The 72,089-nt window shown below is 37.7% G+C and overlaps 2 protein-coding genes across 29 annotated transcripts; both read right to left on the bottom strand.

The window, feature by feature from the left end:
- Positions 1–25,157: 25,157 nt before the first annotated feature.
- LOC18422504 (26S proteasome regulatory subunit 6A homolog) lies at positions 25,158–61,865 on the bottom strand. 21 transcript variants are annotated; one of them, XM_088862501.1, is made up of 11 exons: positions 61,829–61,865; positions 61,592–61,692; positions 55,390–55,497; positions 54,967–55,045; positions 54,455–54,615; positions 53,870–54,061; positions 50,738–50,856; positions 38,766–38,853; positions 27,669–27,788; positions 26,626–26,766; positions 25,158–25,549 (listed from the first exon to the last, which is right to left on the bottom strand). In XM_088862501.1, the coding sequence occupies exons 3-11, from the start codon at positions 55,486–55,488 to the stop codon at positions 25,526–25,528; spliced, it is 1,023 nt and encodes a 340-aa protein (XP_088718627.1). In that variant the 5' UTR covers positions 55,489–55,497; positions 61,592–61,692; positions 61,829–61,865; the 3' UTR covers positions 25,158–25,525. The 21 variants fall into 21 exon arrangements, 15 of the variants coding, with proteins under 15 accessions (XP_088718627.1, XP_088718624.1, XP_088718628.1 ...); XR_016052456.1 differs by lacking the exon at positions 25,158–25,549 and adding an exon at positions 25,736–26,415 and having other exon boundaries at positions 50,738–51,012; XM_088862498.1 differs by lacking the exon at positions 25,158–25,549 and adding an exon at positions 25,736–26,415 and having other exon boundaries at positions 61,829–61,855.
- On the bottom strand, positions 42,575–45,377 carry LOC110007278 (uncharacterized). Of its 8 annotated transcripts, none has more exons than XR_002280960.2 (5): positions 44,600–45,377; positions 43,833–44,481; positions 43,599–43,716; positions 43,411–43,507; positions 42,575–43,318 (listed from the first exon to the last, which is right to left on the bottom strand). XR_002280960.2 is itself a non-coding variant. In XM_020667268.2 (4 exons), exons 1-4 carry the CDS (start codon positions 44,687–44,689, stop codon positions 43,280–43,282), a joined length of 885 nt encoding a protein of 294 aa, XP_020522927.1. In that variant the 5' UTR covers positions 44,690–45,377; the 3' UTR covers positions 42,575–43,279. The 8 variants fall into 8 exon arrangements, 4 of the variants coding, with proteins under 4 accessions (XP_020522927.1, XP_020522935.1, XP_088718640.1 ...); XR_002280962.2 differs by having other exon boundaries at positions 43,599–43,705; XR_016052462.1 differs by having other exon boundaries at positions 43,875–44,481.
- Positions 61,866–72,089: the final 10,224 nt, after the last annotated feature.

The raw sequence follows: 72,089 nt of genomic DNA, 5'->3' as shown, positions 1-72,089 counted from the left end.
CTTCTCACGAACTACCTACCATGACGCGTCACTCAACCATTAACCGCATATAATATGCTATCATAATACAATTTACATCACATTCAATATTGTCTTGGTACACAACATATCACTTTAAAAATCAATAGTAAACTATAGAAACAAAACATAAATAGCAACATCACACTACACACTACATGAAACATACTATCAACATAACATAAAGAAACTGAAAAGAGAGAGAAAGAGTAATGTGAGGAGAAAGAGAGACACGTGGGGGAAAAAGAGAGGGAAAAGTGCGTAAGGGAGAGAGACATGTGGGGAAGAAAGAAATAAAGATGAGATAGAGAAAAGATAGAGATGAGTACAAGAGAGATAAATGAGGGAGAAATTTGTTAAAGAGAGAGAAGTGCGTGAGGGAGAGAGATTGAGGAAATAGAGAGAGAAAGAAACAACTGGGGAGACATAGATAAAGGAAAGAGATTTGAGAGAGAAAAGGGGAGATGAATGTTGCGTGAGGCAGAGAGAGAAAGAGTAAATAGATTTGGATAGAAAAGGGAAAAAAAATGGCATGAGAGGAAGAGAGAGAATATTACAATAGAGAGAGAATGAAATTGAGATTTGGGGGGAAAGAGAGAGAGGAAGGGGGCATCATCTTTCTGACCCATGAATGAGAGAAGAAGAGAGGAGAGAGAGACGTGTGAGGGTGAGAGAGTGAGTGATAGAATAGAGATGAGAAAGATAGAGAATATGAGAGATGCTCGAGAGAGATGAGAATCTCAGGATAAAGAGAGAGACAGAGAGAAAACGGGGGTAGCAGTAGAGCTACTGCCCATGAGAGAGAAAAATAGAGAGAGAAGAGATTTGAGGGAGAAAGAGAAAAGATAAGAGAGAGAGAGAGAATAACATGAGGGAAAGAAAGAATTGTGAAAGAGAGTAAGATGGGAAAGAAGATATATGGCAACAACACTACTGATGTTGTGACAGTGAGGAAAGAGAGAGATAGAGGGTGAGAGAAATTGCGAGATGTGAGAGAATGAGAGATAGAGAGGGAAAGAGAGGGGAGAGAGAGATATTGAAAGATTGGGGAGAGAGAAGATTGGATGAGACAGAAAGAAATAGGATTGAGAGAGAAGAGAGAGGACATCGGTCCTGCTGCTGCCCGTGACAGTAAAGAGGGAGTTAGAGAATGAAAGAGATTGAGAGATGTGAGAGAGAATGAGGGAGAGAGACATTAAAAGATTGGGGGAGAGAGAGGCTTTGGGGGTAGTGTGACTATGAGGGAAGAGAGAGAAAGAGGTTTTGGGGGCATCAAAGAAGGAGAGAGAGAGGATGAAAGAGATTGAGAGATGTGAGAGAGAATGAGGGAGAGAGAGAGATTGAAAGATTGGGGAGAGAGAGGTTTGGATGAGAGAGTGGTTTTCGGGGGAGTGTGACTGTGGGGGAGAGAGAGAGAGAGGTTTTGAAGGCTGCAGCTCTGCTGCCCGTGTCAGTGAAGAGGGAGAGAGAGGATGAAAGCGATTGAGAGATGTGAGAGAGAATGAGGGAGAGAATGAAAAGATTGGGGGAGAAAGAGAGAAGTTTGGATGAGAGAGAAAGGTTTTAGGGCAACGTGATTATGACGGGATAAAAAGACAGAGAGGTTTTGGGGCCAACGTGATTGTGAGGAGAGAGAGAGGAGGGTTTAAGCGAGAGGGTGTAGATTAGAGAGAGGGAGAGAGCAAAGGGTTTCAGAGAGAGAGGGCGTAGATTAGAAAGAGGGAAAGAGCAGGAATTGAGGGAGAGGGAGAAGGAGAGAAGATTAGGGGGAAGATTGGGTGAGCTCAAAGAGAGAGAAAATCGAGGGGAAAAAAGAAATACAGACAGATAGATTTAGGGTATATATATAGAGTGAGAGAAAAGAGATGAGAGAGAGATTACTTAGAGAGAGGGAAGAGAGGGAGTGTACTTAGAGAGAAGGAAGAGAAAGATACAGAGAAATTTAGGAGAGACAAAGATAAAAAATCAAGGGGAAGGGAGAGAGAGAGAGAAAAGCAAGAGAGAGAGAAGAATAGGGGAAGTGAGTGAGAAAGAGAGGAATGGGCTCGAGTTTGAGCCGAAGGCCCGACTCGGCCTGTTCGTGAGAGAGAGAGAGAGAACAGAAAGAAAAAGAAGGGAGAAGTAAAGAGTAAGAGAGATAAAGTAGAGAAAAAAGGAGGAGGGGAAAGAGGAAAAGAAAAGAAAAAATGAGAGAGAGAAAGAGAGAAAAAAGAAGAAAGGGAATAGAGAGAAAGAGAACTGTGCACCTAGGTAGGCTCGAATCCTTGCAGTGTGGACCCTTTGGTGAGCTAAGTGAGATGATGAGCTTAGAACTCCAACAGGCATTTCTCTCTCTAAAAAAACTTCTTTCTTAAAGAACAAAGTAAAAAATTTGAAGTTTCATTCAAATATTTCTTAATTTGTTCAAAAATAATTACAAAATGAGGTTACATCTATTTATAGGCATCCACCAAAACATGTTGGATGCTAAAAAATAGACCAAATTTACTAAAAATAGCATTTTTAAAAAATTAAAATGTAATTTTGTATTATTGAAAAATAACCAAAAAACCCCGTCTCACAATGCATAAAATGACCTATTGGTCCCTTTTGCAGAAGGCCTAAGCCATGGACACCATCCAGGGGCAATTCTAGGGCTTTCCAATGGCAATTCGGGCGATCAAACACCATAGGATCGTTGCTAACATTATTACGCAATTTTTTATACCCATTGATCGTCTTGAAACAGAGTATTAAGGAAGAACTCAAAATCCGATTCATAAACTTTTGATTTCTCGACCACCAATGTAGCACGATCCATGACATTTCAAGAGTTCTTTTTTATCACAAATTGAAGAGGATACTATCACAAACATTTTGTGATAAAATTCGTCTGTTTTGTTTTCTATTTGAGCACATTCCAAATTTGGGAGGTCGCTGGAAAAGGGGATTCTGGTGATAGAAAAATGTGCATTCTTTAACCCCAAAATTCAGTATCGTCCGACTTCCAATCATACACAAAGCTTATATCAAACTGAAGCCCTTCGAAGCACGATTGCAACAGACCTATACTTTCGACGCTCCGACATTGGGATCTCAAGATATCACCTCTTGAATATGGAGATGTTTCACTTTTCAAATCTGAAAATTCAAGTTTTGAGCCCATATTCTCTCTAAAAAATCTCTCGTTTCGGGTCATGCAATGTTGCGTGCCATATGTCAAAATGAGCGCATTGATGAGATCTAGATTGTGTCCAAATTTAAGAGTAACAAAACTCAAAATGAGAAAGTTACGAGCATTTAAAATTTATTCTAAATTGAGAAAGAGCAGTTTCCATAATCGAAAACTGGTTCACGGGGTTGCATTGCAATAGTGTAAAACCCACCCTTTATGGTAAGTTAGGCCCAAAATGGTTCCAGAGGGTCCGATTGAGCCGAAATTTGGTATTTAGGGGTTTCTCAATATTCTAGATCTAATGACGGTGGTTTGATATTCATCTGAAATCCAAAAAATAAGGTTGTAGTTCTATGGTTCATTTTTAGCATGATTGGAATTGGATTTGAAAATCGAGTTTCATCTTAACTGGCTCAAAAATATCGAAACACGACAAAAATTTATGGGTGTCCTTAAGGCATCCAAAACTACCCTTGGTTAGGTGCCTCAATCTTGCCCTCCGGATCCCTGGGGGATTGGGCGGCACGCGTCTCAGGTTTCGAGGAAGACTCGAGAAGTTTGTGAGATCGCGCTCTCAGGGACCTCGTTCAAAAACGGGGGCAGGTATTACCAACCAGTGAGAGAGGAATTTAAAAGGTGGGTTCAGAACTTACTCAGGCTGACTCGTGTGGGCGTCCTCTTAGATCATGATGAAAGCCCCTCAATAATAAAATTGGTTTAGAATCGCCTCCCTTGGCTCGTATTCTTCTTATTTTCTGCTTTTCTGCAATCGCAAATATACACTCCATGCATGGGGAGGAGGTCTATAAGAGAAGGAGAAGGCATGCACACTCCATGCATGGGGGGTAGATCTATAAGAGAAGGAGAAGGATTGCAAACTCCATGCATGGGGAGGAGATCTATAAGAGAAGGAGAAGGCATGCACACTCCATGCATGGGGAGAGGGTCCTTGAAGAAGGGATAATGACTGGGCTACGTTGTCACGCAACCCCGAAAAAGGATGTCGACTGGGCTACCTGTTCACCTAGGATCGAAGAAGGAAGTCGGCTGGGCTACCTATTCACCTGGGACTGAAGAAGGATGTCAGTTGAGCTACCTTTTCACCCAAGACTAAAGAGGGACATCGACTGGGCTACCTATTCACCCAGAACTGAAAAAGGAAGTCGACTGAGCTACTTATTCACCCAGGACTGAAGAAGGATGTCTATTGGGCTACATTTTCAGCCAAGACTAAAGAAGGATGTCGACTGGGCTCCCTATTCACCTAGAACTGAAGAAGGAAGTCGACTGGGCTACGTATTCATCCAGAATTGAAGAAGGATGTCGGCTGGGCTACCTGTTCACCCAAGACTGAAGAGGGACATCAACTAGGCTACCTATTCACTCAGGACTGAAGAAAGACGTCGGTTAAGCTACTTGTTCATCCAGAACCGAAGAAAGATGTCGACTGGGCTACCCATTTACCCAGGACTAAAGAAGGATGTCAACTGGGCTACCTGCTCTCTCAAGACTGAAGAAGGATATCGACTGAGCTACCTATTCACGCAGGACTAAAGAAGGACGTTGGCTTGGCTACCTGTTCACCAAGGACCGAATAAGGATGTCGAATGGGCTACCTGTTTACCCAGGACTAAAGAAGGACGTCGACTGGGCTACCTACTCTCTCAGGATTAAAGAAGGACGTCGACTGGGCTACCTACTCACCCAGGACTGAAGAAGGAATGTCCAGGGATGATTTTAACGTCTACACCCTATTGGATGTCTTGACGATGAAGGGAGTGCTGACTGAAGTCACCTGTGGAAGCGAATGTTACATCAACCTGTTTATTGGTCCAAGCGTCCTTCACGAATTTTTGCTTGAACTTGGGAAGCGGTGTCGTAGAGACGGTTTTCACCAAATTCTTTTTTTTATTTTGGGGCTATTTTACCCATGACCTTTTGGCCATGTCCACCCTTTTATTCCATTTTTACTCACAATGCCCTTTCGGGTTTTCACCGTGCCCAGTTTTTATTCATGGAACTCTTTTACTCATGGTTTCGTAACCACGTCCGTCCATCATTTTTATTCATAGCGTTCACTTTTTCAGTTATACTCCATACCTGTTATTTCTTTTCTTTTCTTTTTTGTGAGGGCATGTTTAAGGTCATGCCTCCGGGACCCGTGCGAAACAGTTTAACATCATGCGACCTGGACATGTGCTATGGTTTAAGGTCATACAGCTGGACTGTAATGGTGATGGATGGCAGTCTATGAAGGCCATGGAGTGAGTATGGTAGTGGTTTGGCTCACTTGGGGAGATGGCTCGAGGCTACCCATGAGAGATGAGTGACGTATGAAAGGTGAGTGGAGGATGGTGCCCACTAACTTACAACGTGTATGGATGACGGGATGGTTCGTTGTTTTGTGAGCATGGGTGAGACTCATTAGGGAATGATGTAGGATGATGAACTCATGGAAAGGAAATGAAGGTGATGCGCACACACTAATAGGTAGGTTAGGAAAGGCGTGCATGAAAGTGCACGTAAAGGCGTGTACACGTATGTGGGGATGAGTTTATGGTCATGCCTCCTAGACCTGGGCAAAGCAGTTTATCATCATGCGGCCAGGACATGCACTATGGTTTAAGGTCATATAGTTGGACCGTGGTTATGCAGTTTTAAAGTCATACAACTAGGACCAGGCAATTTAAGGTCGTGCAACTTGACCTCCGCTATAGTTTAAAGTCATATAGTTCGGACCATGGTGTTGTGCAGTTTAACGTCGTGCGATCGGGATATAGACTATAGTTTAAGGTCATATAGTTTAGACCATGCAGTTTAGGGTCTTGCAACTAGACCTCCACTATAGTTTAAGATCATATAGTTCGGACCATAGTTAGGCAATTTAAGGTCGCACAGCTAGGACCATAGTTATGCAGTTTAAAGTCATACAACTTAGGACCATGCAGTTTAAGGTCGTGCAACTAGACCTTCACTATAATTTAAGGTCATATAGTTTGGACCACGGAGGTTAGGGTCGTGCGTTTAAACCAGGGCTGTGCAGTTTAGGGTCATGCAGCACGGACCGTTGTGCAGATTGCCATGATTGCCATGTAGGTGGAGCTCCATTGGGAATAGGCATGTAGAAGGTAATCGGACTCCCTGGGGATAATATGGCTAGGACCATTCACAAACTGAGGGCTAGGTGGAAATGGTGACCTGATGAAGGATGACCAGTAGAAGTGGACCTTACTGCGGTGAAAGATGAGACTTTATGACCAGTAACCCGACTCCCTTGGGATAAGGTAGCTTAGTGTGAAGCTGACCCATAAGGTATTGGAGAGGTTAGAATGACCCTAACTTCATTGAGGATGATGGGTCGTAGTATGAGTGTGTCTCCTAGTTGGGGATGAGGGACAACTCATTACTCCATTGGGGAGGTCACAACTTAGGTGCAACGGCCTGGGTGCAAGTCCACTAGGGATAGTGGTAGGCCATACACTGCTTGAATTACAACCAACGCCATGTGTAGCGCTGATGGTTTGCTGCGAATTTTCAACTAGCTCTGAGTTCTCACAACACAACAGACGTTGAGTTTTAACAAAATCGACGTTGTTCAGCTGATGTTGTGAATGACCCATGATATTATCTGAAGTCAACTGGCGCTGAGTTAACCGGTGCTAGGGTCTTTTTGGAGACACAACACATCCGGCGTTAAGTCAACTGGGCTAGGGTTGTTTGGAAATTTACCCGGTGTTGTGTCAACTGGCGCTGGGGATGGATTTGGAAACACGCCTGACGCTAAGTCAACTGACACTAAGGTTGTTTTGGAAATCTACCCAGCGCTGCATCAACCGGCATTGAGGATGGATTGATGAGAGTTACCTTGAGCCTCGCGTAAAGCCCGACCCGACTTGTTGTCGCTTGACTTTCCTTGGATGTAACTAGACTTCCCAATTTATGAGCGGCACTCGAGAGCAGTGTAGTCTATATAAGGGGGTAAAATCTCGTTTTCCCTTATTTTCACCAAAGGTAAAACAAAACTTAAGCACAAGTTTTCTTTAACTGTAAGGAGAGCACTCGTTTGTAGTTTCCGACGAGCAGTGGGACTTTAGCAACAGTCTCTACGAGGAAGGTTCTTAGGCAGGCAGGAGGCTTTCGGTCAAGGGTCCTACAGAGAAGACCTTCATTGAATAAACTTTGCCAAGAATTCGGTGAGTTTGCAGAGAAAGTAGCAGGGAAAGGAGCACTTTTTGGGAATCTTTCGAGGAAGCAGAGGAGGCTTCGACTATCATTTTTGCTTTAAGGAAGAGTCGGAAAACACATCAGCAATTATTTTCGCACGTCTTGAAGGCTTTTCAGGGGGTTTTTAAGGGATTTCCCGACTGTTGTGGAAGTTTTTCGGCACCTTCGTGGTGTCGCATAGGTTTCCAGGGACTCAGGGGAAGTCTATAGAATCCTTTCAATGTGATTTTGTTGAAGTCCAGGCTAACAAGATAGGCGGGAAGGTTTCCAATGGGTTTCTAGCAGTGTGGGAGCAATTCCGGTGAAAGACGAATGGCCACGGGAGGTGGGCCGTACGGCTGCAGGAGGTGAACAGTCGTGGGGAAGACATACGGTCACTAAAGACGTGGTGACGGTTGGCCTTCATCCTTGGAAAGTTCATGGTTATCAGTCGCACATGTGTGAGGTGGCACCGAAGGACATGGCGATGGTTGTCAGTCGGCAAGACTGATTTTGAGGTGTCACGTCTAGGATTCGTGGCACGTGTGAGAGATTCACTTTCAGCCGGCACTAGCCTTAAACAAGCTCAACTGGCGCCGGGGTGTTGACATTCAACTGGCGCTAAGTGTTGAAAGACTCAACCGGCGCTAGTTGTTGGCATTCAACCTATGCTGAGTGCTGAAAGACTCCACCGGCTCTAGTTGTTGGTATTCAACCGATGCTAGGTATTGAGAGGCTCGACTGGCATTGAGTGTTTGACAAACTCACCCGGCGCTAATCATTCATACGCAACTGGCGGCACTAAGTGTTTTGAGAGGATCAGTCGGCGCTGAGTGTTGGACAGACTCAACCGGCGCTGTTACAGTGCCTTGGTAACTTTTGGGAGTGAACCACTCAGCCCTTTGTAATGGCTGGTTCCTCTTACACAACCCTCGATGTGAAGAGGCTCCCAAGGGAAGGGGAAATCGACGCAGGTGACTTTACCGGTGAAGTTTTATCAAGAGGTGAACCCATTTGGCTGACCCAGCCGATGTGTGAACCAGAGTGGTATCTTAGCGTCACTTTCATTACTGATCCCGTATGCTTTGAAGTACAAGAGGGCAATGGTGGCAACGTTTGTATTGAAGAAGGGATGGCACTTCTTCATTGTATGCATCGGAAGATAGCTTCTGGGGAGAACTTGCCCACCTTGGTGAAGCGCGTGGTCCAGGCTAAGGGATTATTAAGGTGGTCGGCAAAACCTCCGGATTCAGGGAGAGCACCAATACTTGAAGGGATATGCTTCCTGAATTGTTAAGGTATTGTCTTTGTATGGAAGCATTCTTGAGCGTGCTTCGCTATTAGCGACGGTCTAGTGTTTAGGCAGCCACTACGATCGTTGCTCTAATCCAGTAAAGGTATTGCTAGAGACGTGGAGCCATGTGAGCAATACTTGGCTTCTTGATCATGGTGAAGCGAGGATCTCTTTACTAGATCTTCACTTTATTGGAGGTCTCCCGATGCTCAGGGCTATGTATGACGAGTTTGTACCCTCAAACTCAGTCATCTTTGGTGGTGTTCACTTCGGGAGTGAAGAGTTGCCGGCCAGCCTTCCCAAGATATTTGAGGCCTACCAGTAAATTGTCGCCGATCTAACAATGTTAGGATCACCTTTATAGGCTGGGTGAAATTCTCTTGCGGAGATTATCCTGAGGATGGTCAGGGTACTCCAAAGGGGAAAGGGAAGGCAGTTGCAAAGGAGAAGCCTCCTATATATCAGCTCGAGGCTGATGATGACCATGTCTTCTTGGCCGCCTACCTAACCTTATTCTTATGCAAATCCGTGCTTCTTGGCTGGGGGGGACGACATTCGCCCAAGGGTACTATATGTAGCATGCAACATGGCCAGAGGGCGTAGTATGCCCTTGCTCAGCCAGTCCTATGCAACATATACCATGACTTGGGGGCCATCTCCCTTGGAAAGGCCTATAAGGGCAAGGAGGAAGAGAACGACATCATAAGAGGAAGAAGTTTTTCCTGGGGACTTTAAAACCCCATTCCTTGTGCATTACGTGTACGGGTGGCTAGGGGCTTATTTCCCGGCAAAAACCTATTTTCATTGAAAGATATTTCGAGAAAATTATTTCCTATAAAATAGATTTGAGCTGTTTGAAAGCTACATAGAAGTATAATATTTTCATGTTTTTTTTAACAAAACATTGTTAAATATTTTATTCATCATAATATTTTTTTTATTAAATTTGAGAAAGTATCTTTCTCTAAATATTTTGAGATATTTTCTCCCTAAAAAATTTCAAGTAGTTTCTCTATCTAAAATGTGATATAGTTTTTGTCTCTAAAATGTTCAAGTACTTTCTTTCTCTAAAACTTAAAATTTGAAATAGTTTCTCTCTCTAAAAAATTTAAGTACTTTCTCTCTCTAAAATTTGATATAGTTTGACTCCCAAGCATTTTAAGATACTTTTTATTCTAAAGCTTAAAATATGAGTTAGTTTCTCGCTATAAAAATTTTGCGATAGTTTCTCTCTCTAAAACATTAGTTTCTCTCTCTAAAAATTTTAAGATACTTGTTTACCATGAAAAATCAAAGAGATCTTGAAATGAAGGTGTAAAATATTAACTAAAATAAATAAATTAATTAATTAATAATTATATATTAGTAATAATAATAATAATAATGCTAATAATAATATAACGTTAGGACATTGTTGCTTTTATATTAACAATAAATAAAAGATATTATTGTTAATTAATTGAGGGTTCACTTTTACTTGGGTGGACCTTAGGTCCACCACCTTAAAGTTTTACAATAACACTCCTTTAATCGACACCTTGCTCGGAGGTGTTTCTTTTTTATATGCCTTTTTCTCTCTCTCTCTCTATAAACACTAAACTCTCCCTTTCATTACATATCCTGTTTTCTCATTTCATATTTGTCAACCTTCTTTGCAAAATCCTCTTTGCAAATTCCCTTCACATTGATCCCGTCCAAGTTTCTCTTCCGAATTTGTATCTCCGTCCTACACAGCAAAGCTTGCATGATGTGTAGCAAAAATCCTCTTTGCAAGTTTGTCCTCCAAATTTGCACAAATCATTACCCATCTCATTGATTCTACCACAGCAAAATTTACATCTCGTCCAAATTTCTCTTCCAAATTTCGTCCCTTTGCGAAATTTGTTTTGCATCCCTTAAAATCTACCTTTTGCTTTTGAGCCTATAAGGCTGTTGGGCTACAAGAGCCTATTACAAACAGACAATTTGTATAAGGTCACAATCCTGGTTAAGTTGATTTTATATGCTTTCTTTCTCTGAAAAAGATTGTTCATTCACATCGAGTCTCTGAAGAAAGTACCGATGTTTTTGTGTGAGATGGAACGGATGCTCCCCCAATTTCGGAGTTAATGTAAGTGACATCGTCTTCCTGAAAAATAGTCTGTTTTTAATAAATAGTGATATTTCCGTCCAGGATTTTTATTTTATAAGTTTTGTGTGTAAGTGACCTTATTGTCTCAAAAAATAATCCATTCTTTTTAAAAATAAAATGAAATACTTATTTCTACTTATTATCATGAATTTTAAGCGTGATAAATTTTATGCGCACGCGACCTCATTATCTTGAAAAATAATCTTTTTAATAAAATTTGTGATATTTTATCTATGTTAGAAATTTTAAATGCTGTAAATTCTTAGAAAAATAAATTTATTTATTTTTCTTGTCTATTGTTAGAAAATTTTAGATACTGTAAAATTATTAAAAATAAATGTAATATTTCTGCTGTTAGTAAAATGGTGAGAATTCTTTCTACTGTTTTTGAATATTTAGACATTGTAAATTTCATGTGCAAATGACTGTCTTATTATTTGAAAACTGATATTTTTGCATTTGATTATAGCATTGTCTGTGAAATGTTCATTTGTCAATTGATATCCCATAAATTGTGATAATTCTGTATTCTTGAATTTCTATAAGAGTTTTTCTATACATATTAAATTGGCAATTATGCTAGAATGTCTTTACGAACTGCTACCTTTCTAAATTTGAGCCCAAAATATTTGATTGATTATTTTTGAAATGTTATTGAAAGTGAATGTTATTAATGGTTTCAGTGAGATTCATATTAATGATTTCAGTAATATGTTGAGTACATGATATTGCTACTTTCGAATGTTTAAAGGGATTTAGAAATATTTTAATTATGCAAGTGGACTCATCCCGTTCGTCGGTGAGGTATAAGTGGACCTATCCGAAACGTCGGTAGGGATTAAGTGGACTTATCTGGTACGCCGGTGAGGTATAAGTGGACCTGCAGGGATTAAGTGGACCTATCTGGGACGTCGATAGGGATTAAGTAGACCCATCAAGACGCTGATGGGGTATATAGGTGACCTACTTGGGACGCCAGTAGGGTATTTTGTGAAATCTTTTTAATTATGCATTGATGTTAAAATGTGATATGTATTTCAATTATTCGAATTATACTTAATTGTGCATTTTTTAAAGTGAAACTGTTAATGCATTCCGGTTAATAGATCTCCTTTTTAAAAATATTGATATCTTTCAATCATGATTATTTTTAGGATTATGATGATCACTTACTGAGTAGCCAAACTCATCAAATTATGGTAAACATTTTTTTCAGGATAAATGCGGATTCATTTTGAGTGCTAGTCAAGATCAACCTTGGAAGATATTGTTGTTGTGCTAACTTTCTTTTATCACCATGTAAGAATTCGCCACTGTAAATTTGTCCTATCAAGAAATATATATATGTTTTGACTGTCATATCCTAGGAATATCAGTATTGTAAATTCTTGGGGTGTGACAGAAGGTCTCTCGGATATGACACCTTAAAATGATGAAAATGAAATACTGGAGAAGGTGGAACAAATCAAATTCAGATCTTCTCTCATATCTGTGGCGAAGCCAGCATGATCTAAGATATCAAAATACGATTTTTAAAGAAAATTAATCAAAATAAAACAAAGCAGTAAGAAAATGAAGAAAAAGAGAGGGTCGAGAATGCTACCAAGGTGGGCCGGATGGCCGACTCGCCTGTATCAGAATCGGTCCTCTTTTGTCTCTCTGATCTGAAGGGTGGTTGTGTATTACTGGTAGATCTAGGGTGGTTGTGCCCTAGGTCTAGGTTTTCTTTTGCTTTGGGGTTAGAATTTCAAGAAGCTAGGGTTTTTTCTAGGGTTTCTCTCGTTCTCTCTCTGGTTTCAATCTCTATCTCTAAGGTTTTTGTTTTTTATCTGAAGTCTCGATCCCCTCAAATGACCAGAAAAAGAGGTCTTATAGGGGTCCAAACTCGTTGGGAATGATAAGCATGCATAACAAGCAAATTCCTGGTCAAAAAGTCAAAGTTTGAGGGTCCTGGATCTGGGCGGCACGGGGTCGTGTCGCTTGGGCGGCACACCCTGTGTCCCCAAACCAAAACTTGTAGAACTTGAATTTTTTTTTTTTTTTTTTTCTTTTCAGGTGCGTTCCTAAGCCTCTTGTGAAGCTCTCAGATAAAATTTGGGTCAAAACGGATTTTTTTACTATTTTTAATGATTTGTTTAGTAAAACAGGGCATTTACTGAAATCTGAGTCAAACCAGGGTTTCTGCAGGATTTTGGGCAGGCAAATTGGTTCCGGATCACAAGGTAGGCATGTGAACTATGGATTTGGGTTTACTAAGTTAAGTGTGGTCCTAAGGGTTCAAAAACTACAGAATTTTTCAAATTTAAAATGGGGTATCTACATTTGCCCCTCTTTGGCACTCCCTGTCCTTTGGGGGACAGGTGAGTGGCAAAGAAGTAGACACTCTGGCGTTCCCTATATTTCGGGGGGCAGGTGAACGTCAAAGATTTTTTCCTAAAGTCATATGGTCAGAGGGCACAACAACTATCATTGTACTCACCGAGCTCATCTACCTAGGGTATTTTTCCTCCTAGGGTTTTCGGCATGAGATTTCGGTGAGTTACACAAGCTTGAAACTCGAGTTGGATTTTTTTGTCATGCCACTTAACTTCAGGGGTTTTGCAATTTGAAAATTTTAGCCCTGGCATTTTCTTTTATTCCCTTAAGGTTTCCTAAGGCTGTCTATAGGTTTTAGGAGAAAAGCGAATAATGCAAACATTGAAAATTTGATCCTGACATCACTTGGTCAGAGGGCAAACCAACTATCCCTCCAAGTCATTGCGCTCACGGAGCTCACCCACCTAAGGAATTTTTCCTCCTAGGGTTTTCGGCGTGAGATGTCGGTGAGTTACACAAGCTTGAAGCTCGAGTTAGATTTTCTGGCCATGCCACTTAACTTCAGTTTCAAATTTGCAAACCTACCTTTTCTGAATTTCCTTAGGATTTCTTCTGGTTTTTTATAGGAAAAGGCTTTCTATAGGAAGAGGCTTGTCTGGCCAAATCCAAAGTGAGAGACGAGGCAGCAACGCGGTAATCACGGTAAACGTTGTAATCATATACAGGTATCCATGCTTTTAATAAAGAAATTAAAGGTTTTGAAAACACAAGACTTATAGTGAAAGTTTTGAAAAGAGAAATATATTTTGAAAAACAAGGTTGGTTAGCAGTTTTAACTCCTGCAACCATAGAGTCCTTTAAGCAGTTTAGTATCATGCAGCAATGGACCATACACCCGACCCTTTTACGTCATACAGGAATAGACGTTTGAACAAGTTGATTGTGCCTTAAACACATTGAACAGGGTGATTGTGCCCTGAACAACATTGAACAAGGTGGTTGTGCCATGAACACATCCAACATTTTTCATCATATGGGGCTAGACGTTACCTGTCTCGGCTTTTTTACGTCGTACGAGTTTGACATTGAACTGGATATACCCGACCTTTAACGTCATACGAGGCTAGACATTTAAATAAGGTGGTTGTGCCCTGAACAGATTGAACAGGGTGGTTGTGCCCTGAACACATCAGACAATTTACGTCATATGGGGCTAGACGTTACCTATATCGGCTCTTTAACGTAGCACGAGTTTGATGTTTTTCCCTTCTCGGCTCTTTAACCTCATACCCGTTTGACGTTTTTCCTGTCTCGAAACTTTAACGATGCACAAGTTTGATGTTTTTCCTGTCTCGGCTCTTTAATGTTACACGAGTTTGACGTTTTTCCATTGAAACATGGTGGTTGTGCCCTGGATCGAACTATGGTTGGCAGTTTAGGCTCATGCCACCGAGGAGTGTTCTCTCTTTTTAATTTTTTTTTTTATTTTTTTGAAATTTTGAACTTGGTTGATAGTTTAGGCTCATGCCACCGCGGAGCATTTTTATTTTTTTTAATTTGTTTGAAATTTTCTGGAAAATTGGTTGGCAGTTTAGGCTCATGCCACCAAGGAGCATTGTCTTTTTTATTTTTTATTTTATTTTTGAAATTGGTTTGCAGTTTAGGCTCATGCCACCAAGGAGCATTTTTATTTTAAAAGTTAATAAAAATGTTTGAAAATGATCATAAAAAACCATGACAAACCATGTTTGATCCTTGGAAGTCCCCAAAATTAAGTGGGTGCATTTTTTAAAGTAAAAAAAAAAGTTTGAGGGGCACTGGTAGTTTCACCCAAGTTTGGGCGACACAGCTGATGTCGAACACCTAAAAAAAAAAAAAAAGTGTTTTTTATTGGAAGTTTGAGAATACAAACAAAGAGGTCTTGACATAAAAAACTTGGGCGACACCAGTGATATCGCTCATACAAGTTGGGATTTAAATGGGATATGAGAGATGTGGGTGACACGTGCAGTGTCCCCACTTAGGCCGGGCGACACTAAGCATGTCACCCAAAAAAAAAATATTTGTTTTATTATTTTTTTCTATTATTGATTAATGGGTTGGGAAGCACGAGGCGTGCCGCTAGGCAAAAAAAAAAAAGAAAATTTGTATCAGGTTGGGCGACACGGACCTTGTCACTTGGGTGGTATGAGGCATGCCGCCAAAAAACGAATTTTTTTGTTTTTTTTTTATCTGGTTGGGCGACACGGACCATGTCGCCCGGATGGCCCAAGGAATGTCACCTGGGCGGCACGTGGCGTGCTGCCAAGCAAAAAAAAAAATTTTTTTTTTTTTTTTTATCAGATTAGACGACATGAGATGTGTCGCCTGGGGGGAGCGAAGTGTGCTGCCAAGCAAAAAAAAAAATTTTGTATTTATTGCCCCTGTTGGGGATTCATGTAGTAAGTGTGCATTTGATTCATTGAAGCATAGCAGAACACTTTCCTTGCACACACTTCTCAAACTGAATTTCTTACAAACTCAGCCCCCTAGTTGTAGGGTTTTTGTCTCGAATCTCTGGCTATCGAACCGTAATATGCACATATGGGGATGAGCTTGCCTCGTTTTGCCTCAGTGGATCTGATCGAGAGAAAAGCTCTCCCAGACTAGCCAATTTCATCATTGGCGAGATTCACCCATCTCCGATATGTAGTTAGTAGTTATACTCATAGAACCATGGAGTGCCTGGCTAGTTTCCAGCCTTCATAACAAGCATAGGAAGTTGGCTTCGAGAGCGAGGCCAGATTGACTAATAGTTTAGCCTCTTGTAGTGATGGAGGAAGTCCCTCATAAAAGGAGAAAGCTTTTGAAATGGATGATTTTAACAATCAATTGAAACAGTGTTTTCAAAAGGGATGGGTCTTACAGTTTTGCCACCTGTGGCCCCTTTGGTGGTCATTTTCTTTGTTATATTCTACCCAAAGATGATGAAAGGCTTCCCTTGTGGGATCGTGAGAACTCAGAAATCACGAAGTTGTCTTTTTACCTTTGGAACTTTCATCCTCTGCTTCATGGATCCATGAAAAGTCCTCTGGATTCTTGTCGGGCTTTCCTCTTGGAGGGTCTTGATGTTTTCCAGGGTTCATCGAAATCACTTCGGTTTTCCATTCATGTTACCCTCCTATATCTTTTTGAGTTGGTTAGGTTGGGAACCTGCAGGGTTTAGGAGGAGTCTTCATCCTCAAGGTTTGCTTGTGCAGATTATTGGAACTTGCAAGTACAAACAAGTACTTGAGTGTTTTGCATCAAAAGCTCCTTCTTGGAGATTTTATTTTCTCTTTTACCCATGATTCCTTTTCAATTTTTCACCACGTCTATTTTATTTTTATTTTTTTTATTTTTTTCTTTGTGATGCCTTTTCAGGTTTTCACCACGTTTTTTAGCCCATTATGGATGGTATTTTCTGAGATACATTGCATTGATGGGGTCGTTGAGTTCATACCCCTCCTGATTTTTTATTTTACAAGAATTGCCTGCATGCACTGGGGTAACCACAAATGACCCCTCCCAATTAGGTTTAAACTTGCCTAAAGGGTGTGGATTTGTAGGAGTGTGGAAGATTTTCTTGAGTACCATGTCTCCTTCTCTGAATTATCGAGGAACAACTTTTCTTTAGTATACCCACTCAACCCTATGCTGATACACAACGATATTTTGTATTGCTCGTAGTCGTCCTTCATCCAAATTAATGAGAGCATCGATTCGTGCTTCGATCTTTTGTTCCTCATCTAAATTTCTATGAATGAGCACTCGGAGAGATGGTATCTCAACATCGATAGGTAGCACTGCTTCCATATCATACACTAATGAGTATGGGGTCATGTCAGTAGGAGTCTTCTCAATTATCAGGTGGGCCCATAGGGCATCATTTACCTTTTCGTGACAATCTTTCCCGTCTTCTATTATTTTGTCTATGATTCTGAGAAGTCCTTTATTTGTGACTTCTGCTTGTCCGTTTCCCTGAGGGTAAGGTGTGGAGAATTTTTGTGTTATCCCAAAACTTTTCCACACCTTAGTGACCTTTTCATTTTTGAGATTGGATCCATTGTCAGTGATGATTGACTTAGGAACACCGAATCTGAATACGAGATTATTCTTTATGAAATGGGCAACATGTTGGCGTTCAATTTTAACAAATGATGCGGCCTCTACTAGTTTGGTGAAGTAATATGTAGCCGTTAATATAAAATGGTGGTCGTTTGAGGCTTTTGGTGATATCATTCCAATGATATCAAGACCCCACATGGCGAAGGGCCATGTGGGTGATGTTGAGTTGAGTGATACAGACGATGCATGGATGAGGTCTCCATAGAGTTGACATTTGGGATACCTCTTAATGAACTTCCAGCAGACTTCAGCCATGGTGGTCCAGTAATAGCCTTGGCGCCTGATTATCTGAGCTAAGGCGACTGCCCCAGAATGACCTCCTTCATTATGCAACTCTGTTAGTACTTGGTCAATTTCTAGCTGATCGAGGCACCGTAGAATGATGTCATCAAAGGATTTCTTGAACAGTAGGTCACCTCTTACTAAGAATCCCATCAAAAACCTTCGAAGGGCTTCTTTATCCTTCTTGGTGGCTCCTTCGAGGTATAACCCATCTTTTAGCAGGGACAGAACATCGTGGAACCATGGTTTTACCTTAACTAACGTATCTGAATCCACGAGAGACATCTTCCCCATCGTTATCCTTTTCTTGCTCCATTTCTTTTTCGATCCTTTGTGGGGAAGGATCATGTTTGTTCCTGATGTAGAATGGCAGCGTGATGATTTTCGAAGGAATATCAACCATTGAAGCAAGGGTTGCAAGAGTATCGACGAACTGATTATTTTCCCTAGTTACGTGCTGAAAGGTGATTTTCTTAAAGTATGGAATTATTTTTTCCACCTTTTCTTGATAGGGTTTGATCTTTTCTCTTCCACCTTCCAAATCCCTTGAACTTGGTTTATGACGAGTAAAGAGTCACCAATCACTTGTATTTGCTGGATTTTCATTCCTATGGCATTCTCGAGCCCAGCTACCAAGGCTTCATATTCAACAATGTTATTGGTACATGGGAATTTAAACCTAATGGTTGTTGCCATTAAAATCTTCTCAGGTGAGCATAGTATGACACCTATACCTAACCCATATTCGTTCTTTGCACTGTCGAAGTATAGCTCCCAATTGAATCATCAATTGTGAAGAGGTTCTCATTAAGGAGATCCATGATGACGGGAGTGTTATCTGGCAATGTGGGTTCAGCTATATGGTCAGTAATGGCTTGTCCTTTGACTGATTTTTTAGTGACATACTTGATCTCGAACTTGCTCAATAGCATTCTCCACTCCGTCAAACGTCCATTATGGATTTGTCTCTCCAATAGGTACTTGAGTGGGTCTATTTTTTATATGAGCTTGACTGAATTAGATAAGACATAATTTCTTAACTTCTGCATAGCTCAAACAAGTGTTAAGCAATGCTTCTCCACATCTATGTATCTTGTCTCGTAGTCGACCATGGTTTTGCTAATGTGGTATATTTATTCTTTTTCATTGTCGTTATATTGTCCTAACATTGTCCCCATGGTCTTGTCTTTCACTAACATGTATAGGAACAAGGGCTTATCTGGACTAGGAGGACTAAGGATGGGAGGTTTTGTGAGGTACTCCTTGATTTGATTGAAACCCTTCTTGGCATTCATTGTCCTATATGAATGGGGTGTCCTTCTTAAGGAGTCTATTGAATGGTGCGCACTTATCTGCCAGTTGTGAAATGAAATGCCCTATTGCTTCTATGCGATCTTGAAGCCCACAAATTTCTCTGATGCTTCCGGAGGAGGCATTTTAGTGATGGCTCGTATTTTGGACAGATCCACTTCAATGCCTCTTTGGCTTACTATAAAACCTAGTAATTTACCGGATTCAACTCCAAAAGCACATTTTTGTGGATTGAGTTTGAGTTGATGTTTTCAGTGCTTTCTCTCTCTAAAACTTAAAATTTAAGATTGTTTCTCTCTCTAAGAATCTTTAGGTATTTTTTCTTTATAAAACTTAAAATTTGTGATAGTTTTTCCCTATAAAATTTTTGAGATAGTTTTTCTCTCTAAAATGTTTTTGGATACTTCTCTCTCCAAAATTTGATATAGTTTCTCTTTCTAAAATTTTAAATTATTTCCGCTCTAAAACTGAAAATTTAAAATAGTTTCGCTCAATAAAACTTCTGAGATAATTTATCTCTAAAAAGTTTTGATAGTATCCTTCTCTAAAATTGGAAATAGTTTCTCTCCAAAATTTTAAGATACTTTCTCTTTCTAAAATATAAAATTTGATTTGTTGGGGTGTTTTTGTGGAATTAATTATATTTTATAAAGTGAATGTCTCTATAACAATGAAATCTAGCTGAAAATCAATTTCAAAAGGCAAAGACAATGATATATTTCTCTATTTTTGGCTTGAAAAGAAGAAAACAATGAAATACATTTCAGTCCCAAAATTTCAATCCAAACGCCAGAAATGTGTCATTCCACTTAAATATATTCTTGGAAATGTATTTCCAAGTATCCAAACGGCCCCTAAGATGATGATGGTGCAACGTCTAGGACTTCCACCCATTCAGACACTCCTTTTTTTGGGGTGAGTTAGTGGGGTTATCAAGCCCCTACCCGTTTTATTAAAAAGACAAAACAGGTTTTACATAAACAAGTCTTATACAACCCTTGGCAAGGGAATACTAGCAACATCAGATGAAATATGAGGCATTACAAAATCAGGGTGGCGAGCACGCCACACAGTTACTTCATTCATAGAGACCGCTGCCTTGGCCAAAGAATCTACAGCCATATTTCCCTCCTATAGGCATGTTGGGCCTTCCATTATTGGTCAGTGAAAGATGCAAGCTTGGATATACTATTAGTCAAAATTAAATGGAATCTCCAAGGAGGCCTGTAACACCGATTCAAGGAGTCAACAAGGAGTTTAGAGTCACTCTCAATGACAAGAGGTACACAATTTTGTTCCATCGCCAATGAAATACCCCTCTCAAGTGCATAGAATTCAGTTGTGTTATTAGAATTGGTACCCAAAGGGGCTGTAAAGGCCGCAATAAAACTACCTACATCCCTCTTGATAATACCCTCACAACCAGAACTACCTGAATTCTGCTTAAGGCCCCATTGATGTTAAGCTTGAAATATCCTAAAGGAGGAGGTAGCCACGCCACCTGAATATCAACTCGAATAGATGCTAAATTCCAAAGTGCCTTAAAGTTGGAAGCTATATTAAATTCAGAAGAATAAAAGGCCCAATATTTTACTTTTGCCAACGATCCAACCAAATGAAAAATGCGCCTTAATAGAAATTCCCTGGACGTATTACCTCCACCATATACTCGAGAATTTCGTTCCATCCAAATGCACTAAATAGTAATAGAAAATACACAATTCCATACAAATTGCATACATATGGATCAGAATCAAAATTTAACCCATTTGACCATTAGGGTCATTGCGGTATGCTCGAGGGGGAAACACTTCCCGAATCTATATTCAAAATGGATCTCCAGATAAGTTTCGAATATGAGCATTGCACCATGATATGATCTGAGAACTCCTCTTCCTTGGAACAAAAGGGGCAGATGGAGACCAAAACTGAACCCCACGTTTGAAAGAGCAAAGAGGTTGGTAACCTAGAATACAAGGCTAGCCAGGTAAACCACTTTGTCCTAGGGAGAGATGGCATCGACCATACGACTTTGAAGACGGCTCTAACTGGTTCATCCCTTCTGATATACTCCCAAGCTCTTTTAACTGAGAAGTGGCTATTCGCAGCATGAATCCAAATAAGTTGGTCCTCAAGTGGACGAATAGGCATGGCATAAGAGAGTATCTCCTAATAGAGAGGACCTGCAAAGGATGAAGGAAGAATCCACTTAATAGGATCATCATCCAGAAAATATGACACTTTAGTTATGTTCGAAGATCCAATACCCACAATATAATCTATGCCATATTTCTCTATTAAGAATTGTTCTCATAACCATGGGGCATTCTAGAAATCAATATTATTTCCATTACCAGCCAGCTACCTAACATTTGATTGTATGCCCAAGACTATACTTCTCCATGCATGCGAGAAAATTCTTGATCTAGCGTGCCAAATTAAGGTGTCATGGAAATCCATGTGCTTGAAACATTTTGCCAAAAGGGTTGATGGATTGGATATAATTCTCCATGCTAATTTCATCATACTTGTCAAATTAAAGTCAAGAACATGACAAATTCCCAATCTCCCCTCTTCTCGTTTCAGGCATAAAGTATTCCAATTTATCAGATGCACTCGACTATTATCAGTAGTCCCTGCCCAAAGGAAATTACGTTATAACCTCTCAATGATTGTTAGAAGTACACCTTGGTAGGGTGAATGAGAGCATCCAGTAAATAGCTAAAGCACTTGGAACATACTTGAGCAATTGTAGCCAACCTGGAAATGAAAGGGATAAAGCTTGCCACAAGCCAATCTTGCAGAAAATTTTACCTATTAGACTTTGACAGTGCGCATCCCTCAAGAAACCATGAAATAAAGGTAACCCCAGATACCTCACAGGTAAATCACCTATGCAAACTGAAAGAGACTCACAATCTGAGTTTTCACATGATCAAGGACACCAAAGAATATAACATTACTTTTATTTTCATTTACTTTCTGGCTAGTTGCCTAGCAGAGAAATCATCCAAATTTTGCCTCAAAGAAGAAGCTCCCTGAGTTGTCGCACCAAATAAGATAAGTTCTCGACTTTCATGTGAGGAAATGATCTCGGCCATGTAAAAGTGAAGTAAGGAACAGACCAACTCCAATTCTGATGCCTAGTATGTAATTGAAAGCTCCACATTCTCCATTTGCGGGACCATTTATATGAAGGCTCCCTACTTTTTAAGCTTCAAATTCTCCTTCAAGAATGAGGAAATCAACAAAAGACGAAGCATAGCTGGGAAAATGCCTAGTGGCGGTCATTGATGGCGTCATAATAGAAGCAATTGATCCAATGGTGAAAACCGAACTCAACCATAGATGTCTAGTGGTCCGAGGTGATGGCCTTTACCATTCTATTGCAGCCAAAGAGTGATTTCTTAGTGTGGATCCATTCTTCCAATGGGCTTTAAAGGAAACATGGGATTTATTTTACAAAAGATGTCTTCTCAAGCTATATCTAGAGCATTATGATCGTCTAAATGCCACCCTCGAGCAAAGTGATTTTCATGGTTGGCCCTCTATAATCGACTTCCCACCTTTTGCAGCAGTGTTGGATCACCTTGGCATTTGTACGCCCTTTCTATAAAAATGATGATGACAGCACTTGTCATCTATTGTTTTATTATGTTTTCTCACAGGGTATTTGGAGATCAGTTGCATGCAGGTGTGGCAAATGATTCATTCCAACCATATCCATTTCAACCATGCTTACGAATTGGATTGCTTTTAGGTTTAAGTTAGATGGTCTTCTCAATATATGGATGTTTGTCTTTTTCACTACAGTGTGGTTTTTATAGAAGGAGTGCAACCATAGAATTTTTCAGATGACGATATCAAGTAGAAAACAATTGATAAGAAGGATCACCTCTCATATTTGTGAGTTAGCAAATGCTTTTGGGCCTTCCATATATATAAAAAAAAAAAAACAATAATTGGCAATTTACATATCACATGGCTCCAACAAAATCTAAGTCCCTCATCCGTATTTTCATCATCCAAACCATTTTAAGCCAAATATTGACGGAGGATATTTTCAAAACCGAGGGCTAGTAGGCGGTAGTGCTGTCATCAGAAATGGGGATGGTGACTTTATTGCTGCTTTGGCCACACCTTTTGGTATCGCATTCAACAACTATAGAATTTTTTGCTCTTAAAGAGGACATTGACCTGGCCATTCATTCAAATTGTTTCCCTTTACAGATTGAAAGTGACTCTTCTTTTCTAGCCAATATTATTCGAGCTCGTTGTAGAGCCCCTTGGGCTCTTCACACAGTAGCAGTCCAATGCAGACGTAGACTTGCAAATCGTATGTGGTTCATTTTCCACATATATCAAAAAGCCAACATGGTGGCTTATAAACTTGCCAAGAAAGCTTCGACCTTCTCTGATGCTACAGTTTAGCGTTCTAGATCGCCAGATTTGATTTATCTCTCTTTATTTCATGATTTGGCACAATTACCGTACTACAGGATTGTAAAAATATGAGTTGTATTTTTATATCTCTATTAATGAAAAACGGATAGGGGGCCTTCTCATCCACTGACTTACCCAAAAAGAAAAATCTCTAGTGATCCAAGCCAACAAGAATCCATGGCTATGGGTGGAGCCTCCCCCTTCCATGGTGCCAACTCTGAGGCCCCTATGAGCCCGTTGCTCCCCGATGGTCAAGGAACCAAACGTAGCATGTAGCCACATCCACCGTTTAGTGTCATGATCGTGAATCAAGTTATGGAGCCCCTTGACGATTAGAGGGCACAACTCAAAGCCATGATGGAGCAGTTAAAAGCAAGAATACATGTGAAGGATGCCATGATAGAAAGTGTTTATGGTGGCCTCCGAGGCTAGAAATGTTTAGCAAACACACCAAACCAGCCACCATACCAGGCAACCAAGTTGTAGCTCCAAGGGCACCATCTTCCCAACCCTCCCCTCCCTCACATATAGTCCCCGCTTCATCGACTTATTGTGTGGATGCAAATCTGGTGAGGGCCATGTTATCAGAAGAGTCGAGAAAACTGCAAATTTCAAGTGTCGAAGAGCCGACCTTGTCAAAAACCCTACCCAGCTATTTTTGATCAAACCCCATTTCCCCCGAGTTATCAAAGACCTGATTTTCGCAAATACCATGGCACAATTTCCCCGTAGCAGCATGTTGCTCATTTTGTGTCTGCTTGTGGAGGTATGGCTAGCAATGACTACTAATTACTTGGGCAATTTGTGGGATCTCTCGGGAGCTGCTTTCAAATGGTGACTCGGCAACCTTGATAACTTCTAGGCGGGCAAGAAGAATTCCTCAAACGCTTTTACAACATAGAAAGGGAAGTACACCCAGTATAAGCCAGTGGAAACGATCGTGCAGAGTAATTATGATGGAAAGCCCACGTTTTTACATTGCAAGATGCATGCATCGTCACCAAGCTGAAACAATATGGCAGAATGCCTCAACCTAAATCTGGCTCGGCACACGATGGTAGTGAGACTATTTGAGGTTATCCCATCACACCGCAAGAGACAGCGTGAAGTTAAGAGTACATTTGATTCACATGACACGGGTGTTTACGTATGTAAAACCAGTTTGCAGGAAAGATTCTCAAACATGTTTTTCGTAAACATGTCTGGAAAACACTGTAATCGATTTCATATGTCTGGGCTTGAGAGAGAAGAGCACAGAGATGCAACAGGCGGGGCCACTCCAGCCCTAGCCCTAGCCTGGCATGGTCCCCATAAAGCCAGGCAAAGCCCTGTATGGCCTAAACCGGGCCGAGGATGCGGTACCCCTATTAGGATAGGTTGGGCCAACTACAAACAAAGAAATAATAATAATAAAATTAAAAATAAAGAGAAAAGGGATCGGACCGAGTTGGGTCTAGCCGGTCCTTCTGGCCCTGGCACAAGCTCAGCCACACCTAGTCCTCGAGCCGTGATCGGCTGGCCCGGCTCTCGGGCTACATTTTTGAGACCCGGTTTTTTTAGGGCCGGATCAGGCTACCCGCTCATTGCCAGCCTTAGGATACACACACTATCTGCGTGAGGGATTGAGAAGGACAGGGTTAACTTAATGTTAAAAAATCAGGTCCACTGAAAATTGTTTTCACGGGAAGTTACTATACACCTCTTGCTATGAGTTGTTTTATATGGAACGGGCTATTATGCGGTAAACAACTTTTGTATGGGAGAGCAAGCATGCGTAATGCAGATTTCATATGCAAACAGTTCCTAAATGCATACGTTTTCAAATTCAGTTTGTCATTGTTCTAACACTTCTCCATATCACAAAAAAGAGTGGCTTCTTGTCACAAGGATCGTGTACATTCTTATTGGCTGGAGAAAAAAAAAAAGGAACAAACAAACAAGGATTAAAACTATAAGTTGATTGTGCTCTTCATCTGTCATTTCTTCATAATTGTATGTGATTTTTCTATGAAAGTCGAAAACAGAAAATCCAGGCCATCCCCAAACTTGCCAAAAGCAGCCAAAAAAAGAAAACGAATTGGACCCAGAATTGAATTTTGAAAAGGGAGCGAGTGCATACAATGCAGAAATGAATCTGCAAGCATAGATGCCCACAAGCATAGGATGGCACACAGTCGTACAGCCCTTCCATCAACCCTCATGTTTTTTTTTTCCAACCCATTGTTTCTCATCCTTCAAACAAGTGAATGCCCTGCTTCATTCCATTCGTAGTCTCAATTAACAAACTCACAATAATTCCCCAACAAAAAAAAAGAAAAAAACAAGCTCATAAACAATTAGAGATGTTGCACTGGGTGGTGCTGATAGCCTGCCTCTTCACTCAAATCGATTGACCGGTTTGGTTCAATCGGCTCAGGCAACATCATATCAAAACTTCTTTACAATAGAGAAATACCATTAATAACCATAAAAAATCCTAAGTAAAGAATATCTTATCAATGAACGTATGTTCCATATCATCATACATTTTTAAAACAACTTTAACCAAAAAAAAAATACATTTTCAAAAGACCAATTATATTACATTAAAAAGATCAATTATATTCAATGATTAGTCACTACTGATACGAATTTCTGTTAACCTTTTCATAGATTCATGTGGCCCGGCACAATATATGTGTCCACATGTGCAGGGGTGCAAGGGGATTGAAAACATGCCTGTAATTCAGGGGCTCAGGTGCCTAAGGTAGAACGTCCAGAAGAAAATCACGTACTACAATTTTCACTTTATGCCCAACCATTGTCTGTAACCAGCACCTATCATAACTAGTTGCAAGGTCAAATGCCAAAAGGAACACAAGAGGAGTTCCTCAATTCTTTTTTTCTTTGGTTTAGTGGGGACAGCCCTCAGCATAGGGACCACACAGCTATTTTTCAAATTTTTTATTCAACAGCACAAATACAATGACTTGAGAGGAAATGAGGAGAGAAAAGATGCTCTCTCAGACTCAGCATTACAATGAAAACATTATATCTACACTATGCATAGTAATTTAGGCTCGCCTTCTTCTTAGCCTGAACTTGAATAATCCCTTCATTGAAATCTTCATGGATAACCTGAATCAATTTTACACTAATCCCTAAGAGATATTCGTATAAAAGTTCAGGGCTCAAGAAGAAAAAAAAAACCATTTAGTTCTCACACTAGAGTATTTTCTAACAGAATAGAAAAAATTGCAGCAGCCAAATAGTCATGCAAACCTGTTCATAATTTAAATGGCAGTGCAATGCATAAAATAAAGGATATCATAGATGACAGAGTAGAACCTCAGTTGCGTTACGTCGCAATACCAGCATGCCAGCTTCAACACAAACAGCTTTCAACTGTGCCCCATTAAAATCATCAGCAAAACGTGCGAGCTCTTCAAAATTCACATCAGGATGAACATTCATTTTCTTCAAATGTATCTGCAGCGATGTAATGTTTAAGAAGACTACTACCCAAACCACAAATAGAAACAAACATAACCAGACAAATAATTTAGAGGATAAAAGCTTTATATTTTTTTTGGAGAAACAGAACTAGGAAAAACCTCAATATTTTACCTTTCTCTCTTTCTTTGTTTTCTTTTTTTTTATTTGTGAATATACTCAATATTTTACCTCTCCCAAAATTGCAACTAAAGTTTTTCCTTTCACTGATGCCATTTTTTAAAAAGAAATTATAATCCCCCAAAAAGCCCTCTCTTTTCTCAAACCAAACAACCAAAAACACTCCCTCCCTCCCTCCCTCCCTCCCTCTAGAGTCAATGGTTTGCTGTTCGGTAGAGAAAGTGAGCTTTAAGTCTTGGGTTCCAAAGAGAGATGAGAGAGAATCTCTTTAAGTTTGCATAAAGCATAGGATTTTTTTTATTTGAGGAGAGAGATAAAACATTTGGGTAGAGAGAAATTTTACAGAGAAGTTTTTGTCTAAGCTTGGGTAGACAGAAGGATTTGGTTTTCATGATTTCGCGTAGTGAGAGATAAAGGATTTGGCTTTCATGATTTCGCGTAGTGAGAGATAAAGGATTTGGCTTTCATGATTTCGCGTAGTGAGAGATAAAGATTTGGGAAAGGGAAGTACATTATTGTATTGGGTTTGTAAAGAGGGAAGAAAATTTAAGAAACTAAATGATTAGAAAAGCCAACAATGTGGCTTTATACAGTAAAATGTGAACTTAGGTGGCAGTTGACATTTACGCAGGAAAATTGCACTTAGGTGGCAGTTTTATGGTTTGCCAAAAAATTGGTTGTACATTTTTGGGTATGCAGAAACTTGGGTGGCAAAAGTGATGTTTTCCCTAATAAACTAATGCTAAATAGCCACACACCTGCAAGATTTTCACCCTTGCTTCTTCAGTTGGGTGAGGGAACTCTATCTTGCGATCTACACGACCCGAACGCATAAGAGCCGGGTCGAGAATATCTACTCGATTGGTTGCCGCTATGACCTACAAAAAAATCCACATTGCCTAGGAATGTTGAGCGCAAACCAGAAAGATAATAAACCAGATAAATTCTATCTAAATATTATCAAAAAAAAGAAATGCTAAGCTCTTGTCAAATGGCCCAAAAAGATGAACTTCGTTATATTGTTGCCACTCTTTGAATAGCCATATGAATCAATACAAAACCAATGAAAACCAATTCACAATCTCCAAGTAGTTAATGACTCCCTCTTAAGAAAATTGATGGAAAATAAATATGTTTACTGGCAACGGTAAACAATTTTTTCAAAAATCTCAGCAAACATGATAATGAACAATACAAATTTTGGATGATAAACTGAATTAAAATGTTGCATATTAGGTGAACTAGTTTCATCAGTAAATCTGCTCAAGCCACTTTGTGCCAGAGACTACTGCTACTCAGATACCACCGCAACCAGCTGGTGGATCAGTTGGAACAGGTTAACAAATTGAGCCTTCCGATTCTGAGAAAATTGCTATTGCTAGGTTACCGACTCCAGCCTAATGGTTGGGCGCCCCCAGTCTTGTACCCAAGCTTGTCATTTGAACCCCACCAAACAAATGAAAACAAATAAAATAAATTCTCCCTTGTAAACCAACACAAATGGTTGTACATTCAAAGTCTACAATGCATCCCAGGCCAAAATCTTCCAAGGCTGAGACAAAGACATACCCTTCCATCCGCTGATAATTCACTTGCCAATATGCACAGAAGCCCCACCCAAAGAGATGAGAGCATTGAGAAGCAAGATCAAGATCAAACCAACATTGGGTTGAACAACAACCTTCCCCAAGGATACAGCTCAACCCCAACATTAATCCAATTAAAAAAACAATCACCTAAGAGTAGCCAGCTCACACAACTCAGTGACAGTGTGAGGCCCACCAGAACACCACCTATCCACGTAGCACACCATGTACCCCAACAACCACCAGGCCAGCTCAGAAGACTAATCACAGGCTTGGTAGCATGAGATGGGCCACCGGGTATTGAAGAATATCCTAGTTCCCGCGCATAAGCACCACAGATCTCAAGCAATGTTCAAAAATACAGATTCGGCCGCCTAGGAAGTTTGGGTGCCTAGCCGCCAATGCGTCCGCCTAGAGACAAGGTGCCCTCACCAAAATTGAGACAACCCCTCCAACCCCACCCCAAACAAAAAAAACAGGAGAGTTCTTAGGTCTTGGTTTAAAGCCTAAGGGAGTTTTTAGGGCAATTTTAGAGCCCCAAACTCATCGTGATCGTGAAATAGACGAAAACAAAATAGTACAAATACAATATAATACTACAATTACATAACAGATTTACGAATGATACAACTCTCTTGTAAGTTTGTAACTTGTAAGTTGTAAGGCATTAAAATGCTTGAAATCCCAAATGTTATTGTAGGAAACTAGAAGTTTAGACTAGAAATGATACACAAACTCAACAAGGCAAAATCAAAAGACAAATACATCAAGTCATCAACCAAACAACTCTATGGCATTTGGCACAACTCTATGGGTACCATGCAGGGTGTTCAATTGGATCATGAGGAGCATTTGATGATAATGTTGCCATGCCATCATCATCAAAGTCATCGCCCTCCTCAACATATTGAGTGTCATCCCTCATCTCCTCTGAATCTACTTCTTCCTCTTCATCATCCTCTCTTGATGTCATCACCCACTTCCTCTTCTTGATCACTGCCTTCCTTTGCTAGGTCTTCTCCTTCCCCTTCCTTTGGCTTTGAGTTTGAGCCCAAGTCATACGCAGGGGGCATTGCTGTCCTAGCAGCCTGACGAACCTAGCCCCAGATCAAGCCCTCTCCAAGGAAAACCTCATCATCACTGGCATCGACCAGCCACTCACATGCGTCATCAATACCAAAAGCTTCAATAGCCTCCCTTTGATCGTGCTCGAGCTGTGGATGACGCTCTTGCAACTTTTGATTATATTGAACAAAGACTAGGTCGTTCAGTTGTCTTTTCTCTAATATGTTTCTCTTCTTTGTATGCACCTAATAGAAAAAAAAAAACTCACTTAGTTACTATCTTATTAAGTATTAACTAGTCTATTAAGTATGTATGCGCCCAATAGAAAAAAAAAATCACTCGGTAACTAACTTACTAAGTACTAGCTAGTCTACTAGGTATGTATGCACCTAATAGAAAAAAAACCCACTTAGTTACTAACTTACTAAGTATTAACTAGTCTACTAAGGATGTATGACATTAACTTAATAAGTAATATTACCATTGCAAAGGCGCTGACGTTGGGCTCACATCCAGAAGAGCTGCAAGTCATATTTAGTATTTTCATGGCCATCTGCCTCAAATGAGGGGGGCTTCCACCATGGCCCATCCACCATGCACCTGTACCAGGTAAATGTAAAATTGTAATTGTAGTAATTTAGTAAATTAGGCATATGGCCATCTGGGTAATTGAAATCAAATACTCAAATTATAAAATCAAACTAAGGAAGTTCTAAAATTACCAGGAGGGATCTTGGACTTTTGCTTGACTGCCACCTCCTTACCTAGAGATCCAGTAGCAAGCATATACAATCTAACTTCATCATTGCCTTATCTTGCACTTCAGGATCAGCGTTGAGCTTCACATTGCACTGGTTGAAAGCATCCATGAACTCGGGCCTGCCAGCATTAGTGTAAAAGTGAGCAAGGTTAAGGTAGTATCCTGCTAAGTGTAGGGGCCTCTCAAGCTGGGAGTTCCAGTTGTCTTCATAATCTTCAAAAACTCCCCAGACCTCTTGTCATCCCCCAAAGAGCTCTTGATTTCTTCCTTTGCATCCTGCATGGCTTTTTAGATATGCCACATAACAGGTTTCTTCTCAGCATCAACCATCTTGATAGGGAGAAAGAGTAACAAGACGTACTAGAACTTGATCCAAAATCTTGAGTCCATGATAATGTCCATAAAAACTCTTCCATCAGCTTTCTTAGATCACTTGGACTTGGTCCAATCCTTAGACACAAACATGGACCTCAATCTTTCCTTGTACTCAAATAAATATTGTAAGGACAAGTACGAGGTGGCAAATCTAGTCGCCTCAGGCCACACCAAGTCTCTGTTCGCAAGAAACTAGTATAATACTAAAATGTATTCCTGAGCGTGATTGTACAACTAAACTATGACTTTCTTTGCCTTTTCGATGGTTGTCATGAACGTCTTCCTCTTATCAATGGCCTCAAGCATAAGGTTTATGCAGTGTACTACACAACGGGCCCAAAAAATACGTGACCCCATGTCCATTAATAATCTATCAGCCACCATAGTAGCCGAATACATATCAATCACAACTTGGACCACTTTACCCCCCTATCTCCTCTATACATTGGTCCACCAAATTAAAAATGAACTCTGCATCATGGAACTTGTCTGAAGCATCAATAGACCTCTTGAACATTTTCCCTAATGGAACAATTCACCATCAAATTCATGATGCTTATGTACCTCTTATCATTCCAGCCATCGATCATTATTGTACAACCATATACACCCCACGCATAAGTGTGGATCTTAAAAAAGTTATTCATTAGCTCCACTTCTTTCCTGAGTATTGGCCCTTTAAGGTCATAAGCTGTTGAAGCCCTCAACCCTAGCCCAAACTGGCCCTAACTAGAAGCTACTCAAGTTAGCAGCATAAACAAAAAAACCTGCTTGGAACATCCACCTCCCCACATATTGGATGACCCTTTCTCTTTCGTCCTACCTAAAATGGGTCCCTAAAGTTGTTTGACCCCATTCTCGTGGTAGTACCTCAGGATTAGGGCGGGGCAAGAAAGCATCCATAGGACCTCTTGTTCTTGGCCTACTAGAAGAACCAACCTTAGTATACATGTCTTCTTTCTCGCTTCGAACTCCAAGAACATCTACAGCCCTTACAAGTTCATCTCGTGTTATTCTTACCTCATGTTTCTTGGCTTTTACCCCCTCCAAGTTCCCTAGCATCTCTCTCCTTACCTCAGCAGGCACTAGAGTGCATGACGCCACATCCCCTTTGATGTCGGCTAAATGCTTTTTTCAATCTGTCGATGCCAGCATTATAACAATTTTTGCAAAACTTGCACTCGATCATATTCTTGTTAAGAGGATTTGGACAAGTTCCATACTTCCAACCTGGATCAGTTGGCTTACTTGATGCACTACAAGTCATTATCCTCAATGAATAATAATTGATCGAGTATCAATCAATGTGAATTAGAATCAATCACCATATCAACAACCCGGTAAAATACATAAGATTAAAGAATTAAGTCATTAACTATTAATTTATTTTAAGACTTAAATGAATAACTAAATATATAAGACCTTAGTTTTACTTTCACATATGACTTAACCCATTAAAATATTACATAATCAATTATTTATCACATAAAGTAAAACAAAAATAATAGAATATCAAAACATGGCACATTGTACAAAAAGGAATCAACTTTTCATAAAAGAATACGATATATGCTCCATTTCATCGTCAAAATGATAAAAGATTCAATTAATCACAAAAAAAATCAATATTTTAACTACAAACATAAAAATCTATTGTAAAAGAAAAAACACATGATTCATAACATAATATGTTGCAGCAAAATAAAATCAAAACTCTCTTTCAAATACGATAATACTTTAAAAATATCAAATCAAATCGATGTTGGTGCTAACTTCGTCTATTGGGTCTCCAAAAGTTCTCAAAATCAACCACTAGAAGCTCGAAATCCACCCACGAACTATTGACTTTGTTTGGGGAAGAAATCGAAAAAATAAAAAATTTATCGATCTTTCGATAAATCACAAAAGAATGGTTTTGGGAGGGGTTTTCTCACCCTAAAGGCCATGTTTTTTGTTTTGGGGGTTTAGAATACCCCCCAAAACCCTTTTCCCCCTTTTTAGGGGGACGGGGGATTACATTTTTTTGACCCTCACTAAAGATTTTTCTCCGCCTGTCCACAAAGTGTCACAGGGCGGTGCCTAGGCAGGCCCCCTGACAGTAGCGCCAAGGCAGGTACCCAGAGACAGGGCTCATAATAAGCTCGCCTAGACAGCGACTAAGCGTTTTTCAAATTTTTTCGTCTAGGCTGTCAAGGGGTCAAATTTTCGAACATTGATCTCAAGCAAGGGAGGAATAAAAGAGCCCAACTAATAAGGTGTTTCAAAAGCGCTAGGCAGCACCTAGGCGGTCGGGGGGGTCTAGGCCGCCCAACGCCTAGGTGGGCGCCCAGAACCTGGACGGCCTAGTAGAATTTTTTTTTTTGGGGGGTCTACTGGGTTTTAGGTTTCAAATGAACCTAAAACCTACAATTTTTCCCCTTTAGTATTAAAAAATTGACCCAAAAATACCCTCAAAGAGCCACATTTCCACCACTAGGCGGGTTCCGGGGCGCCCAAGGATATCCGCCTAGTTTGGCCACCTAGACCGGGGCGATGCGGCCAGGCCTTCTGGACCACTTCGACGGCTGCTGGTCGGTTCGGTTTTTAAAAGTATGCCAACTATCACTAAGTAAGTGAAGGCACCACTTAACTATGGTCTCGAATAGAAAGGTATCGATTGAGGAAACGACTGTCTAATACCAGTTATGTATTGACCATATGGGCAGAAGAAGTCATTGTAACCCAATACAATATTGGTCATATGATAGGATTGTTATAGAAAATGTCTAGAAAGTCGAAACACCATCTTTCCTTTGCATTAAAAAACAGAGGGGGACATCATGCCCCTCTTTAGTGAGACATATGCTCATGTAACCTGTATACAATTTTCTTTCAAGTAATACAATGGGTGGCATACTTGCATAACCCCGGTAACCAAGTGAAAAATAGAATTGGTCATTAGCTAAAAGACTGTGCCTCCGAATGATGATAAGTATCCGCCCCTGACAATTTATGCAATACTACGTGTTACAAAACTACCCAAGTGGAAAACAAGAATGCATAAGAGGGTACAAAGTCTGGAACCTCAGTGCTCTAAGTGATGAGGATCTAACAAAAGCAGGAATGATTAGATTTAAGAAAAGAAAACTATTCATATTGTATTCTTTAAGAACATATCCCCCCTTTCCTGGCAAAGAAAACAAATGCTTGGCAAGAAAAGACCAGTGTTCCAAATGGTTCACTGCCACTCCAAATCTTCGTAAGCCAATCAGTAACATAAAACATCCTATGCATAGTTTTTTTTTCGAGAAAGAACATCCTATGCATAGTTGCTTTCGCTCAAACCTTTCTATGCATAGTTTCTTTCACGTCTTTCTAACAGGAAAGAGACCAGTTGCTCCCAGTGTAGTCACATGCAATGGTAAAAAATCAAAATTCTCTTTCCCAGACAAGTCTTTCCACTGGGTCCTATTCCAAATTCACACATTTTTAAGGGAAAAAATCAAAATTCTCTTTCACAGACAAGTCTTTCCACTGGGTCCTATTCCAAATTCCAAATCTCTAAGAGCCCATCTGTCCAATCCTCAAGCAAGTTTTCTCAATGGAAGCATCAAAATCTTTCCTCGTCCAGCTAAAAGCACTCTAATGTCAAACACATTTAAAACTCATAAGCTTCTAAGAACCTGCTTCTCAAATCCCCCCCTGGCTTGCTGAATTTACTCATGGTACTTTCAGAGAAATATTTGGCAATGTTTCACTTTTGGCAATAGAGAAATGCAAATCATGTTGACAGACACGCAACCTACCAAAGAAACATGATTAGTTAAAACCAGTGTTTAAAAGATCAGCCGATTTTTAAAAAATCCACCGACTAAATCGGGATCGATCACTCCCGATTTGTCCCAATTCCGACGGTCATGTATTCTAATATTTTTTTCAGTGCACTAATCGGCCAATTGTTTGAACTAATCAGTACTAATTGGCACTACTCGGCACAAATCGACCGATTAGAAAATCGCCTGATTTGTGCACTGTTCCAGTGTGACTTTTGAACATTGCCCTCTATTCTTGTAAAGATCGGTTTGGGCTCTATTATTGCCCATTTTCTCTTCCCAGTGTTGGGAAGAATCTTCATCATTGAGATGGAGATTTTTGCGCTTTTGGGGGTCTATAACCCCCCATGGTCAGGGAAAGGAGCAACAACAAGTTAGGGCAATGTCAAGGCAAGGAGCATCTGCAGCTTGTCTCTCCCAACGTCTCTCTCTCTCTCTCTCTCTCTCTCTCTCTCTCTCTCTCTCACCCCTGGACAAAGACACAAAGGTTGTGGGCACTGCTCTCAATTATGCCCATAATTTATTTTCTTTGAAACCCGATTATGCCCATAATATTTTTAGGCACCTGAAGCAATTATTGTCACATAATTTTCTCTCTTGGAGGTAAATGAACTAAAAATCAAGTGAAACACCTGCTCTCTAACATAATGCCTTTAAAAAGTGGCACATGCAATTAATGAGTGATTATTTATTACAACATGTTCCACACAAAATGACCAAAGCACAACACAAATGCATTTCACAAAATTCATTTAGTCTGTTAGTTGATGTTCTTGCACTCATGAAGTTTTATGTCTATTTGAGCATAATGTATATTGTTAACGATTTAATGAAATTGCACATGTAAAATTTATTGGAATTATGAATGTGCATATGTACCTATAATCCTATTTTAAGATTGAGTTGTACATAAAAAATATAATCCTATTTTTAAGATTGAGTTGTACATAAAAATCAAAGCATAATTGTAGAAATCCTGTGGTAACAATTCATATAATCTATTTTTAAGATGTTAATATTATGAAGGTAGCAATCGTGTGACTTTATCCATTTTAAAAATCATGTACAAAAATCACACTTGTACGTATGAGAGTGAGAGAAGCAAACTTCTAGCTGCAAGAACCCTAGGAGAGGGGTACCTGTTGCAAGTACAAAAGAACATGCCACACTCAAGTAATTTTATTCATTTTAACTATCTAGAGAGCTGCACAGATTTGATCATAGGTATAATCTGCCAGATACATTCAAAGGGCAAATATATTTTTTTTTAAAAATATTCAGGTGTCAAAAAAAATTTTCCAAAATCCAATTATGCCCATAATATTTTTGTGTTTTACTTTTTTTATGTGACAATATAAATAAACAATACAAGTAAATTTTCAATATTTTTAAAATTTATTTTTGGATTTTTTGGGATCTTTAACCAAAATTACATTTTTCAGGAAAAATCGGGGCACTAATCGGCCGATTTAGTCAGAATCAGTCCGACAAATCAGATCGGGCCAGGACCGACTAGTCAACCCGATCCGTTGTTTTGAACACTGTTTAAAACAAAATTTTTAAATTAAAAAAAAAAAAAAAGGCTCCAATGGAAAAGCTATTCAAAGATGAACCAAAAATAAAAAGAAAAACTAATGTTGTTTCCTGATGACGCACTTTGCTCGGAAAAAGAATAACTTCCAGAAAAAGTTGGAAAGCAGTCAAACTACAATAGCCCAACCAAAGTTAGACCACAATATCTTTAGCTTGATGACATACTAAGAGGGCGTTTGGAAGTTGGGACACTTCAAAAGAGCATTCCGAGAGTAGAGAAGTCAATGCCAAGGGCTTAGAGACCCCAAAACAATATCAATACATCATGGCAAATGCCGCTGAAAAGCAATGTTCTACATTATTTTTGGAAGTGGGTCTGGAGCCCTCTTTAATATAAAGACACGACGGTTCCACAGCGGTATTGGCTTTTTCCAAATAAGGTACTTTGCCTAAAACGTAGCAAACAGAACCTAAACTATACCAGTATCATCTTATGATCAGAAGCCTTCAGACAAAGCCCTTTTTCAAATTCACAGAGATTTCTGTGTGTTGCTCGAGTTGAAGGATACCATTGGATTCATGCCACATTGTTCTAGCCAGAACATCAAGTACATTGTTCAACATTTAACTCCTTTTTATAAGGAGCACACCTGGAGAAATGTTCTGACAAAGCTGGTAATGTAACTGAATTTGGAAGGAATTCTGGTGTATAGCATGATTGAGTCATAAGTCGCTGCTAGAGAAGAGATACAGAAACACATGCTGCAAATTTCTAGACCAAGTGTATAGAGCCCTACTCATTTCAAAATGGATGCAAATAAAAGAAAGTCGAGCTATGAGCTCAATAGGATGATTGGGGAAATTGAAGGTTGTATTATTCAGAATGTACTGGTGAGTACGGAGTGATTTTTATGCTTCTTTACATAAGCCCTTTATATTTAGGTTGTTACAGCAGTCGCAAGGTGGTAGCAGCACCCAAGATGCTCTTATTGTGGTGCTTTTAGACAACAAACTATTCTCATGCATGTAAGGCATCATGTATATCACCAAGTACTAACCTCATGTGATAAGGAATCCCTTCTTTTATTCCTACATTTTAGGCTCGACATGAAGTGCGGCATTCACTTAGGAATTGGTTTAATGCTGAGAAGCCTCAATCTGCCACAGTGTCAGCGGCATTGGTAAGCTTCACCAGAGAAGCACCTATTTAAAGGAGTGGGAATTGTTAAAGAACAATAGAATCATCAAGTATAGGAGCAATCCCCAAACAGATATATTAGGAGTTGGTTTAATGCAATGAAGCCTCCTTCTGCCACAATGGTCGCTGCATTGTAAGCTGTGTCAGAGAAGTGCCTATTGAGAGGAGTTGGAATTTAAGAACAGGAGTTGGTTTAATGCAAAAGAAGGCTTCTGCCACAATGGTAGCCACATTGTAAGCTGCGTCAGAGAAGTGCCTATTGAGAGGAGTGGGAATGTAAGAACAATCAAACCTTCAAATATAGGAGCCACTGCCATAGAGACATATTATAAGAAACAAAATGATAGATAGCGCAACCAAAAAGATGGCATACTTTTAAGAAGGTTACCTAACTGGAATGGTAAGATGTATCCCAATTCCTGAGGCTTACAGAGCCACGACAAATGAATTCCCAGAAAGCTAGTTTATCATAATATGTCAAGCTACATTCTGATGTTAGCCACTGGAAATTTGAGAAAATATGGATTTTCCTAGTTGGATCAGGCCTTCAAATCATGATTTCTTTGTCCTGTTTTCAGGCCACTTGAGGGTTATAGAGTCCAGTTGCAAGACATTTTCCTAGGACTAATGAGTAAAATATTACCACTCTGACAGTGTCAATATATAAGAGAATGCATCACCAAATCCTAATGACCATTGCAGTTTGATACATTAGATAAGCTTGTAACCATACACACGATCTTAGCCAATTTAAATTCATCATAAATATTGCCAGATTTAAAATAGTCATGTGATTATGTGTCCACCAAAAAATATAAAAAAATTAAGAAGATTCATTTACATAACGTACATCCCCTAGAACAGCAATCATATAGCTTATTTTTGCAGCTGACTGCACGACTATGATGTTTAAAGACTATGTACCAAAATTACGGGCCTTAAAGGCAAGAACCCCTTAAAAAAAATTAATGCACCTCAAACTTACATTAGTCCAATACAGTACCAGATCAAAAAAGTAAAAGGCCAGTAAAAAAAAAGTCTCAATCCAGTAGGGTAAGCATTATTTTTCTTAGGTGTTACGATATAAGAATAAAAAAAAAAAAACCACTACTATTGTTCAACAGTCTTTTCAAAAACTTGCAGGGCAAACCCCTTGTCAACCAATCAGTGCAGGAATAACTTGATATCGCACGCTCGCGTGCTCCACATCAAGTTCAAGTTTGAGAGAGCAATTGGTTTCAGGAAACATAGCATGTGCCGTCGATCGAAAATGGGTTCTGAAGGGGGCTTTCTTTCCTGTCTCTATCTTTGCCTTCTAGTTCCGAAGGGGGGAAAGCTAGGAACGAAGCCGAGTGAAGTAAGTGCGCTCTAAGCGAGTGAAGGAAGTGTGCTAGAAGCGAGTGAAGGAAGGAAGCCGAGTGAAGTAAGTGAGCTCTAATAGAGTGAAGGGACTAAAAAATCCAGAACCAACTCGAAAGAAAACCAAAAATATGGGCTTCTTATGGGGATAAAGACCAAAATCTAACCTTTATCCGGTCATCACTGCTGAAACCATCAAGCTGATTCAGCAATTCTAACATTGTGCTCTGCACCTGTCTATCACCACTCACTTCACTGGTTCCCAGACCCAGACAGAAAAAAATAGTTAATACAAGCAGTAAAATGTTAATAAAACAAGGACTTATGAGTTAATCATAATGAAACAATTTATGGATTTACTTTTCATAAGAATATAAATGCAAACTAAAGCTTTTCAAAAACAATGAGCAACAAAATAACTTGAGACCAAGGCATGAATTCTCAAATGCCAACAGCAAGATAATGAACAAAGGGAAGGCATTTATGACCAAAACAAGCAAAACAATATCACACCCACAATGGGAATATACTGGATGGTCTATTTATTCAGCAATCATGGAGAAGTTCTCATGGAAAGTCAGAGCTACTTAAAAATATCAATAGAGAAGTTCTTATGGAAAGTCGGAGCTACTTAAAAATGAAAGAGTAAAACAACTCACTGTTTCTGACTTGGTTCTGAAAAGCACATAGTTGACTGACCATTAGACTGAAAATAGAAGCTCATAGCAGTTCCTCGTCAATTCCCTATTTGAGAAATGTGAGTTTTGCAAAGGGTCTCTAGGTTATTCCAGTAAGTTTTCACCAACAGAATAACAGCAGAATAGGTCCTAAGGTCAAAGGCAGCATCATAGGAAGACTGAGAATTTCTTAATAGGAACGGCAATGATCAAACTCCGTCTCTTCAATCAAGCATGAAAGCAAATTTCCTTCTCAGATATCAATCAGTTGACATGGTTTAAGAAGGGTGAGGACTTTAAGCTTTCCCTTAACCCATCCCAAGCCCGGGTAAAAGACGTGGATTGTGTTAGATAGGCAACTAATGTGAAACTTTGTGAAAACTTTCCATAAATCCTTAATCTACGTTATCTGCTAATGCTAGTGCATTCCCCGTAAGCAACATGCTGTATCGAAACCGAGTACAATGAGAAACGAGTAAGGGTTAGCTAAGGCATTCCCCAGAAGCGAAACGCCGAAGCATCGCCTAGTTGCGGTGGAAAATGAGCAAGGATTCCTGCAACATTTGGACGAGTACGGATAAAGAAGCTAGTCCTAGAGAATAGGATTCATTTAGCCACATAAAGTATGGAGTTAGTAGAAGGAATGAGACAAAGGAAAGTAAACATAGCTTGTCTACAGGAAACTAAGTGGAAAGGGGAAAAAGCTAAGGAAATAGATGGGTATAAACATTGGTACAAGAAAGGATAACGATAAAAATGGCCTACACATAACAATAGACAAAGATTTAAAAGATAAAGTAGTTTTTTTGAGTAGTTAATGTCAAGAGAATATGTGATAGTCTCCTATTAATTGAACTTCTATTAGGAACAGAGATAACTAACATAATTGGTGCTAATGCACCACAAGTACGACTAGAGGATGAATTAAGACTATTCTAGGAGGACATAGATGGACTAGTCCAAGACATACCAAATGGAGAGAGGACCTTTTTAGGAGGGGACTTAAATGGTCATGTCAGGAAGTATAGTAGAGGATATGAAGGAGTACATGGGGGATATGGGTTTGGTGAAAGAAATGAGGTGGGTGAGACTATTCTAGATTTTGCTATGGCTTACGGCCTAACAATAATAAATACTTAATTTAAAAAGCGAAAAGATTTAATAACCTATAAAAGTGGATTATATAAAAGCCAGATAGACTTCTTCCAAGATAAGAAGGTAGATCGACCATCATGTAACGATTAGAAGGTTATACCAAGAGAGAGTTTGACTATGCGAGATAAGCTCGTGGTTATGAACGTGTCTGTATAAAGAGATGGAAGAGAAGGGATGAAATTAATTAGGTGATGGAATTTTAAAAATAAGAAATAGGCTTAAATAGGGATAAATTAGTTAAAGAAGGAAAATGAAACTCTGAACATGAGGTCAATGCTATGTAGAATGAGATGGCTGCTTGTAATAAGAAAGAGGCATAAAAAAATTTAAGAGAAACTAATTTTGTTTTATGCATAGTGGAGCTTAGATTCCTCCAAGTCAAAACCTCAACCCCAATGACATGGAATCTCGCTCCCAAGTATCCTAGGATCTAGCTCCTTAATTTGTTGAATGTTGAATGTATAGATGCGGATCCCAACCCGGGGAGCTTCCACCCTATGACAGTTTGACCTTCCCCGAACTGCTCTGGCTCTTGTCTCCAACAACTATGGATCAGCTTTCCTGGCTACCATTTGTGGCAGTGAGAAAAGATGTGTTTCAAAACAGATCTCATGATATTATTGCGTTTGGGATACCCTTTGATGAGATGCCCTACCTAAGCCCAACATAGACCTGAAAGCGAAAATGTCAGACAAAGATTTAGACTCATGGATGTTTGTTATCCACAACCACAGTACTTGACCCCTTTCCCAAGTGGAATGGAAGGTTTTCCCAGCAAGGAATGCTGGAAAGAAATATCTGAAAGTGTTACATGGCTCTTCTGGACATTGGAAAAGCCACTTGGCTGAAGTTAATAAGTTCTAGGAACACAGTGTTTTAAGGATCCTACAGTCATCTAGGATGTCTCACTTGATGTTAAAAGATGGCAAAAAAAAAAGCTCCCCAATTTGATGGAGCTTATCCCCCACCAAATTCTTTGTATTACGTCATTAGTGATCAGGGGATACCAATGAAATCTGCTTCTCTAAGGAGAGAATCACTGAATCTGATACGGTGATGGCTGAGAACTCTGAGACTGAAAAACCAGGCCAAGAAAGAAAGGGAGACTATAGATGAGTTCTTTAGAAGAGAGCAAATGTATTGTAGAGGGAAGGTTATCTATGAGAGAGAAAGTAACTGCACAAGAGAGAGAATTCAGGAAGAGAGCGGGAGGAGAGATAGCAATGCTGGAAGAAAGAGAAGATATGAAGAGAGAGAAAGTCATGGGAGCTAGCGTATTGATGATCACACGAAGAGACACCATAGGCATTCTCAGAGGAGGCATAGGTACCATTGAGATTTATCGTTACAGCATTTGGGACTATGATGAGAGAGAAACCACATATGGTCAGGATTCGACAAGTTCTTCTACAAACTTTGAAATCATCACCCAAACATCACTACCCACAAAGGAAGAAACAAAAGGAAAAATTGGTCAAGAAATCAAAGTAACGAGCCTCTCTCTCCCCCCAAAAAAGCCACAAAAACAGGGGAAAAGGGTTTAAAGAATAGAACAAAAAATCGGTTTTTGAAAAACCAAATTTAGTCCTATTTCGGTTCTTGAAAATCGAAAAACGTCATTTCCGTCTTCTTTTAAAAAAATTGTTAAGATGGTGAAAAACGGGTACAGATATAATAACGAAAACTTTGAGGAAATCCCGTAATAACGGTAAATATAATGAATATATACATTACTTCCCCTAAAATTATTATCAACCCTCTACACATGCTACTCTGTCTTCTAAATTTGAATTTTGAATTGTGGAGAATAAATTATGCCTTTATTACTTTCCTAATTCATGAAAGCACTTTCAGAAACTGCTACACATACATTTAAGTGCATTATACAAGTCCATTTTAGTAAATGAAACCATATTGGATAAAAGAAGAAGTAGCCGCATGATTGAAGAAAGAGAATTCTGAGAAGCTATACTCCAACCCACCCAACATCTCCTACCCACCTTCATTGTGCTCAAGACATGAGGCACCCCCATAGGCGCAGCCCAGGGTAGTTCTTAGGGCATGGTTTAAGGCCTTAAGGAGTTTTTAGGGCAATTTTAGAGCCTCAAGCTCCTTGTGATCTTGAAATAGACGAAAACATAATAGTACAAATACAATACTACAATCACATAACAGATTTACAGATGATACAAGTCTCAAAGGGATTGTAAGTTTGTAGCTTGTAAGTTCTAAGACATTGAAATGCTTGAAATCCCAAAAATCATTGTAGGAAACTAGAAGTCTAGTCTAGAAACGATACACAAAGTCAACAAGGTAAAATTAAAAACAAAAACTACATCAAGCCATCAACCAAACAACTCTATGGCATAAGAGGCACCACCACACAGGGTGTTCAATTGGAGCATGAGGAGCATCTAATGATGATGTTTCCATGCCAACATCATCAGAGTCATCGCCCTCCTCAACATATTGAGCGTCATCCCTCGTCTCCTCTGAATCTACTTCTTCCTCTTCATCATCCTCTTTTGATGTCATCACCCTATTCCACTTCTTCGTCACTGCCTTCCCTTCACTACCTTCCCTTGCTGGGCCTTCTCCTTCCCCTTCCTTTGGCTCTGAGTTTGAGCCCGAGTGGTATGCTCAGGGGGCATTGCTATCCCAACAACCTCACGAACCTGGCCCCAGGTCAAGCCCTCTCCAAGGAAAACCTCATCATCACTAGCATTGACCGATCACTCGCATGTGTCATCAATATCAAAAGCTTCAATAGCCTCCCTATGATTGTGCTCCAACTGTTGATGGCGCTCTTGCAACTTGTAATTATACTGAACTAAGACTAGGTTGTTCAGTCATTTTTGCTCTAGTCTGTTCCTCTTCTGTGTATGCACCTAATAGAAAAAAAACTCACTTAGTTACTAACTTACTAAGTACTAAATAGTCTACTAAGTATGTATGACATTAACTTAATAAGTACTATTACCATTTGAAAGGTGTTGAAGTTGCAACTTTTGATTGTACTGAACTAAGACTAAGTCGTTCAGTCATTTTTGCTCTAATTTATTCTTCTTTGTATGCACCTAATAAAAAAAAACTCACTTCGTTACTAACTTACTAAGTACTAACTAGTCTACTAAGTATGTATGACATTAACTTAATAAGTAATATTACCATTTTAAAGGCGCTGAAGTGGCGCTCACATCCACAAGAGCTGCAAGACAGATTTGTATTTTCATGGCCATCTGCCTCAAATGAGGGGTGCTTCCACAATGGCCCATCTGCCATGCACCTATTTCATGTAAATGTAAAATCGTAAATATAGTAATTTAATAAATAACGTATATGGCCATCCGGGTAATTAAATACTCAAATTATAAAATGAAACTGAGGGAGTTCTAAAATTACAGGGCGGGATCTTGTAGCTTTGCCTGACTGCCACCTCCTTACCTAGAGATCCAGTACCAAGCCTATACAAATCTAACTCCATCATTGCCTTATCTTGCACTTCACGATCAGGGTTGAGCTTCACATTGCACTGGTTGAAAGCATCCATGAACTCAGGCCTACTATATACCTCAGCATCGGTGTAAAAGTGAGCAGCATTAAGGTAGTATTCTGCTAAGTGTAGGGGCATCTCAAGCTGGGAGTTCCATTTGTCTTCAATAATCTTCAAAAACTCCCTATACCACTTTTCATCCCACAAAGATCTGTTGATTTCTTCCTTTGCATCTTGCCTGGCTTTATAGATATGCCCCATAGCAAGTTTCTTCTCAGCATCAAACATCTTGAGAACATTTACCAAAGGGTGAAAGACTAACAAGGCATACTGGACCTTGTTCCAAAATCTTGAGTCCATAATAATGTCCACAACAACTCTTTTATCATCTTTCTTGGACCAATTGGACTTGGCCCAATCCTCAAACACAAACATGGACCTCACTTTTTCCTTCTGCTCAAATAAAGATTGTAAGGACAAGCACGAGGTGGCAAATCTAGTCACCCAAGGCCTCACCAAGTCTTTGTTCTTAATAAACTTTCTCATCATAACTAAGACCTGACCAACATAGAGTTCCCAAAGTTAACTAAATTACTGCCAATAAATCAATGCATTAAAAATACTCAAAATAAGTAAGAAATAGCTAAAGAAACTAATATAATACTAAAATGTATACCTGAGTGTGACTGTACAAATAAACTACGACTTTCTTTGCCTTTTCGATGGTTGTCATGAATGTCTTCCTCGTACCAATGGCCTCAAGCATGAGGTCTATGCAGCATCCTCCTCCACAAGGGGATTAGAAAATACGCAGCCCCTTATCCATCAATAATCTATCAGCCGCCATAGTAGTTGAATAGATATCGGTCACAATTTGGACCACTTTATCCTCCCCTATCTCCTCTATACACTGGTCCACCAAATTAAAAATGAACTCTGCATCATGAGACTTGTCTGAAGCATCAATAGACCTCTTGAACATTTTCCCTAATGGAACAATTCACTATCAAATTCATGATGCTTATGCACCTCTTATCATTCCAGCCATCGGTCATTATTGTGCAACCATATACACCCTATGCATAAGTGTGGGTCTTCAAGTAGTTATTCATTAGCATTGGCCCTTTAAGCTCATAAGCAGTTAGAGCCCTCAACCCTGGCCCAAACAAGCCCACTGCTTCCAACATAGCTTGGAAGCTACTCAAGTTAACGGCATTAAAAGAAATGTTGCTTGAAACATCTACCTCCCCACATATTGGATGACCCTTTCTCTTTCATCCTTCTTCAAATGGGTCTCTAAGATTGTTTGACCCCTTTCTCGTGGTAGTACCTCAGGATCAAGGCAAGGGACGAAAGCATCCATAGGTCGTCTTGTTCTTGGCCTACTAAAATAACCAACCTCAATATAAATGTCTTCTTCCTCTCTTCGAACTTCAAGAACATCTACAGCCCTTACAAGTTCATCCCGTGTTATTCTCACCTCCTGTTTCTTGGCTTTCACCCCCTCCAAGTTCTCTAGCATATCTCCTGACCTTAGCAGGCACTAGAGTGCGTGACGCCACCCTTAATGTCGGCTACATGCTTCTTCAATCTGTTGATGCCGGCATTATAACAGTTTTTGCAAAACTTGCACTCGATCATATTCTTGTTAAGAGGATTTGGACAAGTTCCATACTTCCAACCTGGACCGATTGGCTTACTTAATGCACTGGAAGTCATTATCCTCAATGAATAATAATTGATCGAGTATCAATCAATGTGAATTAGAATCAATCACCTAATCAACAAACCTGTAAAATACATAAGATTAAAGAATTAAGTCATTAACTATTACCCTTCAATAAAACTTAAATGAATAACTGAATATATAAGACCTTAGTATCACTTTCACATAAGACTTAACCCATTAAGATATCACATAATCAATTATTTATCAAATAAAGTAAAACAAAAATAATTGAAAACTAATAGAATATCAAAACATGACACATTGTACAAAAAAAGAATCAACTATTCATAAAATAATACGATATATGCTCAATTTCATCATCCAAATGAGAAAAAATTCAATTAATCACAAAAAAAATATCAATCTTTTAACCACAAACATGTAAATGTATTGTAAAAGAAAAAAATAAATAAATAAAAAAATACATGATTCACAACATAATATGTTGTGGCAAAATAAAATCAAAACCCTCTTCCAAATATAATAATACTTTAAAAATATCAAAATCAAATCGATGTCAGTGCAAACCTCGTCTATTGGGTCGCAAAAAATTCTCAAAATCAACCACTAGAAGCTCTAAATCCACCCACAAACTATTGCCTTTGTTTTGAGAAGAAATCAAAAAAATAAAAAATTATCAATCTTTCGATAAATCACAAAAAAGGAGTTTTTGGGGGGGGTTTTCTCACCCTAAAAGCCATGGTTTTTGTTTTGGGGATTTAGAATACCCCTCAAAACCCTTTTCACTGTTTTTTTGGGGGGGAAATTGCATTTCTTTACCCTCACCGAGGGTTTTTTTCCACTTGTCCACAAAGTGTCAAGGGGTAGCGCCTCGGCAGGTGCCCAGACCGTAGCGCCTAAGTGGCAACTTACCCGCCTAAGCGGGTGCCCAGAGACAGAGCGCATAATGATCCCGCCCAAACAGCGCGTAAGCATTTTTCAAATTTTTTTGCCTATGCAGCTGCCTAGGCAGTCGGGCTGCCTAGCCAGTCGAGCTGCCGAATTTTCAAACATTGGCAGCCCCATGTGAATTTTTAAACATTGACTAGACCAAATATTCTCCTAGGAATTCCTCAAGCATTTGAAACTTTTCCTGCTCAAAGTGATACAAAACAAAGTTAGGCTTGACTGTAACCTCAGTCATCCCCCTACAAGTGACAAAAATACATGTCACCAATAGATACAACCAAATTTGTAATTCTATGGAAACTCAAATACCTGAAAAAATAAGAATAGTAGCCAGCACATGAACCACAAGTGAAACCCTAAAATCCTCAATAAATATAAGAGGTCAACTCCCAGCCAACCAAAAGATCACCAGAAGGTAAAGTGAATATGACAAAACCCTTAGGTTTCTACTAGCTCATGAACAAAGAGGGCCTAGTACAGAGCTACTGCATCACCCAAGAAGAGGCCATTTTTTCTTGATGAGATGACAGACAATCTCCTGTGTCTTCCATATGACCCTCATTGTGACATCTCCAATATCATCCACAATGAACAATAGCATTAGATATGAAATCTAGCCAAAAAGCTATAGTAGTACGAAAGAAAATGTTCTAATTCGGCCAGAGCATCCTAAAGAAAAAACATTTGATAATTTCTTTAAAAGGAAGAGTTCTGTTGGAAGTGAAAAGTGTGCATGAAGTTGCACTCAGAGGACCATATGCAAACAGGGAGAGAATAAAGAGAAGGACAAGGGATTAGGGAACATGAAATTTGTAAGGGAAAGAAAGAGGGGTTATCCTGGAGTACAAGTCACTGTTGTCTGGACCAGAAAAGAGGCTGAACCAGTGAGTGCAACCAGTTTCGTTGCGCTGGAAAGGTTGACCGCTCAGACCAGTCATAAGATTAAACAATAAACTCAGAAAATACATTAAATTTGAAAAGAAATAAAGAAAGTATGGACAAAGCAAAAAAAAATAAAAAATGAAAATTAGGGAAATTTAAGAAAAGTATTAGGAACAAAAATAAAATTATAACACACCTTTAGTACAAAAACAAATATTTGAAAAATAGGGAAATTTAAGAAAAGTATTAGCAAATAAAATAAAATTATAATACACCGTACGTCCTCCATAATTCCATATCTCATGATGCACTCCAATATCCCATCAGGCGATACCAATAAAATCGAACTAATGAGGTAATGAGCTATTGAATTTAAGAAAAAAGGTCAAAACATAAAGTCACAAGACCTCAACTCCACATCACAATTTAATCCAGGAAAGCTCAAAAAAGATTCAAAGAAAAAGAGTACTAAACAACCCAAAAAAAGAAGAAATTAAAAAAAATAAAAAACAAAAATCCACAAAAATAAGCAAATACCACAACATTTAACTATTAATGCCCCAAAAAAAAAATTAGAATGGATATAAGAAAAAAAACCATGGAAATTATTTTGGAAAAAAAAGTTCATTATTTGTATTATTGAGACAAAGAGAGAGAGTCACCAAACCCTTTCCCTACCTTAGAAAGTGCTTTTTATGTGCGAAACCCAACCTAATATTCATTACCAAAATGCCCCTCATGAAACTAAAATAAATAAATAAAATAAAAATAAAAACACATTTTTGAGTTAAAAATGGATAAAGCAAAGGTTATTTTTTACCCTATTCATCTATATCGAGACAAGCAGATTCATCCCATTGAACCAACTGGCTGAGATGGTCAACCAGACTGGGATGGCCACCAGCTCCTGGTTCAGACCTGCCTCTCTGATTTGGTTCTGACAACATTGCTATTAAAGATCTTGAACATTGTTCAAAAAAGCGGACCGCCCAGCGCTTAGGCCGGTATTAAGGGGGATGTTGTCCCTTGTAAAAATGTTCATGAAGCTATCAAAGAGGAAATTAAGCAAATATATGAGTTCTGTAAACAAAAACAGGAACACCATCTTTGTCATTTGAATAGATCTATTTCTGCTACTTCTAGAAGAAGTGATCCGGGTTGGAAGTATGGTTATAACCCAAAACCAAACGATAAAAATTGTAAAAAGATATCAATGGGGGTATTAACCGATTCAAGAAACACCTTGCTGGCATTAAAAATAATGTTGCTTCTTGTAAAAAGGTTCATGAACCCATTCGAAAAGAGATTAGACAACTTCTAAATTTAAAAGAACCAGAAAATGATGAAAATGAGCCTTGTTCTATGAAAATATCTTCTCCAGATTCTTCTAGAAGTGATGATCCGGTTGGAAGTATGGTTATAACCCGAATCCGAATGACAAAAATCATATTAAATGTAATTATTGTGGAAAGAATACAAATGGGGGCATTTACCGGTTTAAAAAACGCCTTGCCAATATTAAAGGGGATGTTGCCCTGTGTAAAAATGTTCCTGAAGCTACCAGTGAGGAAATTATACAATATTTGAGTTCAGGGAAGCACAAAAAAATAGAAAAGGGTAGAGCAGCCAAGACTCCTAATGCCTCATCTGAACATAATAGTAAGAGGGCGGTAGAAAAAAAGGAGGAAAGGGCAGATTTAGAAGAAACAGAGGAGGACGAGCATTATATTGAAGAGGGAGACGACTCTAATGATGATGGCCTTCGAATCTAAAGCATATGATAAAGCTTACCCTATTCCTTCTGATGAAGGATGATGATGATGATGATTTAAGCCTCTTGGTGTTGAGTGTTGACTGTTGTGTTGAGTGTAAACAGTTGTGACTATATATTTTCTGAATTTTTGTATATTTTCTTTTTTTTATTTTTAGTTTTTACTTTCTAGTTTCTAATTCTACTATCTAACGTTTGTATGTACAGTCTATAATGTATCAGACTATCAGTGTATGCTTGTATGGTTTTACTATTTTAGCATCGTATGAAAATATGGATTATGGTCTTATAGATTATCAAAATTCTCTTTTGGACTTCTATCTTCTTTTTTTTAACTGGGATTATGTTCTTATGGATTATAAAAATTCTTATGGATTATGGTTTTATGGATTATCAAAATTCTTATAGATTAATCATTATCAGTCATCAGTTTTTTTTCTTTTTTCAACAGGGCCGCCTAGCGCTTTTCGAAACATTGATTCTGAACTTGTACAAAACTGAGCCACTACTCCCTCCTCAATCATTTCCGCTGTCTCGTTGGCTTCTCTCTAGGGGTGAGCAAAAAACAGAGAGGAAGGAGATTCTCTTGTAGCCAAGTGAATGATGTAGAGAGAACCACCCTCAACCCTAAGTGATATTGAGATGGGCTCCTTAAATCGCATCAATTATAGTATTCCCTTAACACCTCCATAAAGCAGACCCCACCATCTAAACAAAAACCCAAACAAGGTGGATAGACTCCGCAGCACCAAACATCTAACTTAAGCACGGCCAAAAAAAGGCTTCCCAAGTATCTAAAAGAGGGAGCAAAAAATAATGGAAGATAGAGCAAGGAAACCATTCCTCCCAGCTTTCATTTCCAAATCCCACAAACCTAATTGGACAAGCCCAAGCAAAAACAATGTAGCAATGCTAATAGCAGATCCTCCTCACATAAAGGCCTAGCCACAAACACAGTTACTCTGAATCCACTCTCACAGGCATCGCCTAAACCCGTCTTGTATTATGACATTGTCCCTCAAAACTCACCATAAGCACAAAACAGTTAACCAGAACAATGGGATATAGACAAATTTATCATTCACACATTTCAGCTTTGATACTATTGACTTCTTTAGACTAAAACCCTTGTATCTAATTGTGTCTATATTCTCCAAAAAATAGACTTCTAGCCCACATTCCAATGATTCACAAAGTAAAAGGACATTAATCACCCTGGAACAATAAATATATACGAATATGCATTAATACAACCATATCAAAAGAGTGTTACATGAGTAAATTCAGCTTCCAGATTCCATCAATCACAGCAAACAAAAGAGGTGGTTCCAATAAAATTAAAGCAATATACACAATTTATATAGAAGAGCAAAGTGTAGTTCCCCAACTTCCGACAAAACTAAAATAAATATTGCAATGTGATTCCATAATGCTACAAGCTTGACCTTTACATGCATGTAGCTTTGGACGATTAAACAACCCATAATAAAAATATTCAAATAACAACAGCAAAAGCAACACACCTGTCAAATCGTTTTTTTCCTATTGCATCAATCTCATCTATGAAAATGATGCAGGGGGATTTCTCTTTAGCAAGTTGAAATGCATCACGCACAAGATTTTGTCCATCACCAATGAACTTCTGAGGTATTTGACATCAACAATTTACTATTTAGCCATTGCAATGCAATGTAGTCTCAAATGCATCAATCTCATCTATGAAAATGATGCAGGGGGATTTCTCTTTAGCAAGTTGAAATGCATCACGCACAAGATTTGCTCCATCACCAATGAACTTCTGAGCTATTACATCAACAATTTACTATTCAGCCATTGCAATGCAATGAAGTCACAAATTCCCATGATAAAATTTTAAAGTTCGTGTAGAACAACTCAATGAATTGTTAAGTGCTAATACGAAAAATGATGGAAATTGACTAAGGCATGAAAAGGAGATTTTTGGGACAGAAATGCTCTATAAAAACAATGAAAAAAATACAGCCACCGAATCAACGCAAATCTAATACCCCAAAACATAGCAAGAATACAAGCATGTTTATTGTGCTCAAGGAGCAAAGTGCCAATCACGACATAGATAAAATCGTACAACTTAATGACCATCCAGTGAATATTTCATTTAGTCAACTAAATGAACCAAACAGAAAAATTTAAAGTCATTCAAGTAAAGAACACAGGATCATGAGTTTCACAAGCAGAAGTGAAAGATAAATAAAGACGTCTATCTTTAGCTTGATTTAGGGAAAGCAAGAAGCATTTAAAAAGTGCAATGACATAAATTAAATATGCTCAAAAAACTACTTACCCACTCTAAACAAGTCCGCAAACATCAGAGTTTCACAAAGATGCCACTAGTGTTCCTTTTCTTTTTTGGCAGCTAATTTTGCTATAATTGTTAAGCCTATGTGCAAGGTCTCTTTTTTTTTTGACACGGTGCAACAAAATTGAGCACACCTCGCTCAATAGTACAAAGGGATGGCAATCCCTTTCATAACAATAACAATTGCATCAAATCGGTGGCAATCCCTTTCATAATGATAATAATTGCATCAAATTTGTTTATGGTTGGAGATATGTAATGCATGCATAATTCAACAACCCGGAGATACTGACTTACATGCACATGCACGAGAAAGACAATTTACAATTCAAATGGAAGCCAAAAAAGAGAATTGTCCTCAGAAAAAATTAATCACAACAATGTCCTTCCAAACAGCAGAAAGCACGGATGATGTGGTAATTACGGTATCCTTGTGGGCCTGAAGACTAGAAAAGTACCACACAATAATGTGAGCAATGGAACTAGAATGAACAGGATAACTACCATTAACATTCACTTTTATCAGGGCATAGACATCCAGGGCACGTTTATTAATTATGAAATCTATATCAGGAAATAAATCGACAGAGATATATCTCTTTTTTTTTAGGTAAAATGTGACGATATGTATTAGATAGTAAAATATGTTTACAAAACCCACGAGGTGTGGGTGATGGCATCCCACAAGTCGGGTGCTCAGAAACATACAATAAAACACAAAAACCCTTGCTTACAAAAAAGAACATTAAGGGGTGCAGGAGAGTGAGAGAGGACAGAAATAGTAAGGGTATATAAAGAGAGAAGTTTAGGGTAAGAAAGAGAGAAGAGAGGAAGGGTGAGGAGATGGAGGAGTGAGAAAAGAGACATGAAGAGATAGAAAAGGGAGGAGAGAAAGATAGTAAGGTGAGACAGATAGTACAGAGAGAAGTAGAAAAAGGGGAGAGGAATAAAAGTGAAAATGAATAGATTTCCCACATAAGGCCGCTAATTTTTATAGTGGAACTTTTGCAAGCTCATATTTCCAAATTTGAGTGGAGCCACTTTCCCATTTCATAAACATGGGAAAAGAGGTTAATTTCATTGAACTGAAACAAACATACCCCTAAGGTAAGAAAACAGATATCATACATATCAGGATACGTGAACTCAAAATATGACGAGAGAATTTAAAGGTTCCTCCGACATTGATGCAACTCCTTTTATTCCATAACTTCATTGAGAGTAGGCTTCTATGGTATTTTTTTTCCTTTCGAATTAAAGAGAATGAAAACTTACATCCTAAGTTGTCATTGATTGAGAAAATGGAACCGCTTACAGCACAAACCAAGAAATTTACAACTGACAATTGTCCAGCAAAAATGCGAGTAGTTGGACCAGGCATGAAAGAAGTGGAACAAATCGCCATGAATGAGTGTTGACCACAAGGTAGGCACACCAGTCCTACTTACAATTTTTTCAGTACCCTCAGTGAGAACAAAACTTCAAACTTCTCTAAGTATCCGACTATCTAACTACCCAAGTGTACCCCCCATTCACAATGAGACCCACTACTGAGGTGAGCTCTCTCAATTGGGAAGGATTGCCACTTATGGCACGTTTGGCTCGAGTGAAATTATTTTCCGGAAAACATATTCATATGAAAAAATTCTCTCATGTGTTTAAGTGTGGGAATATTTTTACATCAATTAGTTGGCAATTGGTGTGAAACGATGCACTAAGACACATTGGTATGAAAATATTCCCGACCTTAACCACATGAGAGAATATTTTATGTGAAAATGTTTTCTAGAAAACAGTTTCACGCAAACCAAACGCGCCAAGTGTACGTGAGACACATCATGCACACCCGACTCAATCAGGAATATTCAATTATGCAAGACCCTCAAATTTTGCCAATTCCAAAAGTCCCATAAGCCCTTCAAATCAATCCACTTTAATCATATTCCCTTGAATTAGACATGATAGGTGCAATCCAAGTAGTGATTTATATTGCAGCTCATGATTTCCACTCTCATATAGTAGAAGGGCTTGACAATCTTGAAAACTATCGAGAATTCCTCAGAACCAAGTGTTAAAGAACCAAAAACTAATGACAAACCAAAGAAACAGAGATGTATGAGCCAAAGATAGAGAATGTGGCATGTATTTTAAACCAGCACACATTCACAATCACATTATGTAATAAAATCAACAAATTCTCCTTCAGACGATAAAAGAAGTGTAAGCTAGAAAGCATATAGGTCATCTGAATACAGTAACCAAATCAACAAACTATACTATTTAAGACACATCAGCAAACATAAACCAAAAAAATTACCTGAACTAATTGGGGACCTGCAAGCTTCAAAAAAGTAGCATTGATCTGAGCAGCACATGCACGTGCCATTAGAGTTTTGCCTGTTCCAGGAGGTCCATAGAGAAGAACTCCTTTGGGTGGACGAACTCCTAATTTCTGAAACCTTTCCTTGTGGGTTATAGGTAAAACAATAGTCTCAACAAATTCTTGAATCTGCCAGAACAAATCATGTTTTGTACCACTCAGAAATAGGCCAAAACTAACTACACCAAAGAAAAACAAGACATCTCTTTATCAATAAAAAAGATGTGTTGAAAGTGATATTGGAGGAAAACAGCCATCAAGGAATTTCAATGATCTCAGCCCATTGGCAGTTGCTTGTAATCCACTGCAACCATCTAATAATTAATGACTAACACCCATCAAGGTAATTGTTTCATTCCCATAGAATAAGGAGAATTATCTTCTATGGGAGAATTATCTGAGGTTCAAAACATAGAAATCTAGTCCATTGAGGGAGGCAAGAAAAAAGAAATTCCTAGCATCACACTTCCCAAAAAAAACAAGCATTACAGTCCCCGAGAAACGTGAAACAACTGAACCCACCTGCTTCTCAAGACCTCCTAAGTCAATGGAATCTTCAGTAGGCTTTTCATCAACTTCCATGGCCTTAACACACGAATCATACTCAGATGGCAAAGTATCTAATATCACATAATTGTCTTTATCCACCCCAACTAAATCACCAGGTTTAAGCTTGTCAGGATCTACGAGCACAACAAAAGGCAAAAATATGGTCTGCAATCAAGCAACCAACCATAAATGCTTTGAAGTTGTCAGTCACATACAAAATAGTATCAAAGTTTTTTAAGCGGATAAAGAGAAACTAAAGAAAAGCACAAAGAAATATTTGCTTCAAGTAACATTTGTAATCAGTTATAGGGCTGGCAATGTGCCAGGCCAGCCCCTGCCTTCGCTCGGCCCTTCTACCCATGCGCCAGCCTAAGCGCGGCCCAGCCCGGAACCAAGTCTAACCCTGCCAGGTTAGGGCCGGGCAGGCCAAATACAATCCAAGAGAAATAAAAGAAAAAGCAAAAAAGGGTCAAGACAAGCCTAACCCCGTCTCCCCTGTTGTGGCCTCAGCCTAGGCCCAGGACCTAGCTTTTTAGGGCCAGACCACCAAGCCCATTGACAGCCCTACAATTACACAATCATTTAAGAAACTAGTTTCATCTTGCATCCATACTCGAAACACAATAAATCAACATATAATTTTAATTAGGCCAGTAAATCCATCAAAAATAAATCAATATACATGCTATAAATTCCAAAATTAAATGAAGCACCACATGCAAAATAAACCTATACTTTCCTGAATGCCTGAAATCAAAACCCAACAAAAGCCACAATAATATATTGGCATCAACATCAGCATCAAGAGCCCAGTAAAACACACCAAACAATAAAGGAACATGGTAGCAGAGCCATCGACTGCAAAGCAACCATAAATTTAACGTTGCACAAGATTTAATGTTGCACACCTTACGTGTAGATGTTTTAAGCACAACACTCTTTCCCTTCCCTTGGGAATCTAGATCAACATTCGCACCTTCCTCTTCAGCATCATCCTCCAGATTCATTTCCAAAATCTAAAAAAGATAAGGAAAAAGTTTATATAAGGTTGTAACCTTAAAATGTAGAATTAAAGATGCACCTCAAAAATCCATCAGAAAAATGTTATTTTAATGTTAAAAAACCCTCTAATTGGTCATCTAGATATCGAGATATATGAATATGAAAACAAAGAATTTGAGTCCCATAAATAGTGCATCTTGCAACACATTATCTAGATCGTCCTTTTCAAGATTTTCATATGTTCATAGATCTACTTGATTTTAACCATTTTTTGAGTTTAGATTTTATAATTAGGGATAAAAATAGATTTTCAAATAATCCAAAGAGTATTTTACACAAAAATTACATATTATGATAAATTTTGGAGGTGCGCCTTAATTGGATTGTTGAAGGTTGCAACCTTATAGAAACCACACCCAAAAGATAAAGCTCGTATGAAGTATACTCAAATTACTATTTCTGACGATAAGCATCTTCAAATTTCCATGTTCAAACAAAATCTATAAATGTAAGGTGCAAGTACAAAATTTATTAAAAAAAACTGTATGCATGATTTGTTATGGCACATACGAACACCTGCAGCATAAATGCATAAGGCCTATCACCATCTAGAGGCAGAAATGTGCAGGGAGAGATATTTGCAGGTTTCCTATAATTTAATTGCTTCACATTTTCTCTTCATAATTGAGTAAAAATGCGAGATCATGACAAAAAGATTCATAGGTGTAGGTTCCCCATTTCATCATTATTTTTCTGCATGGAGGGGTTATCTATCAGTGTTCAAACTTTCAATTATCAATATGCGCTGATATGAACAACAAAAATTTGTTACTGTTCCCAAAAAATATCATTGCTACCAATATTCGAAGCAAATAAAATACGAAGAATAACAGCAACTAAACATAAAAGGCTCCCGCAAGGAGTGTCCTATCACGATCTTACATGTATGCTTTGTTTCTGAATACAATTAATCTTAGAACATCCACCCTTCTAGCTACATTAATCTATTAACTGTAACATAGAAGTCATTACATCACATTGAAATTCATGATACTTGTGGGGGGGGAAATTAACATGCATATCACATATTCCAAGAAATGTAGTTCACAAACATATTAGAAGCAGTAAAACTTCATTTTGGATAAACTAAACTAGCAGTTAAAAATATAACATGTTCATCCATTGCTTCTATAGTAACACTCCAACAAATTCTTTTAGCCTTTGGAGGGTCGGTTTCAATGAATCTAAAGCATAAGCCTTATATTGTGCATAAACGAGAAAAGGAACATTGTCAAGATTCCTTGCCACCTATGACTTCTATAAACTTTATAATGGGGCCCAAGGTTTCAAGTGGGAAGCAAAAGCAATGTCTAAAAAAACGGACCGCCCCAAGCCTAAGCGCCCCAAAAAAAATTTTCGCACGCCTTGACTTGGGCGCCCCAACACGAGCGGCTATACCTGGGCAGGTGCCCAGGTGGGCTAGGCGGGCGCCCGCCCAAAAGAGTAAAGGGGGTCATTTTGACCCCCAAGTTTGTATAAAATAAGTTTAGGGGTTTATTTTTCAACCCCAAACTGAAAAAAAACAAGAAACCCTCAATCTTAAACTTATTTATGAGAATCTAAAGCAATTGCTGAGAATCAAAAGTACTTCTTGTTGATTGAAAAAGTTTGTTTTTCTGATTGAAATTATTTTTAGGGTGCTATTGGTGGTATTAAAAGACTTTTAAGTTGATTCGTAGCTCGATTGAGATAACCAACATCGAAGATCAGAGATTGGGTAGAAAAGGTCAATCTGTAATCTTTATTTGATATTTATTTTTTCAATTTGAGATGTCTTCTGCGGGATCTACTAAAGGTGGAGATCCGGGATGAAAATATTGTGTTAACCCGGATAAGAATGACAAAAATAAAATTATGTGCAATTTCTGTGGACATGTTTCTAATGTCGACATAAACAGATTTAAGAAACATCTTGTCGGTATTAGAGGTGATGTCGCCCCATGTAAGAAAGTCCCAAATCTTGTAAAGAAAGAAATTTTGGAGTACATTGAAGCTGAAAAGAGTAAAAATGTTGCAAAAAAAAAAGGATATTGCAGAATTAAAGTCGGAGGTTCATATTTTTTATGATAATATTGAAACTGAAGAACAGGATGATGAAGACGGGGAAGAAGAGGTAGCCATGGTTGGAAATCAGAGCTCTAAAACCAAGAGGGCTTTTGGGTCTAAGAAGGCTCGTACGAGAGGGCCAATAGATAGTTTTTTTATACCTAGCCATGAGACAGTAATTGAGAAAGGCAAGGAAAAAGGGAAAAAATAGGTGACAACTGAAAAAAGGTTTAAACGGAAGATAGAGCCAAGGTGATTCAGTATATTGCTCGGTGGTTTTACCATGCGAGCATTTCTTTTAACACTGCTCGTTTGAATAGCTTCCATGCAATGCTGGAAGCAATTGGACCATTTGGGTCAGGTTTGAAAGCTCCAACTCCTTATGAAATTGGAGAGCCACTACTGAAGAAAGAAGTCAAGTACACTGATGAATATCTCAAGACTCATAAGGAGGGATGGGCTAAATTTGGGGTTTCTTTGATGACAGATTTATGGAGTGATAGGAGGAGTAACATGAATTTATTAGTAAATTGTCCCATGGGAACAATTTTTTTGCGCTCAATCGATGCTTCCAATGTTCATGATGTGCATTATATATTTTCTTTCATTGATAAGGGTATTGAAGAGGTTGGGGAGGAACATGTAATTCAAGTGGTCACATATAATGCTACTCCCAATCTAGCTGCAGGTCATTTGCTTCGACAAAAGAGGCCTCGCATATTTTGGATTCCTTGCGCTGCACATTGCGTAGATCTTATGCTTGAGGCAATTGGTGAATTGCCTCCTATTAAAGGAATTATTTTTAAGGCTAAGGAGGTTACAATCTTCATATACAGTCACATACTTACCCTTAGCATGATGCGCAAGTTTACAAAAAAGATAGAGCTAGTGAGGCCTGGGGTCACTAGATTTGCCACTACCTACCTTAGTCTACAAAGCATGTATAAGAGGAGGATCGCATTAAGGTCTATGTTTGCTTCAGAGGAGTGGAGTAGGTATAAGTGGTCTAGAGATGCCAAGGGAAAGAAGACACAATATCATTCTTTCGAAACATTTTTGACGTGGAGTGAAGCATGCGATATTAGTATTTCTTCCCTTGGTGAAGGTCTTGCCCTTAGTTGATGTTGATAAGCCCTCCATGGGCTTTATACATGATGCAATGGAAAGAGCTATGAATGAGATTGCAGAGAATTTGGACAATGATGCAACGAAGTATGCCCCAATTTGGGAGATTATAAATGATACTGGTATAGGCAGCTCCACTGACGATTGCATGCAACGAGGTACTACTTAAACCCCAAATTCTTTTATGTAGATGCAGATATCGAGTCAAAAGGGATAATTATGGATGGTTTTAATGAGTGCCTTGAGAAATTAATTCCTGATCCAAATATCCAAGATAAGATATGACCTGAAGAGCTAATTTTGTATAAGTGTTCTTTGATGTCATTTGGGAAAGATATGGCATTAAGGCAGAGAAACAAAGACGAACCAGGTAATATTCTTTTGACTTATGTACTTTTGTTTTATAAAATATAAATTTATAATTTTCTTTCAAGTTCTGATAATGTTAAAGACCTAAATTAATTATAAAGGTTGCCCACATATTGTGGCCCAATGGTGGCGACAACATGGGAGTAGCGCTCCAAACCTCCAGAAGATGGCTATGCGGATCTTGAGTTTGACAACAACCTCTTCGGGTTGTGAGCGCAATTGGAGTTCGTTTGAGATAGTATTTTACTATTTTAAAGGAATAAAATTTTATATGCTTTTTTTGTTTATAAGTTCATATTCATTTTGTAATATAGATTCATAAAAGGTAAGAGATCATAGACCCATAGTAGTTACTAATGTATTATTTTTCCTTATGGTGCATACAAAGAGAAGAAATAGGCTTGAGCAAAGGAAGCTCAATGACTTGGTTTTTGTTAGAGAGAATCAAAGGCTCAAGGAAAAGAAAAACCAGCTAAAGAAGGACCCTATCTCTTCGAAAGATTTGAGAATGCTTCAGATTGGCTAGTTAATGACCCTGGTACTGAGAAGGTCTTCCTTGGGAAGGGTTTGACATGGGAAATGGTCGAGGAGGCTTTGGGATAAGCTTTTGATCCTAGGAGGGCCACTCGAGCAACTTCTTCTGCTGGTACTTCACGGAGGGCGATAGAGGAAGAGGAGGCAGATTCAGAAGAATCTTTGGAAGAAGAGGAATATGTTGAAGAGGGTGATGATTCTGATGATGACGGCCTCAATTCTGATGCAGATGAATGCAATGAAGATGATGATTCTGATTCTTGCTGATGTCTTGATTGTCTTCTCTCTTCTTTTGAAGTAACTTTAATACTTTATTGTACCATCTTGGTTTGGGCTTTAGACATTGGAGTTTGAACGAGTTTTATTTAGTTATGTGGTTTGTAATTTTTTTGCCTTTTTGGACTATTTCGTTGTGTGATTTACTGGTTTTTTTATATTTTTGGAAGTCAGTTTGTTGATGACTTGGAGAGTTGGAGACTTGGATGTTAGTATGGTTTATTTTATGGATATGGAATATGGAGAATATGAGAGTTGGAGACCTTAGAGTCGCCTATTAGACTTTTAAATGTTTTGTATGGTTCAAAATTTTGAATAAGTTTATTCTCAACCTGATTATCTGAGAGGCTAAGACATGTGTTATGTTTGTATATAAAAAGGTATGTTGCAAACTTGCGATATTTTCAATTTCAAATGGAATAAATTACAAATTTTGACACATATATGTGCATTTGGATAGCAAATATATAAAAAAAAAATTAAGAATTTGCACTGCAGGGCGCCCGAGGTTCTGGGCGCCCGGGTACGCGCTGAGCGTTGGGCGCCAGGCAGGCCGCCTAGCGTTTTTTGAAACCTCGAATAAAAGCAAGTCGTTCCCGACCTACCCGAGCCACTCAATAGCGTGGTGATAGGCCACTTGAATAATACCTACCAAATCTGCTTAGGTTAACTATCAAGAAAGAGACAAACTGGACACTGCTTCTAGATGCTTGTTATAGATTGCTAGAAACTCACTTATATTATTCCATGAACCGTTTTTTTTTCCCCAACTCCTTGAACTTATAGGATTTTCAGTATTACCTTCTTACTCTACACGTTTTCATTTAACTAACTTAAAGTTAATTAGGATTATGACATAAAGAACCAACTCACCCAAGTCACAGGTGGACTCAAGGTGATGGCATGGGCGATCCAAGCCTAATTCCTAAGTTGGACATTAATGATTTGTTCATCAAAAATAGTTCTTGTTTCGTAGAATAATTTATTGTTAAGTGATCCAAAACCATTTTTTGCTAAAAGATTTGCCAATTTTTTAGCTCCCAAAAGTCTAAGAAGCATTAAACTACACAGGTGAATGCATGTGAATGGATTATGACTAACCTATCTACACTCCATAAAGGAATTCAAACAGGTAAACATGGTATTAGACAAGCATGGCCACAGTATTCTTCACAAGCCTACGAACACTTCACATATAAAACCGTATTAATGCAAGAACAAATCCTTGCATCAAAATGGCTATTCAGCGAATTTGCACATAGGTTTGAGTACCTGACAATACAAAGGAGAACGATCAGTTTTAAAAGACCACGTATCCTTAATTCAATGAACACAACTTACTCAGTTTAAAGAACCACATCAACTTTTTCGTTTTCTGCTTTAGTTAGTAATAAGAAACAGATCAACTTTAATCCAGCAGGGAATGTTAAAAAAAACCAGCCATGTGCCATAACGTGACACATCAATCAAAGCAAGAACAACTCTCGGATAAAATCTTCATGAAAAGAATAGAAAAACTCCACATGATCATGCGGATTGCTAAAGTTAAGAAAGAGAAATCATACTTCCCGACAACATGACACCATAAAAAACGCTAAAACTCTCCAAAAATGTGAAAAAAACAAAAAACCAAAAAATGATGAGTTAAAAAAGAGTCGGTTGAAATCAGTTCAAATATGAAAAGAGATCCATTAATACCTCGACTATGTGGGCAACTAAGTATGGGAGATGCTTGTGGTGATCTTCTCCTGGTTCACCTTTATCATTGCCTTGAATGTCCCCAACTTTATGTTCGCTCTCTGCAACTCATCATTTGATTCAGAAGAAGACCAATAGGTAACCTTAAATACTTGTTTAGGGTTTATGCTAATCTATACCAAGAAAAGAGAGAGAGAGAGAGAGAGAGAGAGAGAGAGAGAGAGAGAGGGGGCATACCTCAAAGGCGCGCATTTCCCTATCAAGAACTCGAGAGGCGTGGATAATGCTTTCGGTCGACATGCAAGCGATTTCATCATCCTCAGAATCATCAGACATGTGATCTTCAGGATCAGGGAAAGCCATGGCTTTCAAAGACGCACTCTTTTACAGAGGCTCTAACCAATCTTTCTTGTAACAAACAACAAGTGGTTACTTATGGAGGGGAGAGGAGTTGCAGGGTGCCAGGAAAAAGTAAAGACGTAATACTAGGGAATATGTTTTATTATGCACGTGTGTATTGTAGTGAGAACATGGAGTTAGTGCGCTTGTGCATGCCTCATGGTGACTTGTGCCCATGCAGGTGTGGGGCACTGCCCAAACTTTTTAACCAAAACAATATGGAAAATTATCATAACTATAATTTTATTTTCATTTATTTAGAAAAGAAAAAAAACTTTCAATTTTCATAAATTTTATCCATATCTTTTTTTTTCAATTTTTAGCGTTTTTTTATCAAAATAACCTTCATGATAGTTGTATTACCGTAAAGCACCATTTACCGTACAACACGATTCGAGTGCCGTCATAATATCACACCCTATAAATCCTACTTGAAATTATTTTCTCTTTTACGGTTCTATTTATATTTATTCTACCTAAAACCCTTTTCTCCTTTGTGGTTCTGTTTATGCTTATCATAAATATACCTTCGAAACCCTTTTCTCCTTTACGGTTCTGTTATATTTATCAGAAAAATACCTTGTCATAATAATATGACACCTTATAAACCGTACCTCAAACATTTTTCTCCTTTACGATTCCGTTTATCTTGTCATAATAGTATCGCACCTTATAAACCCTACCTCAAACATCTTTCTCCTTTACAGTTTTATTTATCTTGTCATAACAGTATCGCACTTTATATAAAGAGATAGAGACGTTAGAAGAATCATCAAAAAAAATAGGGAGAGAGAAAATAAGTTTAAGGTTGTTGCAGAAGAGTTATCCTACTTAGCATATGTCTCAATATTAGGTTCTCTCTACGCCTCAATATTAGTCTCTCTCTCTACGCCTCAATATTAGGCTCTCTCTTTAGAGTAGGAACAAGTTGTGTAGTTATTTTTCTCTCATATCAAGTTGCTGATACAGTAGCCCACGGTCAAGTAACAGAAAATAACCTAATAAAATTATTATTAATAATAATAGTAATTTGTAAAGACTGTAAAAATAAATAAATAAATCTTCTACTCTATGCAAGGTAGTTGAGCATCTAAATTTACGTATTGTTATATACTTTTTTTACTGACCATAGACAGTTGAAAATCAGGCGGCTGACAACTTCTTTTTTCCATCTTTTTGTTGCTGAAAATTAGTGCATATTGTTATTATTGTTGAATCTTATTATGCACTCGCCAATTCTATTGAAGTAAAGGCTTGCATATCAATTGCATATATATATATATATATATATATATATATATATATATATATTTTTTTTTTTTTTTTTTTTTTTTTTTTTTTTATTGTTTTTTTTTACCTATAATTTAGGGATTTTTGACGTATTTTATTTGCATAATAAATGTCACTGCATTGTATAATTATCCTATGTTTTGGTCTCTTTAAGTTAGAAAATTTCATGATCTTGATTTTGTGAATTTTTCTCTTTTTTTTTGTGATTATGAAATGCCATATTTTTTGTTGAAAAATATCAAATATCATTATAGACTCTCTATCTTGTGCTAAGACATATTCACATATCTATGAAAATTATTCTTATGCAAGATTTGACATAAAAGTAGTTGTTGTCGTACTTTATTAATTTTTTCTTGCATCACAGCAGTGCAAACATAAACTGTTCGAGAAAATTTTTCTTTGAAGTTGCAGCTCACTGAGAGTCAGCGAACATATTGATTTAGCTAGTAGACAACCTTTTATTAAACACAATTAAATTTGTTTTTGAACTTTTAGGTATTATCTAAAAATTTAAAATGGCACTAGGCTAGTTATGCCAGAATTATCCAAACGTGAAAAACTCAATGGGACTAATTTTTCTATGTGGAAAAGAAAAATTGGATATATTCTTTTTCAAGATAGGGTAGATTATGTCCTAGAAGCAGAATCACCAGTTTTAGAGTCTAATGCCAATGGTCAGGCCAGAAGGAGACTTGAAAAATGGTTAGAAGATGACAAAGTAGTTAAGACTACTATGTTGAGCTCTATGAAAGATGATTTAATTAGAGTCTTTGAGGATTACACCACAGCTCAAAGTATGATAGGCGCCCTATCTGAAAAGTATGGGACCACTTCTGAGACCCATGTACAATTGTTGTTAGAAAAATACAATTCTTGCAGAATGAAAGAAACAGATTCAGTTGGGAATCCAGTCCCCGATTGCATGCAAGTGTCCATTGTCCTTAACAGTCTCCCTCTATCTTGGGAGTCTGTTGTAATTGCACTGAACATTCTGCACAAGGGATAACCATGTTAAATCTTGCCATGCATCTTAGTATTGAAGCTGAGAGAAGAATGAGGAAGAAGTCAAATGAGCTCCATTTTGCCCAAAGTTCATCTTCTCAGATCCTCAAAAAACCTTTCAATTATCAGAGAAATACTAGGTATAAGGGAATGGGGAGAAATCTTAAAAATCAAAAGAATAAGGTTGAGAAGACCTATTTTTATTGTAAGGAAATTGGGCACATCAAGTTTAATTGTCTTAAGCTGAAAAATAAAAATAGGAACCAAAATAACCACCATGTTCGAAATAATCAAAATAAGAGAAATGACTTGATCTGCGTAGTCTTATAATCAATAGTTGCCGATCATGACCTGAAAAATTGGTGGGTCGACTCAGCCTCCACTCTACATATCTCGAAGACCAAGGATAAATTCACATAATTGAAAGAGATTGCACCCAGTAACCAACAGATTTATATGGGAAATGACACTTACTACGATGTTCTCGGTGTGGGTACTTTCAAGCTGTGTTTACCAGGAGGAACAAATCTCTTATTGACTGATACATTGTATGCGCCCAATATGAGGCGCAATTTGATTTCTGTCCCAAGGCTAGACGACAAGGGTTATGAAATAAGGCTCAAGTCTGGTCTGGTTACCATTAGGAAGCATTCTAGAGCTTTGGTGTACGGTACTAAAGTTGACAATTTGCATCGACTGAATATTAATGAAAGTTCATCATTTTCTGGTTATAATGATGCTTCTTTTGATGCTTTTATGTGTATGGATGATCTATATTTATGGCACTTAAGATTAGGACATATAAATAAAGACAAAATGAATCAAATGGTTAAAAGAGGCTTGCTCCCCAATTTAGGAGAAATTGAATTCAAAACATGCGAGTCATATATTTCTGATAAATTAACTAAGAAGCCTTTCCCTAAAGGGAAAAGGTCTAATGAACTATTTAGTATTGTTCACTCTGATATATGTGACCCATTAAATGTGAAAACAAATAGAGGTATGAAATATTTCATAGCATTTATAGACGATTATTCACGTAATGGATATGTATGCCTAATTAGTAAGAAATCAAATGCATTAGAAACATTTAAATAATATAAAGTTGAGGTAGAAAATCAGTTAGGTAAACATATTAAAATTCTTCGAACAGATAGGGGAGGTGAATATTGCTTCGCCTTATTTTCTGAATTTTATAAGGAGCATGGTATAATTCACCAAACAACTATGCCATATACACCACAACAAAATGGTGGAGCTGAAAGGAGAAATATAACTCTAATGGACATGGTTAGGTCCATAATGAGCCATTCAAATTTATCACCTCATTTTTGGGGTGATGCTCTCAACACTGTACTATATATCATTAATCGTGTTTCAACTAAATCTATAGACTTGACCCCATATGAATTATGGACAGGTAAGAAACCTGATCTTACTATCTTGAAAGTTTGAGGTTCTTGGGCATATGTGCTTATACCACCACAAAATAGAGATAAATTACAAAGTAAAACTATAAAATGCTCTTTTATAGGCTATTCAGAAAATTCTAAAGGGTATAGATTATATAACCATGTTACTAGATCATTAGTAGAGAGTCGTGATGCTCATTTCTTAAAAAATATAGATGATGAAAATAGTTTAAATAAGCATATTGACTTACAAGCATATTGACTTACATGAAATTGATAAAGATAAGGGTTTGGAAGACCCTGTTTTTCAGACTCCCTCTACATTTGGTGAGAATGATTCAATTGAATCAAGTATACCAGATATGCCTAAACCACCTACGACTTTAGAAGAATTTTATGTATTTATGAATGAAGATAATTACTCTTCAATGAGTGATGATACAATAGATAAACCTCGTAGCTACAGTGAAGCTATTAGCTCACATGACTCAGCTGAGTGGACTCAAGCCATAGATGATGAACTTGATTCTATTAAAAGAAATCAAGTTTGAGAGTTGGTTGACCTCCCTAAAGATAGAAAAGTCATCGGTTGCAAATGGGTCCTAAAAAAAAAACTTAATGCAAATAAATCCATTGATAAATATAAAGCTAGATTAGTAGCTAAAGGATTTACTCAAAGGGAGGGCATAAATTATGTAGAAACTTATTCTCCAGTAGCAAAATTTTCATCTATTAGGATCATCCTTACATTAGTTGCATCTTATGATCTAGAATTAATTCAAATGGATGTCAAAACAGCTTTTTTAAATAGAGAATTAAAAGAAGATATATACATGAAACAACTAGAAGGATATGTAATTAAAGGCCAAGACGACAACGTATATGTATTTAAGAAATATTTATATGGTCTAAAACAGTCTTCTAGGCAATGATACTTTACTTTTCATAATGCAATCACTGAAATTGGTTATATAGCCAATAGGTTAGACCATTGTGTATATGTCTGGAATAGTGGGAGCAATTTTGTTATATTGTCACTTTATGTGGATGATATTTTGATAGCCGGTAATGATATTGGCATGATTAACCATACCAAATCATGGCTAAGTTCCCATTTTGAGATGAAAGATATGAGAGATGCCTTATATGTATTGGGCATTAAGATAATAAGAGATAGAAGTTCAAAACTTCTATGTTTATCTCAAAAAAATTATTGAGAAAGTGTTTTAAAGAGATTTAAGATGAAAATTTGCAAACCCATAGATACACCTGTTTGTAAAGGCTTAAAATTATCAAAGAAAATGTGTCCATTAAATGATAGTGACAAAGCTAAAATGAAAAGAATTCCATATGCTTAAGCTGTAGGACGCATAAATTATGTCATGTTGTGTATAAGACCTGATTTGAGTCATGCATATGGTCTTGTAAGTAGATTTCAGAGTAATCCTGAAATGGCTCATTGGCAAGCTATAAAAAGGATACTCAGATATATTCAGAAAACTAAAAATTACAAGTTGTGCTTCCAAGCTGACAACTTAGAAGTTATTAGGTACTCTGATGCAGATTTTGCAAGAGACCCAGATGATAGAAAATTAACCTCAAGAATTGTATTCCTCTTTGGTAGTGGATGTGTTTCTTGGTCTAGTAAGAAACAAGGTTGTGTAGCTCGGTATACTATGGAAGCCGAGTATATTGCTTGTAGCATTGCTACACCTTATGCCATCTGGATTAAACGCTTCATAAATGATTTGAAGTTAAATATAGCCGACGGACCTGTTAAATTTTTTTTTTATAATCAGATTGTTATTTCATCAATTAGAAATTGAGCTTATAGTTCCAAGGTTAAGCACATTGAAATTGATTATCATTATATTTATGGTATTATTGGAAGGAATGAAATATCTATAAGTTATTTACCATCTTCAGATATGATTACTGACCCTTTAACAAAGGGATTGAGTGCAGAAATATTATCAAAGCATGTAGTTTTGATGGGACTTAAAAATATTTAAGTCAGAAACTCCCAAATAAGATTTTTTTTTGTTATGGGAGGAAAAACCGTATTAGCATGAAAAACCATGACATGACTTTGGATATTTTTTGTTATGAGATGTATAACCGCACTTGCGTGAAAGCCTCATGACAAAAATATGCACATAAATGTTAAATTCATTAAATGGTAAAGACTTTATGATATTTCAATATATCTGGCCCTCATGACCAAGTGGGAGATGTTGGTACGTGTTTGTAGCCATAGAGCCTTTAAACGTGCAATATTTCTCTCTTTTATAATTTAATGCTTATCACTAAAAAAAGAAGGCTTCTTAAAGAGAGAAAGTGTCGTTATTTAACGGCTAGAAAGTAATACCCACTTCCTAGGATTACAGGGCTATATTTTCCCAGAGATTTCAGGAGGAAGCCAAACGTTAGAGAACGGCCTCCTCCATCCCTTTTTAAGAAGGGTTTTATGGCCATGGAGTGGTATAAAGAAATTTACAGAGTTCTCACAGTTCTGGTAAAAGCCTGATCTTTGCGATCGATAATCTAAAGACACTGCCCCTAATCCTAGGAGTGGGTCCATCTCTTCCCTCAAGTTTTTTTCAATAGCGATATTATTACGGCATTTCGAGTGTCGTAATAATACTTTAACTCTTTATAGTATATAAAATGTCGTATAACATGGGTTAGTTTTTAGGGTACTTAAAGTACCGTAATGGTGATACGACGGTCGTGAAGGTTATTTTGATCAAATAATACCCAAAATTGAGGAAAAAGGGTGTGGATGAGATTTATAAAAGTTGAGGGTTTTTTTTTTCTAAATAGACGAAAATTAAGGTATATTTGTGAGAATTTCTCGAAAGATATTGTTGTAGAAAATAGTTTATTAAAATTATTTTAATTTTGAATATTTATTATTTCTAAATAAAAGTATGAGCTGATTTATTTATAAAAGCAAACAAAAATTATTTTCATGGTATTAGTAAAATATTGAGTACAAGATATTGAGAGAGGAGGCTATTAATGAGTCCAACTACAGGTATATAAGGAAACTTGTATCAGACGTAACTTTATTTGTCTTGAGCGGTATGGATGTTATTTGTTTTCTTGTAAAAATGACAATGAAAATGATGTTAATAAATAGTGTACGTTGTTTAAGTAATAGCATATGAAAAGTATAAAAATTTAATATCCCAACTGGATTATTTATCTCAATATGACCCACTGCTCTAACATCGGGTTCTTCCATTTTATGGAATGATGCTTTCAATTAGTACTTTGAAACATATACTGAGTCAAAGGATATGTAACATTAGTACTTTGAAACATATACTGAGTCAAAGGATATGTAACATTAGTACTTTGAAACATATACTGAGTCAAAGGATATGTAACATTAGTTACGAAATGTAACATTAAAGGTTAAAAATCATAAAACATAATACAATATTGAGCTTCTCGTGAGAATGAATGGATTGCAGGAGGCAACCACACTGATGCGAACTCAGACTTTCAAATATCAAGTCAGAATTCTCATTGATCATTAAAAAAGAAGGCAAACTTTTATAATACAAGCTTTAATCACAAACAACACATTGAAAGCAAACCATACTTGAAAATTCGAACATATATGAACACCCTTTATATAATGGTTAGCTCTTGCCAACATCACATTGAAAGCATACCATATTATGCATATTAGTTCACATCATACATTTGACAATATTGAACTTGTACATCTATGCACTTTTACATATAGCCAAAAATTTGTTGGTTGATGCCAAAGGGGTTAATGTACAAAATGTAAGATATGTACATGAATTATTAGGCATGTTATGATCAATTTGTACTTCCTTGGCTCAAACCTGATTCAGAGTTCTTTTTTTGTTGTATAGGTTGGTTGGTTGTTTGCATTTTGTTATACTCAGAAACTAATCAGATAACCAATCTGTGAGGTTCAGATTTTATTGGGTTGTTTGGAATAGAGAGTTTGTTAATGCAACATATGTTTTGATGCTTGAATCTTGCCAGAGGAGTTGAGATACCTTCTTGTTATTTTGCCTATGAATAGAAAATAATTGCGGTCAAACAAATCTAAACAAATAATAGAGTTGAAGTAGAATAGATGGATGTACCTTTATTTCAATTTTAGAGGTTTCATAATAAATCATATTTGTCAATTGATGGACATGTCTATTGAACATTACTACTCTTAGAAACAAATTTTGGTGGTCTTGAATAGTGACTCCCACAGTAAATTTAAACATAAATGTAGCATATGTAGTGAGCAATTGTGATTTAAAATATTGTTTTCTATGAATAAACTCATTTTTATAATTACCTTTTGTTTGGGCTTTCATTTAATAATTGGCATGAAGTTGCATTGAGAAGCTGTTTTTATGGAATTGGGGACAAGTTTTAGGCACCTTTTGCAATCTTCATACCTTGAGTTGTCAATTCTTCTATTGCAACTATTGTTCCATTTATATCAACAAATCTGGATCCATTCTTTAGAATATAATGATATGGAGGAAAGAATGTGTTGTTAGTAAGACTATATAAAAGATGGAGGAAATTATTTCATGGGAAAATATACTATGTACTTGTCTCAAATCTTCTATAGTGATTTGCTAGATAGCTTTGAAAGATAGTTGCTTAGCTTGTCATACTTGAGATTGCGGTTATTGAAGCAGTTCTTTCGAGTGGATTGTACACATTCACTATTGGATTAACATAATAGATAAAAAATTGAGGATGCAATTTAATGGATAAGATACTAAATAAGTTATTGTGCATATCACGAAGCAAATGATTTGAAATCTAGATTAATGGATTATGAAATTATCTTTTTCATTGCAATTGACTTTGCTTGGAGAGCCATCACAATAATTGAGATAGTTATGTATTGTTATAAATTATATTAACTGAAGGGTTTAATATGTTAAATTTAGCTATGTAAAACTCTTGGATTTTCATGTATCTGAATATAATTGGCTTTCTTATCAAAGTTGCTTCAACTTCTGCATCTCTGCTAAATTTGCCCATAAGTTGATTTGTAATGTGTCCCCATTGTTGGCAAACGGTAAAGTTGTTTATAAAAATAAAATAATTGGTGCAACATGACAGAAATACATAGTATAGTATGACTATATGAGTTATTGTATCGGTGTTTCATGATGTGAAAGTTTCTCAACGACACCTAAGTATTGTTATTTTTATGCGCTGTTCCATAGTCTCCAATATTGATTATGATACCAAGGATGCCTGTAATCATGAAACAAATAAAAATAGACATAGGTGATGTATGTAAATGAGGAGTAGTTATTATATGATATAAAAATATTTACCTATAGTGGTGTTGAATCTTCAATATTCATATAGTGAATTGAAGTGTTTAAATTGGTACTTCTTTTCGAGAGGGAGGTTGATTTTGTAGTAGATTTAAGGTTGTGTCCGAGTATATGGTTAGATTGACGGGGTTGTCAATTAATATATATTGTTGAAGAGTCCGATTAATTATTGGGTTATGAACTTGGTATAATCTTCCCTCCTTTAGATGTGATTTGAATAATTCAACATCTTTATGAAAGATTGTTGCAATGATATAATCACCTTTTAAAATTTAGTTAATTATGGGAAGAAAGTCATAAAATACTAAATAGAAATATGAAGTTTAAGTTGAGCATATTTATCAATTTGTCTATAAATATGAGTTTTAGGAGATGCATTCATTTGCTTGCTGATATTTGTGTTCGTTGCTTATATAAAAAAGTCTAGCATGTATAATAACATCTCTCCTGCCTTGTTTCAAGCTTGTGAATGTAGTGATTATTTCATGTCATTGTAAACATATAATGCATAAGTATATGTTTTATTCATTGTAAGTCGTGAAGATATTTTAGTTTATCAAAAAAGTTGAAAGTCATCTTACTTGTTCACTTGTTATTGTGCTCGCTGCTGTTATTTCCTGTAAATAAAAGGAATTTATTTTAAAAAGTGTTAGGGAAATAGTATTATAGTGAAGAAATAGTAGTAGGTAAATTTATTTTGTAGTCAATGTGATAATAAACATTGTGAATCAAAGCAAATATTTGATTTGCTACATCTCTTATAGTTTTTTATAAAGAAAAGGTGAAGATACTTACATGTTTGTGTCTTTTTTATGTTGATGTTGTTATTTCTTGTAACAAAGAAAATGAGCGTACATGTAATTAGCAAAATAGAAGTATTAAATATTGATCAATAAATAAAGATTTTATTGATTAAGTATATAGAGGTTAAATATTAATAGGGAATGAAGGAAGTTACATTTTTACGAAAGAAATTATGTGAACAATTTTTTTGTGTATTAATCCTTAATACGTTTAATATTTTTTCTTTTTTACAAGTATTGT

This window comes from Amborella trichopoda, chromosome 3 (assembly GCF_054954075.1).
Source record: "Amborella trichopoda isolate Santa Cruz 75 chromosome 3, AtrichopodaSantaCruz75HAP2 v2.0, whole genome shotgun sequence".
NCBI lineage: Eukaryota > Viridiplantae > Streptophyta > Magnoliopsida > Amborellales > Amborellaceae > Amborella > Amborella trichopoda.
The sequence above is the reverse complement of the archived record's forward strand: the minus strand, read 5'-3'. Positions and strand labels throughout refer to the sequence as shown.

Coding starts and splice junctions, on each gene's coding strand:
- LOC110007278 (XM_020667268.2), bottom strand. CDS start 44,689: ATGCTTGAGGCCATTGGTACGAGGAAGACATTCATGACAACCATCGAA. Junction 44,482..44,599: donor ATTTGTACAGTCACACTCAG/GTATACATTTTA, acceptor TATGTTGGTCAG/GTCTTAGTTATGATGAGAAA. Junction 43,319..43,598: donor ACTTCAGCGCCTTTAAAATG/GTAATATTACTT, acceptor TTTTTCTATTAG/GTGCATACACAGAAGAGGAA.
- LOC18422504 (XM_088862498.1), bottom strand. CDS start 55,488: ATGAATCTGGAGGATGATGCTGAAGAGGAAGGTGCGAATGTTGATCTA. Junction 54,062..54,454: donor TAGGAGGTCTTGAGAAGCAG/GTGGGTTCAGTT, acceptor TTGTTCTGGCAG/ATTCAAGAATTTGTTGAGAC. Junction 26,767..27,668: donor CAAGGGTGAAAATCTTGCAG/GTGTGTGGCTAT, acceptor ACATCGCTGCAG/ATACATTTGAAGAAAATGAA.